Here is a 71569-nt window from a genome sequence, read left to right as displayed (position 1 = left end):
TTGCCCTTTTTTCTGGTACTCTCCAGCAGGCACTGGCAGATTAGCGAGTCCCATCTGCGCCGATTGCCCATTCCACACCCCTCGAGCGCAGCGTGTGTGCGGCACAAACAATCGAACCTACAAAAGCCTATGTCACCTTAAGTTGGCTGCATGCAGAACGAATGACCCAAGTCTTAAGCGAGCAAAGATGGGCAGTTGCAATTGTAAGTTTTGGGGAAATTCAGGACAATGATATGCAACTGATGTGAAAATATCATAGGAGTTTTATACCAAGTCCTACAGTATAATAAATAGGTTCATATTTGTATTTATTGTCATGTTATCTGTGAATAAAAAAAAAATTATGTTTTTGGCACACAGTTGGCAATTAAACCAAAAAAAAAAATATAAATAGATTAATCGTTAAAAATCAAAATCTATACATACATCAAAGCTATTCCTACTAGAAAACAAAACAAGTGTGATCACTGTGTTTACATAGCTGGCTATATGAAAATATTATTCACACTGTTGAAGTGCTCAATTTCAACAGAGTGAAGATATGTTCACACTGTGGACACCTCGACAGTGAGACTTATCACAGCGTGTTCACATGATCAACTATGTCAATATGTGCTTCATACTATTTAAATGATCAAATTAATAGTGTAAAGAAGATTTCACATTGTGTTCTAAATTATGAATACACTGTGGCACGCACTGTGGGTACTGTTTTTTTTTTTAGGGGGGGAGGTTCAAGGAAGGATGTTCTCAGTGGAAGGGATTTGTTGCATACCGATATGTCATGTCTGTGTTTCTTTTTATTTCTTTTCTTATAAATTGTTCTTATTAATTTTTATAGGCTTTCTAAATTTTCGTCTAATGTGGAGGGAATTTTTTCAGAGCTAAGTCAAACTACATAGTTGTAGGATCAAGTAAAATACATTTATATTTAATGAACGGCAGCTGAAAGCGGCCTCAAATTGTACCCTTAATTTGCCTCTCCATATCAAATCTATTTCACCTCTTTCGTCCGCTCTAGTGGGATGTCATTTGAGAATTTTCAGGGATTATTTTCGAGGAAGTTTGTATTTATGAGTCGATGCTATCGGGATTCACACCCACGGACGATTAACCGATGACAGATACTGGGTGATCCTCTCCGTGCGGATTATATTCAACGAATTTGTGATCATATTTTGTGCCAACCAATGTTTTAACAGCGCCATCTGTAGTCGTAACCGCAGTAAGCTTCTTTTTTCTTTTTTTTAAATCCTCACCCTTGCCTCAAAAGCAAAGTTAGTTAGGTCATTTTTTATCGTGATAATTGTTGTTTTTTTTAATATTCACTATAGGAACATTGAACTTACAACGTACTCACTGTAAAATGAATACCAATGATCTAAACTTCGTAGATAATTTAATGAAATATAATTTTCCTCCCTTGTTTTCTTTTGTTTCCCCCTAACAGTATCGCCAAAGACAATCAACCTGGCTAATCAGTTTCAGTAACGTAACCGTACTTGAAGTTCGTTTGATGATTGGTAGCGTTGTTACGACGGACGCCTTGCTCTGTGTCTTCAAACACCATCGCATTATGCTCAATACGTGCATTGGAGAATGGCTATTTCATCATGCTTGTTTTTAGGTGTATTGTTGGCAAGAAAAAAAGAAACCCTAACTTATGTTATTTATTACCCTATTTAACATTTCACTTATTTATTTTTTATAATTTTATTTCAAGGTAAAAGATAAAGTTCAAAATTGATCCTCTATCACGCAAAGAGATATGCTATTGCATTTTGTTTGTTATTATTATTATTGTTGAGAGCATAATGCATAGCTATAAATTATCATCTTGTCATAGTTATATCTCAATGTTTGCTTGGAAGTATAAGATCTAATGGTTTTTATGCAATATTATGTTTATATACATTTCTTTCAGAGACAATGTAAAGTATTATGATGGTAAATCTATGTTTGGTAATATAAAGTTCATAATCATTAATGGTGTTTGTAGTGCTACAATGAACTTTGGAAGCTTACAAATTTATGGATGCGGTGATGTCATCAATTACTTGCCAAATCCTCAGTGGAGTTCTTGTTAGTTACAATTATATAGTGGCATTATTATTGTTGATGGAGTACTGAACAATAGGTACAAACATTTATGGAGGGTTTTGTTTCTTCAAAAAATTATTATTTATACTATTTTTCTGCCAATCAGGAATACTTGAATATTTCTTTATTTGATTATTATTTTTTTATTTCGAAAAAGTCAACTCAAAATAAATTTGATTTTAAAAAAATCCAGATTGAGTTTGATATGTATTTTTCTTTAGAAAGAGAGAGAGAGGGGAGAGGAGAATGAATTTTAATAAGCTGCATACATTACTTGATAAAGAGTGTGAGTGAACGTATCAACAAAATTGTTTTACTATTTATCTTTTTCGGAGGTACTGTTTAAACAATAATTATGATGGCCTGCCTAAATTGTCGAAGAATGCGAGTCAGTATATTCATTCGAAATATCTTTGCCAAAACAATACATAATCATGATTTTCATAAACTGTTTTTGCTCTCGTAGACGTGGATAAATTTCACAAATTCAATTTATAATTTATTTTCATTGACAAATTTCGATTTTTGGCACTAATTTCACTCGCTTGCATTTTTCTTAAAGCTCATCTAAACTCCGAATAATCAAAGCAACTTCACTTCAATGATGATGTTGGTGATCATGTTGGTGGAGGTTCTGTTGATGGTGGTAGTAATAGTGGTGGCAGTAGTGATTGTGATGATTATGATGATGGTCCAAGGATGACAGAATATTTTAAATACCTGCTTCTCTCTTCCCCCTTGCTCTCTTTCTCTTTCTGTCCTTCCCCCCTCTCTCTCTATATTTCGCTTTTCTTTTTTTTTTTGGTTTAATTTCGCATTACGCACCCCGCCCCCTTTAATACTCTCTCGTCATTTCTTGTTCTCGCTCCGGAGCTATCACACATGTTTATGTTAAACGTCGTTCTATGTCACAAACCTGCACAGGCAACAGAAAAGTAGCGGGACAACAAGATAGGTTAGTTATAAGTACATGTATTTTTATTATTGCACATGTATTTCACATAAAATGTCACATAGACGAACACTTATAAAACAGCAAATATTATGCAATGTATTTGTAAATTAAGTATCGCATCACAAGACGTGATAGTTGAAAAGTACTCTCGACACTCAAAGGTATCAGAATTTGCATAAATGAAATAAAATTAGAATACAATACGATATGATATTAGATGATATACACAAAGGAGGTATAGTTTACCATAAATAACAATAAAGCATGATTAAATACTAAAGATTAAGTAATACACAGCTTCGGTTTTCTTCAACGTCATCAGCCCAAGTTTTCACGCCAACATTAGAGATCGGGATCCAACTTTAAGGAGTTTCTAGTTACTTCAGTTTTGTGTCCTCAGATTGGATCGTCCATCACAAAACATCATGTTCATCAGAGTTTATTGTCTTAAGGAGCAACAGCTTGAACAAGACTCGCTGAAAAAAAAAGAGAATTGTACATTAATTAGCAATCATCTACTTAATCTAAGATTGCAATATAAAGTTTTTTTTATAGTGCCCCCGGTGCATACGTGATTACCAACCATTTCCGGTCGGTGTCAATCGCATTGACCATACATCGATGTATACCTGTCGGACATCTGTCGGTTAGTGCCAATGTCTAGACAGACATCGGCCGATAATCGGCCGATATCTGTTCTCAATGACTTTACCTCCAATGCTAGATAATTAATTCACGGTTGGACATCGGACGATACTTAAACGATGTGTCAAGGCTGGATAGGATATCGTACGATGACCAAAGGTGTCCGATCGGCAACCAGCCCAAAATGACCACAAAAAAAAACATCGCAAGTACATCATTACCCTAATCGGGCTTGAATGTGAACCTTATTAGGTAACAGATCTTTCATTTAGATTTAAATTTGATTTTGATATAATTGAATCCAAATCAATTGAATATGGCAATATTAATTTTCATCAGTAAGAGCTCTATCGCTTTGGATACTCCTATATGAACTGGAATGAGAAATTACAATGTTGTTTAATAATAACCGGGGATTTTGTTCTCACTGACTTCAATAAGCCTATTCAGTTTTGAGGGTTGTCACGGTGGCGCCACGTCGCAGTTTGAAAAGCCCTCTCAGCCGTGTAGAATCATCGATCTCTGAATAGATGTCAGTCAATATTAGACCATTTTGATTATTTCAAGGTCAGAATTTTCCTTTTACCCGCGGTACTAATGCTGCAGTCACTTTTCCATTACGATGTCCACACGGGGAGTCGAAAAACAGCCATTTTACGGATTTCAGGAACCTGTTCCAAAAATTAAAAAACGGCTGTTTTGACTCACCGGACGGCCACCGTAGGCGAAATGTGACTGCGCAACAAGCCTTGCTTAGTTCGTACCTGCACAAATGCCTTCACTGGCGACTCGAATTGATTTGTCTCCTAGTTGGCATGCAGCATGGCGTAATTCGCATAGGTTATCGTATGTGACTCCATCTGATCCGCAAACGGCATCAGTACGGGAGATGAAGAGAGGACATTCAGAACAGGGTGAGCTCATGACAGCATCTATAGGAAAAGGTTAATTTATATCAATGTACAGATCCGAACCACAATAAGTCGATCAGATATTGAAATAGCGGTTGTCTTTTTAGTATACATGTATATGATTGAGAATAAAAGTTTGTCATGTCACGGTCCCGTGGAATAGGCATGACATTGTGGAGGAAATTATATTTAATATGTGATACGATACGAAAACGATCAGTGGAGTTCATACTACATAAACCTGATTTATCTGATACAAATTGTGTGCCTCATTATGCATTTGCAATTTTAGATCAGGAAATGATGTCAATAATAAAATATGATCCTTTATCAATACAGTTTAAGATTAATTGTTTAATGAAATATCATGCATTTTCTATTTAGACCTAATGAGATATTAATATTTAGTCATGAGAAAATCATTTACGATCACATTCAGAGACTTATTTTCTTACCTGGGGAGTTAAGATCACCAGCTTGCATTGCGCCACATCCAGGACCACCTCCCAATGCAATACAATCACCTCCATCACCATCGTCATCACCGCCATTATCATCATCTCCACCATCATCATCTCCACCAACATCATCTCCACCATCATCATCTCCACCAACATCATCTCCACCATCGTCTCCACCATCATCTCCACCGTAGTAGTCACCACCATCATCACCACCATCGTCATCCCCTCCATAGTCATCACCACCATAATCGCCACCATCATCACCACCGTCATCACCGCCATTATCTCCTCCATCATCACCACCGTCATCACCGCCATCATCACCTCCGTCATCATCTCCTCCATCATCGTCGCCGTCATCACCACCAGGAACCGGTACTGGGATATACACTGGTTTTTCCACTTCCACTACCTGTACGTCTGGAGCTGCGACGGATATCGCATTGGTACCACCACAGTCACCTCCGCCACCATTTCCACCACCATCTCCGCCGCCACCATTTCCACCACCATCTCCACCACCACCGCATCCTCCTTCCTCGCTGCTGTCCGAGCCGGAATCAGAATCAGAGTCGGAATCAGAGTCGGAATCGGAGTCTGAACTGTCGCACCCTTCAGAGCTACTGTCGCAGCTGTCACTTCCACTGTCACTATCGCTGTCACTATCACTGCTGTCACATCCTCCTCCATCACATCCTCCGCCATCACAGTCGCCACCATCACAGCCACCATTACCACCACTGCCATCACCATCACCACCATCACAGTCACCGCCATCGCAGCCACCATCCCCATCCCCACCCCCATCACCATCCCCACCACAATCACCGCCGTCACCACCACAATCACCGTCACCACCATCACCATTACAGCCACCATCGCCGCAATCCCCATCGCCATCGCCATCGCCACCACCACTACCACCATCTCCACCATCACCCCCACCGTCACCCCCATCGCCCCCACAGTCTCCGCCACAATCACCATCACCGCCATCACCATCTCCCCCGCAATCACCGCCACAGTCTCCACCACCATCGCCATCACAATCCCCATCACAATCGCACCCGTCACAGTCCTCGCTGCTGCTGCTACTGCTGCTACTTCTTCGAATTCTTTCCGCTGATTTAAAAGAGAAGCGGGAAATAAATTGTTTTATGCCATTATTTGCGAATAAGATTCTAATTCGGATTTCACTTATCTTGTTGCAATGTATTTGTACATAATAATGAACTATAATCTTAATGGTACTGGGATTTCAACTTGTTTGAATTTCATAAGCTGAACAAACAGCCATTACTACCTTACTTCTAAATAATATCAGTCAACATTATCAACAGCCCGAAGGTCAGTTTGTGGAAGAAAAATTATAAAACCTGCGTCATCTACATAGTGGATCCGAACTTTTTATCACATTTTCCTCAGACTAATACGGAAAGTTATTGTCCATCATGCAGTGCCAGTTCAATGTTTACTACAGTAAAAATGTGCATCATTGTTGAGACAACACCCTCTTAAAGGTCAAATCCACCTCCAGAAAAATTACTTGAATCAATAAAGAAAATCAGACAAGCATATTACTGAAAATTTCATCAAAATCGGATGTAAAATGAGATAGTTATGACATTGTTAAATCTCGCTTATTTTTCACAAAATAGTTATATGCACAATTTAGTCTCTGGGGAGAAAATTTAAATATTTCATACACTAAAATACAAAAGAAATAGTGAGTGAGTGGTGTCATCGGTTCCCTCATTTGCATAACGACCAGGATGTGCATATAACTATCTTGTGAAATTAAGCGAAACTTCTTATTTGTTGCATCCGTTTTTAATGAAATTTTCAGTGTTATGCTTGTTGGATTTTTCTCTTTTTTCAAATCAACTTTGTGTTACGGTGGACTTGTCCTTTAAATAACCCCACTCCTTCTATTTGGCCCCGACTGATTTACTCATTATGCGTTATATAGGCCCTACCTGGTGCTGCGTTTGACAGGGCCAACAGCGTGAGAAGAAGAGCCAGCGACATCCACAGGCGGTTCATGATGTTACTTTTCTTTTCCTGATGAGAAGAAGGATTGAAAATAGAATATTAAGCATTCCGCTCGTAAGAATATTTTTAATAAGTATTTTTTTTCGAGGGGGTTGACAGATATCTATGAGATATGCTTAGGGTTTTGGCTTTGCCTGTAATAAAAAAAATACCCTACTAGTGTTTGACATAAAACGATATTCTACCTGCTGTAAAATATAATCCGTAATGAGATGTATAATTGTTATATGCATCATCATGATGTAAGCCTAAAACTATCATAGTCACGATAGGTTAAATGAATATTGATTAAATTCTATCTGACCCCTTCATTTAAGCAGAAAAAAAAACGTTTTATTCATTTCCCCAGGACCAGTTGAATTTCCTTTTCATCATTCCCGTTTTTGTGTTAAACCTAGCAAGCACTGCTCTAGAATATCTGGATAGGATTTTTTTTTTGTTAATTTGCTATAAAAGGACCAACGGCTTGAGTGTGACTTGATTTTGCGAGCTCAGTTTTCATTTTCAAACCCAGCCCCTCTTGCTGCTTAGGTGCTGCTTTCCCCCACTGATGTACCGTGGAGCAATAAACTCTAGTTCATCAAATGATGAAATGTGTCGCACATTTAGGAAATATTGACTGACAGCGTCACGAGAAGTAAATATAATATGAAGATTTCAACTTACCTTATGAACAAATAGAAGTTGACTTTGCGCAACCTTGCTAAAACCCGCTGAAGCAGCAATTCTTGATTCAGTTGTTGAGTTGCTTTTTTTCTGTTGCGTCTCTTGCTTGCGATCAGCTCAGGAGAGAGAGTTTGACTGATGGCTTCGTCAAGAGAAGTCCCCGTATTTATACTAGTCAGTATTTTAATGTTTTAAAAGGACGTCTGGAAAGTTAACCCATTTATTCCCTTGTCTTTTCCCTATTGTGGTCATTCACAAAATTTAACACGTGCCAACGCCCTTCTAAATAAAATGGCAATGCGTATTCTCAGTCGTTTGTAAGGAAGAAAATGTACGTGTCATAAGACGTTCTATGATCCCAAAGACATTTTAATTTGGATTAACTAAATCGCATTTTAATGATATCTTACAAGGATCAGGTAATGTTCAAGACACTTCAGCACCATCTTAAAGTGATTATTTGATTGCAAAAGCAGATGAACACTTTCTATATCCGTAATAAAGACGAGAGGATAATATGTATGGATTTGGGCTGACCCATCGTCACACTTCGGCCAAAATACTAACTTCACTCTGAACATGAATTTGGATTTAATAAACGATTAACGCGCTTAGTATATCAGTGAAATAAAGTTCATGAGAGTGTGGCAAGATTAGGAGAGTTTGAGCAATGAGACGAGGCTTTCTTGATTATATCAGACTTCATTTCAGTGGAGTTAGCATGAGCATTTAAAAGCTTTGTCAATAATTATTCATACTGTACTAAAAATACACTTTGGATCGTAATATATTTTGTCATTTTCGGTTAATTAAAAACGATAACAATGCTATATATTTTAATTACAAAGAAATGGTCAGTAAAAAGACGGAGGTGTTGCACTAATCAGCGTTGATATGTTATATTTATCATCTATTTACTTTTTACTAAAATGTATGTGCAATTCTAATGGATAGCCTTTATGATATTATATGGTATGATATGCCCATCATATTTATACACACACATATTGTGGTGTAGTGGTTGTGAGTCTCGACTTGTTTGAATCCCACCACAGCGTCCTTTGGCAAGGCGTCAATCCATACTTTGCTCCATAAATGGGTACCAGGTATAATGAGAAAGTCAGTGTAGTAAGCAATTGAGTTTGCTGGAATGTCACCCGGGGAGTGGGCAAGGTTCTTACATTGTGTGCCGAGCTGCCGGCAACCCAGAAGAGCCGAATCAATGTATTAAACGCTATTTAAAAAAAAAACGGAAAATCATCATTACCCTAAAGTCGGTGGTCACTAGGAGCTCTGCTCACCTTCTCATAAATTTACCTGAATAATGACGTGTACATAAAAATAACTTGGAATCGATAACCTTAATCCTATAAATAATCACAAAGCACCTTGCTCCTTCTACACATTGTTACACACGTACAGGTAGTAAAAATACAGCATTTGCTTGGATAAGCTATCATCTAAATGTCCACCCTGCATCTTTGCATCTACAATTCATCGATCTCACTAGCCATGACATAATGCTTAGTTTTGCCAGGCTTATACTCATCAAGAATACTGATGATTGGCAAGAAATCTGGCATAGATTTAGAGTCTATGAAGGGGGCATTAAATAAATTACTTTTCACAATTTTCGGAGACTGCAAAGCATATGCGCTCAGTGCATATGGATCAAAATGCCTATCCCTTCATCCATAACTTAGTATGTGTACATGAAAATGATTTAGTTTACACCGAACATATTTTTATAGCAAGCATTACTCCATGATCCTTTTTAAAATATAAAATATGAACGCTGGGTTGCTGCCAAGATTCCATGTGAATTTAACTTAAACTTGTACATGGATCTGAGCATGGGTGTCAATCCGGAGGGAGGGGTAGGGACATATCCCCCAAATATTATTCCATTTGGGGGACAGCCCATGCCCCTCCTTCAGGTAGAACATGGTATTTTAATATGATGAGTCATAAGACAAGTATGATCATAACATAATTTTAGTTATAATAAATTGTAATAATGATAATTACAATGATAATAATAATAGTAATACTAATAATGATAATAATAATAATAACGATGATAATAATAATAATAATGATAATAATAATGATAATATGATACTGACTGGCTTTAAGGGAGATACCATATATATCTCCCCAAGATGTCTCATATAGCCCGAGCGTTGACGAGAACAACATGACTCTACTGAAGGAAATTCAAAGCCAGATTACATATAGGCCTACAGCTGTATGATGTGTAATTTAAACAATTATTTGTAGCTATTTCATGTGTTTGCCTGTTGTTATTTATGAATTCAGGTTATTCGTGAACTTGATTCAGAACCCCTGGCTATAAGTAATGGTCCCTAGTGGTCATACAGCTGAACCATGGCTAGGCCATTGTGGCGTATTTTGTGTTGATTTAATCCATCAGACGGACAAAATACGCGTTTATTTCATGTCTCCTAAACGCCTAATTCATGTAGTAATAATAATAATAATGATGGCGATTTCCATTCCTCTTGGAAACTGTTACAAACAGATGGATGCAAACATAAAAAAATCAAGGATAAAATAGGGAGAAATCAGTTTTATGTTTTTTTTTTGTTAAACATGACATTATCTTTTTTAAATGTACCCTCCCTGCAACAAGGGTATGGGGTGTGCCCCAATTATTTAACCACTCTTTTGAATATCACTTAATTTTTGTTAGTTTTCTTTATTAAAATTCATGATGTAAATCAAGTGGAAAACATGAAAAAGAAATGAGAATTGAAATTTAAAAAAAGAGTAAGAAAGGAAAATAACCATGAAATCAGAAAATATTCCTGGAAATTCAAAACAAAAAAATTCAGCTCACGCTTTACGCTCGAATGATTAATCTAACGCTTACGGAGTTTGTAGGGAATAAAGCTAATATTATACTTAAAACTTACCGTAGGTCTTAAGAACTACCTCCCCCACCACCACCATCACTGTCATACTGACGTGGGGCTGGAAGGAATAGTCCCCCAAAAAAGTTTAACGACCGAGAAAGAAGGAGAAAGAAAGGAGAAGAAAAAGGGTCAATATGATATAATGTAAATATGCCAAAATTTAATTGTTTTTATTAAAAAGGTCGGAGTTTCGGCACTCCCTGGCTGGAGGAAGTTCAAAAATAAATCACGTACCACATATAGCTTTATTATTCATTCATTGGTCATTTTTACTGGGTATTCATGTCAAAGAGGAAATATAGAACTCTCTCAACATGTAATTCTCTTTTTGAAATTTAAATACCGTTCGCCAGAAGATTTAGTTTTGTTTGTGCTAATATTTCTTCTTCATTTTTCTAACATGTGAGTGAATGATGCATTGAACTCGATTTTCATTTGACGATAGAAGAGACTCTAAGCTTTATGATCGAAATATAAACACAGAACCAAATCTAGCAGTACAAACTAAATCCGAATAAATGCAATGTAATCAGAGTTACTTTTTCTAAAAATCCACCATTACCTAATCTATTGCATACTGGTGACACTTCTCTAAAATATACAGAAACTGTTAAAATACTTGTTTATATTCAGTCAAACTTAAAATGGGATAAACAAATTTCAGATATTATAAAAAGGTGTAATGAAAAAATGTACCTAGTTCAAAATTACATTGCATATATTCGTCCAATATTTGAGTATTGTGTACTGGTATTCAACGGAGCACTAACTGCTAAACAAATAAAGGACTTGAAAAAATACAAAAAAGAGTTTGCAAAATAATTCTTGGTTCAGATTATATAGATTATGAAAATGCACTAACAATATGTGGATTAGAATGTCTAAAAAGAAGACGAAAAAATCTATGTATGGAGTTTGCTAAATCTCTTTTAAAAACCCTCACTGTAATGACTGGCTACCAAAAAGGAAAAATGTCTCAATCTCATTAAGAAGCGTTCCAAAATTTGCTCAGATATAATGCAAAACAGATCGTTTTAGAAAAAGTGCAATACCATATTTAATTGATTTACTAAATTCTGAATAAATTTTTACTTTCATAGCCTTGAAATCAACTCAACTATTTGCCATTGTTTAGTCTTCATTTCAATCCAATTACTATTAGAATTTTTAATTGTCTAATATCCATCACATTTTAATATTGTATTTACATATTGTTTTCATTCTTTTTTATTATATTTAATGAATTATTATGCACACTTGCTCTTTAAAAATTATTTATTATCTATGTGAACATTTTACTGTAAACATGCTAATTTCAGAATGTTGGCTGTGTTACATGTAGGGGAAGGCGGGGTAAGTTGAGCATGGGGGCAAGTTGAGCCACCACCCCCAGGCCAATAATGAATGGTCAGACATTGTAGTGGTGTCATGTATTGATGACCCATTACATATCCCTTCACCCCACCACATTGTTTTCAACTTTGAAACAAAAAGTACTTTTTAGAGGGAAAAATACAAATTTCAGCCAAAAGAGTAAAAAAGGGTGTGAAATAGATCAGTGCTTTTTACCCACACACGTCTTTAAATATAATAAAGAAATAAGAACATTGTTAGTCCAGGTGTGGATTTTCATTCTTGTCAGTCTTTTACATAATGGATGCATAAGAAATGAGTGAATGTGAAAATATCGCATTAAGTTCGGACTGGGGTGTTTTGAGCCAGCCAACATGGGGCAGGTTGAGCCATGGTAATTCTTATGGTAATGTATGATAATAATTAAAAAAAACGTTTAAAGCCATTGATATGCAGCCAGAAAGGAGCAAATTCACATGACAGTTCTTTTACTTTTAGAGGATGTTATTATTTACAGAGAATTAGCAAGTGAAAAGACTTTAAATGAAAAATTGACATGCGGGTTCTTCCCGCATACATTGTGTACAGAGTTTTTGTGGCTCAACTTACCCCAGAATGTGGCACATCTTACCCCACAGATGGGGAAAGTTGAGCCATTTGACATCGTTTTTTTTCAAAGGTCACAGTGACTTTCAGTGTGGGGGTAGAAAGTTATATATAGTTGAAAAATATTTCCCAAGAATCTAATTAAAAGGCAAGGTACTTATTTTTACAATATTATTAGTCATATTAATTCTAACATGCAAAATGCTAAAAGTTTCACAACTTACCCCGCCTTCCCCTATTGATTTTTATACGAAATAAACCATGATTGAATTGAATTGAAACTAGAGATCTCACTATAAGGATTTGAAAAAAACCATGATTGTTTACATCGAGGATTAAAACACAGAGATAAAGATCAAGAATATGTAAGATTTGGAATGTGCTAATGGAGTTACTGTATGTCTGCAGTGTGAGTATGCGGTAGTGGTTTAGGGGCAGATGTGTGTGCGTGGATGTGGGTGTGTATGTGGGTAAGGGTGAGGGTGTGTGTGTGTGTGTGTGTGTGCGTACCGCTATCTCATCGATTCTCTATCTCTCTCCTCTCTCTCTCTCATTCTTTCTTTATCTCTCTTTCTATTATCTCCCTATACAACCGTGATATACCTTCCTGACCATTTTTTCTACATTGTTCTCTCTTCGTCACATTCACTCGTCTCTTCTTTTATGCTACAGACACACCAGCGAAACGAATTCCAATCGACCAATGGAATTCCAATCAAAATAACGTTTTATTTTGTTTTCAGTCTGGTATCGGTTCCACGTATGTGACAATACCATTGCACTACTCTTCAATTCTTCCATTTTTTCCCTACTCTCGTTGGCTCTGATATCATTCTAGAGAATACTTATCTTCTTTAACTTCATGCAATGGAAAGAATGTGCACGAATATGCAATACTTTTTTTTCAAAATAATACAGAATAGGCAGAATGAATTCACATTATATTCATGTATTTATTTAGCACAATTCATTTATTAAAGTCATACAACAGAAATATCACGACCGTGGTATTTAAGAAAATCAAGGTGATGAAATAGACTCTTATATATGAATTTACATATATTTGACAATGTTAAACAAGGAAAGCGAGTCGTATTTCTTTTCAACATTCTTATACAAATAATACAATTAATGATTCATGTAGGTCGAGCATCTTACCGTTCTACTGACACTCTTTTTGCATTAATTTTGTCATTTAATGAATTTAACATTCTTAAAATAAAATTGTAGATGCTCTTTTTTTAGAACTTCACAGTACACAAGTAATTATACGGTGTCGCTTTTTCGTATCAAATGGGTCGTCGGACAGCAATCAAGAGTCGTCATCTCCACCTGATATAAAAACTTGGCTATCATCAATATGAGTCACCACTACACAATTGTTATGATTCTTTATTATTTCGGCATCTACACTGTTAAAAATGATTTACACAACGCAGTTTATTATGTGAATCGCACAGTAGTTGTTTAAACATTTTAAACAAGTGTTTAAAATCTTAAGCAACAAAGTTTAAATTCAAATATTTGATTATCAATAATTTAAGCATGGTTGTTTAAGATTTTAAACACTTGTTTAAACTATTTAAACTACTGTGCGATTCACATAGTAAACAGCGTTGTTTAAATTATTTTTAACAGTGTACGTCAAAATGGATTAACGCACGAGGTAAAGTGTGATGCAAGCGATATGTCATGTAAATTAAGAAATATTAACGTGTAAATGATAGATGGGGGGGGGGGGCTCTGTGAAAGCAAATTATAATTTTCGCAATAAATACGTGCTCTTGCGACTGGCAGAAATGTTTTCATGAAAGTAGTTTCAAAGCAGAAGTATAGCGCTATTTTTTTTATATTAAATTTAATACCTGTGACATCATGATATTCAGCCTCCTGCTCAAAATTTTCCTCTTATGTACACCTATCTTTTTCTCTTTGGGGGGTATTTTTTTAATTTTTTAATTTATTTAACATATATTTATACTTTGAAAATAATATTAATGTGCCGTAGTTAAGGCAATATTCTCCAATCTCCAATATATTTTCTCAACGTCGGCAGCAGAAGTGCCTCAAAGTATCTTCATTTTCTGTCTCCTGCAAGATGAGAAATATGAAAAATAATGTTATTATAAAGACATTTACAGATTAAATAGAAACTTGTGCATTTAAATTACCGAGTAAAAAATTATGTTGTATTTATATCACCATGATAACATTTAATTTCTGAATTCATTTCCAAATATTCTAAATTCCACTTTGCATTCATCTCATACGACAGTCAAAGAAAAAATCCGGCATGTATTTCATTGAGAAATGTGAAGATGCATCAATGCATATCTTATGCTACACTGAAGCAATGTCAATCCAGTGAGTTAATAGCTTTTGCTAAAAGTAGAGCAATGGCGCTTAAACCGGATTGGCAAAGTTCCGAAAATTGGATTTAAAAATCTAAAGGAGCTTCAGGATTGATCAACTGAATGTGACATGTCACTGAGAGTATATAAATGCACTGAGTTAACAGTCTGAAAAAAAACATCAAATTTTAGAGGAATTGTTTGATTTTCGTTACTGTTTTGCGGAATTTACGGCAGTCAATTTATACAAATCTGAAGATGAATATGTCATAACATATTGAAGCATTGCAAGTTGCATTCGGATTGAGATTTGGAGGAATAAGAGGAGAATGATTACCGTCATCTTCAGGACTGCTGTCATCTTCCAAGTCTCCTTCGTCTCTCCTCTTTCTGTCTCCTGAAATGCGATGAAAATTATCATTAATAAAAAATAAAAAATATATAAATGGTATACAACACTAACGAACACAGTGGTGTGTAACTGCACGGGTGCCAACCATAATCATAGGTGAACTAAACAAAGAGCAATACTAAAGAAACATGAACAACAATCCAGAGTTAATACCGATAATCTGATAACAGTCTGATACGATTTGCAAATTAAGCGGACTAAATAGTAGGAAATTTGATTTGATTTTCAATTACATTTTCATAATTCATGGCAGTCAATAAAAATTTTTAACTTAAAAAATTGTAAAAAAGATTAAAAAATCCGCCAACTTATATTTGGTGGATTGCAAGTAGCATTTGGATTTGGAGGAATAAACGGAGTAGAATTACCGTCATCTTCAGGACTGCTATCATCTTCTAAGTCGCCTTCGTCTCTCCTCTTTCTGTCCCCTGAAACAGGAATACGATTGTCATAAATCCATTACTATTCAAGTAGTATTAAAAATATATACATACTGTATATTTCATTTGATTTTCATCTAATACACTTGCCCACTAGAGGCACAGGCGACACCGAACAAAGTAGTAATAATGTATGAACAAAATTAGTAGTTGATGATAACAGTCAAATAACATTGGGAAACACCGGCCAAGTAAAATTTACATGAAGTTTAATTTATTTTTATTCATTCACACGGAGTTCACGGCGGCCAATATATTCAAAATTTATCGAGAATGTAAATGTGTCATAGCTTATAGGTTGAAGGATTGCAAAGTCCCATTCAGGTTCAGATTGGACATGTTGGAAGGACTAAGGGGGTGTTGCAAGAAAATATTTGCAATCGATTGCAAATATTCTGTAGCAATTTTACAACTGATAAAGGAATTTTCACTGTAGCAAATGAGATTACACTCCATGTTTCAAGAAACAGATCAGCAATCAATCATGAATTTGCAATTAATTGCAACACTTATGACTGATTTAGGGACCCGAAAAAGACTTGCAACACCCCGTAATAGTTAGTAGAGAAGGATTACCGTAATCCTTGTCATCTTCAGGACTGCTATCATCTCCTAAATCTCCTTCGTCTCTCCTCTTTCTGCCTCCTGAAATAGGAATATAACATCTATTGATTCCATTACTATCAAATGACATAACAAAATGTAACATTAAAACGCTCTGGAGATTATATTATTGCCATGTGTCCATAAGATGCATAGGTGACACTGAAAAAAATACATTGACAATTTAATAGCAATTATAAATAATTGCTGTTGATTTTAAAGAGTCTGATAAATTCACGAACCAACCGAGCCCAATATTACAAAAAAAGGTTTAAATTGATTTTAATTCACTCTTTGAGAGCTCGTGGCAGTCAATATTATTCAGAAGTCATTTAGAACATGGAATTTTAACTTAATAAGGCATAAGTTAAATGATTCCAGTCGGGGGGGGGGGTGAAAGTTGATCTCGTATTTAGATTGAGGGGAGGGGTAAGAGTAAAATGATTACCGTCATCTTCAGGACTGCTATCATCTTCTAAGTCGCCTTCGTCTCTTCTTTTTCTGTCTCCTAAAGGGAAATATAATTAATCATTATTATTATTTTCACTATCGATTTGCAGTAAAATTGTAAATATCAATAATGTTAGCAGAGATATATCGTTCCGCCCCTCAGAGGCAAAGGAGTCACAAAACAAAATAATAATCAAGCAAGGACAGAATTAGTAGTTGACGATGCTGGCAGTCATAAACATTGAGAAAACCAGGGAAGGGAAATGTTACAGGAACTTTTACATTTTCAATGGCCATGATGGCTGCTTTGGAGTTATTGGCAGTTAATATATAACATAGGTCAATTAGACTATATAAACCCCTCAAAAAAAGTTTGGAAATCTGAGTTTGGCCATTAATTTCTCCCAACTCCCAATTTCACACAATGCATATTTCATATCATTCTAAAGATGATTCAATTCTCTTTAAAATGATACCATGCTTGTTATGATCATGCCATCACGAAAAGAGCAGGATTCAAAAGTGTTGGATGAGGTCTAAATTAAAAAGCTGCAAAACGAGCAGAAATAGTCATGAAGAAATAGTCATAAAGAACATGATTTTTTTTTGTCTGTGTCAATAGACATGAAAATCCATTCAAATCAAGCCCCTGCTTCATTTTTTAAGTTTTGTTGTGGTTTATGTAGTGATGTTTCAGTGATATAACATGGTTTCAGTCGTGGTATGAAATACCCATGCATGTCTGTTATGTGTTTGCTTGTGCAGAGGAGTGTTTGATTCCATTTTTAATGTAGGTGCATGAAAACAAAAGAAACCGCTGAAACCCACTCGTCACCACGGAAAAAAAGAACAGTGACTTCCAATATTGTGTCATTTTGCAACTTTTGAATTTTGACCTTGCCCCACATTTCAGGGCACTGCACCTCCATGTGAACCATAATCATATCATGTATGGTATAATTTTAAAGAAAATTAAATGATCTATTCATTGGTATCCATCACACATTAATTTTCACTAAAACCGAGGAGGGATTATCGATCAAAGTCAGTTTTCCAAACTTTTTTTGAGGAGTTTATATACATATATATATATTACTTTACAGGGTATGAAGCTGGAGGATAGCAAGTAGAGTTCAGATTTAGATTGGTAGGAGTAAGTGGGAAAAGAATAATTACCGTCATCTTCAGGACTGCTATCATCTTCCAAGTCACCTTCGTCTCTCCTCTTTCTGTCGCCTGAAACATTAAAGTTGCCATTCATTAATATACTATTATTCAATTATGGTATTAAAATTATATTTACAAATAACATTAACAAAGATTATGTGGTTGTATTGTGCACGTGCCCGTCAGAAGCAAGGATTATGATGACGCAAAAAAGCAAGTAAAAAGCAAGTAATGATAAAGTAAAAACATAATTAGTAGTTGACGATGCTAACAGTCAGATATAATTAGCAATACAACCATGCTAAATGTTATGAACCTTTTCATTGATTTTCAAATACTTCTTTGGAGTTAATGGCAGCCAGACTACATATGGCTCATTTAGAATATATATTTCATTCTAATATGTTTAATAAGTTTATATTACAGTCTTAGGACTGCAAAAAGCATTCATAGTTAGATTGAGAAGTAGTAAGAAGATAAGGATTACCGTCATTTTCAGGACTGCTATCATCTTCCAAGTCTCCTTCGTCTCTCCTCTTTCTGTCTCCTGAAATGGCAATATAATATACATCAATCCATTAATATTTTGTGACCATAGATGAGCAGAGAATGCCAGAGTAACATTGTGTTAATCTCGGTTGCTTCCTTCCCTCGCTTTTGAGAGGTTTTTTTTCGAGAATAAATATACACCTATATTTGACCCCTGGAAAACTTATACTTACGCCCCGAGTGCCACGGAAATGTTGTGAATTAACCCACCCCCTCTAAATAATGAACCCCTATTTGGAATAGTTGCCCCTCCCTTCCAATAAAATACAAACATAGTGAGTGACATCATCGGCTCTCTCATTTGCATACCACTGAATGTATTGCGCATATAACTGTCTTGTGAAAAATCAGCAAAAAAAAATTATAGCTTCCTTATTCTACATCCAAATTTGATGAAATATAATTGGCCAATTAACAGCAACCTATGTTAACCAGGGTGACCAAATGAAGGTTTGAATTAAATCTAAATGGCAGTAGAGTCGAAAGGTAATATAACTCTTCGTTTGATTATGTTCTTTGCTGTGTTGTGTTTCGGGAGTGTCTGTTTTAACGTCATTTATCATGTTTAAGATCCTACTGTGCCAAACCATGATGGTATATAATTTGCAAAATGATATAAAATATTGAAAGCACTGTGACTTTATCGGTAGAATTTATTAATAAATATATATATATATATTCTTACCATCTCCGTCTTCTTCGTCATCTTCACAACTTTCATCATCTTCGCATTCATCTTCTTCGTCTCTCTTCTTTCTATCTCCTTAAATGAACAAAAATGAAATTTGAAAAAATATCTTTAAGAATCCTTTATACGGAGAAGTAAAATGTAAACACATTTAGCCAAGATTTATAATAGCTTACAACGTCAGTGATTTTTTTATTGAAGGAAAATAGAAAACATTCCCATTCTGAACTCAGATTAAAGCATATTAATCCCATAAAAGTGAATGCCACTATTCCGATTAACGACTAGATTATGTGAATGTGTATGCACCAAATCAGGTAGGACGTAGAATTCATTTTTCGTGTCTATGCGAATCATGATAGGGTAGGCTTTTTCTGAACAATAAAAAATATTTTACGCAAACAAATCATCAGTTTGTCTAAATCCTCGTAAATACCACCATGACTACACGCTTTCATGCGATATACCAACGGAAGAAAATTTACCGCAACTGTCGCAGTCGTCATCGTCATCATTTTCGTCCTCATCACCGCCACTATCATCATCTTCCTCTTGAAGTTCATCACAATCCTCTCCGCAATCTCCACTATCACCGTCCTCTTCCCCATCGCATTCATCTTCATCACATGCTGAGCTGTCATCTCGTCTTAACCGCTCAGCTAGGGAAAAAAGAGAAAGTGGTATTTTTAATCTCTTTAAAGTAGTGGTCACAACGCCAGAACATTCCTGGAGCGGTGAAAATTTTTCATCACCGCTCGTTACCGTTCACCACCGTTTAACATCAGGTCACCGCTGATGACCCTCCTACCGCTCCGAAAGTTTTGAGCTGCACAAAATATTGCAAGCGGTGAGGAGCGGACAATTTTCTGCTCCAGCAAAGTTCACCACCGCTCCAACAACGTCCAGTAAAAGTTTGGCACTGCTAGACGGAAGTTCGTGGACGCTAGGGTCCGCTAGGCCAACGCAGAAATATTGAAAACTGGACGACCGCTGCGGTGATTAAACGTTGCACAAACTTTGGTGGAACGGTTGTAAGCGTTTTACGAGCGAACACGGGATTGCTGGAACGGTGTCGGGCGTTGAAGCCGCGATCCATTGCGGTGATGAACTTCGGTTTGGCGTTGGTATGGAGGTGTCACCACTAAACAATCGCTAAAGCAACGCCGGCTTCAGCGATGCACGGCTAAGGCAACACCCGTGTTTTCGTTTTTTTCCCCATTTGCGCGCGATGACGAGCGTTGTCGAAATTCGACCCCCTCTCCCTACCATTAAGGACCGCTCCAGCAAAGTTCTGTCGGTGTGACCACCCCAGCAAAATGTTGATTTGAATAAATAGAGAAAAATCAAACTAGCATAACACCGAAAATTTCATCAAAATCGGATGTAAAATTAGAAAGTTATGGTATTTTAAAGTTTCGCTTATTTTTCACAAAACAGTGATTTGAACAATTCGGTGACATGCAAACGAGTCAGTCGATGATGTCCATCACTCACTATTTCTTTTGTTTTTTATTGTTTGAATTATACAATATTTCAATTGTTTACAGATTTGAACGTAGGGACCGACTTGACTGAACCATATAGTATTAAAGAATGCAAATTCCACGTGTATAGGGAGGAATTAATCGCGGTTTCACTTGACAATGAGGAGAAATTTAGAATATTTCATATTTCATATAATAAAATACAAAAGAAATAGTGAGTGGATGACGTCATCAGTCTCCTCGTTTGCATACCGACCAGGATTTCCATACAACTGTTTTGTGAAATTAAGCGAAACTTTGAAATGTCATAACTGTCTTATTTTACATCAGATTTTGATGAAATGTTTAATGTTATGCTTGTTGGATTTTTCTTTTTTTATTCAAATTTTTTTGTTGGGGTGGACTTGTCCTTTAACAGATCAGCGCGTTAGCAGTTAAGTTATGATGAGCTTGTTCTCCAATGGGCCATAATTTCATTTGGTTCGTGTGCCATTTTTGTTGTTCTTTTGAAGACTTGTGGGGATAAGATTATAGCGCCCGCATAGGTGGTGATTTCGGGTATTAAAGGGGGACGTGCCCTCCCCTCCCAAAGAAATAATCAATCTCAATATGAAAAAAAAATGTTAACACGCTGAAGGCCAACTTATAACATGTTATTTAGTATATACCATAATATTATTTTCTATTGACATGATTGACTATTTCACCAATGGACACCTATTTAGCAATTGTTTCTTTGACCGGCATCCTTTTCAATTATATTTTGCATAATTCGTTTGAGCAAAACGATACTCTTGCGCATGGTCATAGCTCATGGCACAGAAATTGCGTTGAAATCAGGGGTTTGGGCGACAACAGTATGTTTTGGAAGGGGGTGAGATGATCTAAACGTGACAAATTCTTTTATCAGTAAGTATCACTAGGGTAATATCGAGTTACACGACTCATAGCTATCATTTTTATACCACTCATTTTTCTTCCGGCTTTCCCTTACTTTTCTTTTTTTTATCCCCTTTTCTCCGTTTTTGCTACTTACAGAAAACATAGGAAACAGTTGCCTCTGCCCCCAGTAGCGACGCCCCTTATCAGGGGTATAGTGTAATAACCTTCTGAAAGTATAAATTATATTCCTTTGCATTTTTTTCTGAACATGCTGAACGTGTATAACAGGTGAGACGGGAAAGTTATAGCATCTTGTACAGTTTTTTTTCCCAACATCGCCAGTGAGACGATTGGCATGTTTGGCTTATTTCGTGTTTTTTTTTAAGTCAGCCTATACTTACTTGGAGCAGCCGTTGCGATTGTGATGAGAACAAGAACAGACATTAGCATCATCCAAAAACGAGACATCTTGTGGCAGGATCTGTGTGGATAACGACCATGATTTTATTTACGAAAATTAGTGGTCATAGCAATATGTATGTGACTAAGGAATAATTATAACGATACTCCTGGTAGACACTAGACACAAGAAAAAAAAATACATAATATCTTTATCAAATTATAATTATTACAAATACCTGTACACCAAAACATCAAAAATTATAGAATTGTATATATCATATACATTATGCAATTTTTTAGACACTGCGAAACTAAATATTCTGTCTATTTTCATTTCACATGTTTCAAATATTAATTGCGCGGTGATCATCTTGCAATAATTTGTTTGAACTTTAATTTTGTTTTATTGCAGCATTTTCAAATGAGTCACAGGATCGAGGGTCGAATAATTAATTTTGATTTCGATTGTTTTTAAAAATATTTTGAAACATTGAACTACTGAAATGATACGTTAATTCACGATAGCTTACTTACCGTTGTTTTTGCTAGGCGATTCGGGTAAGGTCTGTCCTTTATTCACTTTCCAAACTTGTTTCACTATTTCACTTTGTACCCTTGCAAGTGTTTCACCATCTACACTTCGGTCGATGCTCTCTGTTCCTTGGGAAACCTTCATCCTGCATTTATACTGTCCAGAGTGGTCATTTGAAACGCATGCCAAACTAAAATGAGTCACATTTTCCACACGAGGTGATAGCATCTTAGAAGTGGACAGTGATGGTTATCTTGGCGATGCGTGAGGGATTACGATTGTAACTTGATGTTCGTCGAACAATTCACGGACACTCGCACAGAAAAATAACAATAGAATGAAATACTTGTTAAAACACTGAACCATACAGATAATCGCAGGGGTTGGACTATTGTACATTTCTTGAGGGGAGAGGGGGTGGGGTGTTTTGGCTTGTCTTGCTTGAGACCGATACTGACCAAGCAATATCAGCTTTCGTGTACATTACATTTGATAAGGAAATCATAATTATCCAGTCACGGAGATTAATATTAATGTGTAATACTTTTGGTTTGTAAAAGACTGGCCGGATTATGGGGACTCAGGGGCTCAAGCGATATTCGCTTACAACAAATTTGTGCTTAATGCGCATGCTCAAATCTTTAGTTGTATTGTTGTCTACATAATGACTTCTACGCTTTTTCAAATACCGGCAGACATACACGTCTCGATGAGATAAATAGATTATGTGAATGGATAAAGAGTAATGCTTCACCCTGAATTGGTTGAATATACATTGATGGATAGGAAGTTAATAAGAGAGATGCTTGGTGACAACAAATTGTCAAAAGGGCAAAGTTTAAGACGTGCTTGAGGCTCTTTTGAGTTGAAGCGCAAGTAAATCGCTGCCCCAGTGTGCCGTATGCGTACTCGAAAATTATGGATCTTTATGTAAAATCGAGGCTTTTGTATTTACAATTTACTTTTTAGTTAATTACATGGTAACAGTCAATAACGTTAATCTTAATGTTATAAAATACACGGTCGGACCAAAATCACAATTGTATACAATTTTCTCACATAATTTTGTCAATACACCTTGACCAAACTGATAATTTTTCATTAACAATATCCTTTTTGTACAACAATGTAACATTAATTTCTTAAAATTGCTGTCAAAGATGCGAAGCAGTTCATCCAACAAACTCATGCCTATGCATACGACGTCATTATCTCATAGCGCCCTCCCTCAGAGGATATACATGTAGGGATACGCGAAAAGGGAGATCACTGCAGATCACCGACGCATACCACATCACTTTATTTTAATTACATGACTCAAGGCAATCACTACAGCCTCGACAATGGCGGCGCGATTACATTGTTCATAATGTTCATGTTATCATGTTTCTTATTGTGATACAGCTCACCATGATAAATGTCCGTCAATAGCGTCAACTCTGCGACGCCATTTTGTCCACTCACTTTGTCATGGTTCTTCTTCTTTTTGTCTTTACTCCTCAACGTCCCATATCAGGAACCACCCGAGGAGTTGAGCCTTAAAAAAAACGACAGTGCTCTCAAAATACTCTGCCGTGGGTAGTGTAAGCCTACCACTGGGCCCTGTAATTCTTTGCCATGCATCCTGCATGATCAACTAAACATTTTATGAATGTATAAATCAATTCATACTTCACTTTCACTCACCGATAGCAAAGAAGGGATGGAAATTGTAAATTCAACACATGAAGAAACTTGTCAAAGAAAAATGACATCTCCTGTTTTCCAAATACACTCAGACACTGGGAAATCTTGCGCAGGTTATCTGATATGCCTATGCACATCAAGGCAAGTTAGAGTGCGTCCTGTAGCAGCTCGATGTACACCATTGTTGAGTTTCATTGACAAGTTGTTTATGCCATGCACCACTTTCTTTATTGAACGATGAAAGTATCTGTACTGATCGCTCAACCATAAATGGCACATTCCCCACCCTCTCCCCCTTTATTCTCATTCTTTTTTTTCTTTTTTTTTTATCTATGTAAATAATAATAATAATAATATAGGATTTGTATACCGCACGTATCCACCTGGCTAGGTGCTCAAGGCGCTCCTACATATTACCGCGGCTAAGCTAGTCTACCGATTCTGGTGCGCACAGCTTTTTGAGGAATTACTTCCTGCCGGTGCCCATTTGCCTCACCTAGGTCGAGTGCAGCACAGTGTGGATAAATGTCTTGCTGAAGGAAAACACGCCATAGCTAGGATTCGAACCCACGACCCTCTGTTATGTTTTTATTTATGTTTACAAAATTGCTTGTTTCGTTGCCCATGTGTTTGTTACAAATAGATTGACAATTTTCTTGCATTTCGATGCACTTTGTGCAAGACTTCGTTTTGTGCCGTCATCATCGTTGTTTGGTTTTACTTTAATCGTTGATAGGAAATAATTCATTTATAATCTGCCACTAAAATAGTTCGTTCCTATATATTCTTCAATAGTAAGGCTCAATGAACTTTGTGAAATACACATAGCCTAGTTGTCGCACACTAAACACCTCAGTAAAATCATCAAATATATATTTTGTTCTTCTATTTATTGAAACAGAATTAAGTTTTTCGTGCCATATGTTTTACATTAAGATATCCACGTATAAGATAATGACAACGTACTATGAGCACATGAGCAGAAAGGTTCGATGTACTTTTGGGCAAAACACGTAGCTGCCATGATATTCATCATTTTCAAAACACTTCAGTAATAAACACTGTACTAAAAAAGTGATATACCGGTGTATGTATATCAGTTAGATTTATGTCGTAAGGATCCATATGGCTTCGAAATTCAAATCGATAACAACATGGCAAGGGGCATATCACGTGATACACCATACACAGGAGTACGATGGGTAGGACCTGAATATCTTGGAGACACTTCGGCCCGTATTCTGAAGTCGGTTTAACTTAAACTCAGATTTAAAGTTGTGGTTTAAGTATGGATAGCCAATTGTTACATAAATCACTAACAGTAGAGATATCATATTTGAGCTCATTTGGCTCTCAAATCATTCATAATTGTCTAGGAAGTATAAATAGATGATCGTCTTCACCATCGATGAATCAGGAAAGAGCACAGTAAATATAAGGAACATACAACCTAATAAAACAATTCTGACACATCTGGCTTCCCATAATTTTAACAGAGAGTTAGACCATGATCTAAGTTAAACCTGACTTCACAATACGGGCCTTTGAGTCCTTCACACGATACCTCTCAGATTACGAAATGCAATGCTAAAATATTTTCTGGTCATCATGTACACACTGGGGTATTCTCCTATACAGCAAACTCACGATGGCGACATCTTTCATGTGGGATTTGTTCACGTTTACACGTCAAACAAATCACGTTTACAGATCACGTAAATTACATTTACACATCACCACGTGCTCTGTATCAAATCATATCACAATCAGATTTATATTATGTACTGTATATTCTTCTCGAACCACGCCTCCTCTCAGTAATGAGTTTTAGCAACTGCAACGGGGACGGATTCAAGAACAGGGTAATGTATTGAAAATGCCAGTCAAAATGAAAAAGAACAGCTAGGAGGTCATTGTCGAAATATGGTGAACGGGAACTGCAGGTCGTCCCTAGATTCGGAGCTGCTGAAAAAGTTGCAAGATTGCTTTGTCATGAAGGGCTGTTGGCAATATATTATCTACGCTCAAGAAAGTGCATGCGTAGTGTGGTTGTAAAAAATTCCCTATCATTATTTTCATGATCTTTCTGATCACGCTAATAAGGGAGAGTTATTCCCAGTTTCCTATCACTGAACCATAAAATGATATTTTTTTCTATCTATTTTTCCAAAGTTTGATTGATGAATATGATACGATAAGAGTAGTTCATCAGACAGTCACTCGAAACAAGATTAATTGATTATACTGTATAAATAGGATAGCTCGATCGGATTATGAGAGTCAGACTTATCGCAAGGTGACCGTTCAACATTCCCCGAGACCAGGTGAGCTGCAAATTCCATCTTGTAAAAACGCATCCTGTCGTAATGCTTCTATGACTGAGATTATAGTCAGTATATTTGATAATTTGTATTTGAATTCAACTTTTAGTAGCACACCAAAAAAAATTCTCATATTGTTTTAACAGATCTAGTTGTTTAGCAAACATGAAAGGCTCACTTCTGTTGATAGCATTCGTGATCGTGGGCATAATGGCAGGTAAGTCAAATATTCATTAATAACTTTCATAGCTAGGGCGAATCGTTTATGCTTGTGGTTTAAGCATATAAACAGAGTAAAATCTAAAGTTAAAAAAATTAAGGAGTAATAAAAAACAAATACTAGCTCAGTTTTGCATTTTTTGGTAAAAAAGTTATGTATGTCCTCGTGTGCAGTTAGCGGGTTGATGACGTCGTCTTCTCACATATTCTTATGCATTTTATCATAGTTTGAAATTATGTATTGTACTAAATTTTTATCGTCCAGGAATGCCAAAATATGATTTTAGTCACTAATTCAATGAGATAATTATGCTGAGACTTATTTTTTATAAGGATGGCATGTTTTTTTACAAATAATAAAAAGTGTGTACTTCTCAAATAATTCTGATTTCATGATATTTCTATGAAAGTTTGAATTTCACCTTTAAGCATTAATATGTATATACGAGCTTGATTGTAAAATTTGGCCTAAATTCATGAAGAGGTTACAAATTTGAAACAGTCATTAAAATACGGAGAAATATAGATAATTAAGTTTGCCTTGAAATGAGGGGCATCATATGATATGACAAACCTAACATGAACTTAGATTAGATGGTTTAATATGAAACATAAAAACTATAGGATGTTGTGTATGATTATTGTTTACCTGTCATTTATTTATTGTTATTTCATTTATTCGTTTTTAGAGCAAACCAATTCTTTCATACTATTTGTTGTGATGTTTGTTTTTTATCTATTTTGAAGATTACTCCCTAGCTCTCCAATGTTATTCATGTGAGAACAATGGGGACAAGGGTGAATCATACTGCCTGGTAAATTTACAAGATGAAATGTCTCCCGTCGAATGTGACCAAGGCGTCACAAAGTGCTACGTAAGTTTATTATTTGTACGGTTAAGACATTGGCGAACCTGTTTGTACATTGTTTGGGTGCACGTATGGAGAATGAGGAATTATTTGACAATTGAAACGTGTAAAGGTGGCATTATTAATAGGGCTTAGAGGGGTTAGAGTTAGGATTGTAATAAAGTCTTTTTGGTTCAGAATTATGTAGATATTTAATCACTCGTCTTCCTCTTATTTTTGCTTTTCATTTTCTCCTGTTTTCTTTTCTTCTTCTTGCTTTCCTTCCTTCCTTTTTTCTTTTATTTGCCCTCTCTACAAGTATTGGGGGAGGAACACTTCATATTGTGTCCCCCATTAAAAAAAGTGGGGGACACCATGCATTGGCGGCGGAAGCCAAAAAAATTAGGGGGACCAGTAACATATTTTAACAAGCAAAAAAAAAGGTTATCAACCAAAATGTAAGGGGGGAACGACAATTTTTTTTGACAAGCAAAAAAAAAAAGAAAAAGAAGGTTATCAACAAAGAATCCCCATCTCAAATTCAGGGGGGACAGGTTCCCCCCGCTTCCGCCGCCTATGACACCATGCATGGTGCTTATATCAATTTGACAAGCAAAAGAAAGAAAAGTTTTATTCCAAAATACAGGTCATTTTCGTCCCAAAAAATTTGACAAAAAAAGAAAGGGTTTTTTGTTAATGTAGTCACACCGTCCATAATTCTTAGGGGTGCAGCCTATGCAAATAATACAAGCAGCACCCCCAATGAAAATCTCTGGGGTGCTTCAGCATCCCCAGCACCCCCGCTTTCCAGGTCCATTAAAAACTTGTCACCAAAAGAACTTAACGTGTTATTTTGTATAATTGAATGGATTCAATCAATATACATGTACAGCATATGAATAGGAGTGGTCTGCATAAATTTATAACACATTCAGGCTCGTTATATTTTATAGATGAGACTTATCAACAACCTTAACCACGATAATATGAAGGTCGAGACAGTTGAAATCGAACGGCGTTGCAAGCAGAACAGCGATGATTGTGAATTACAAGGTGATATGAATGTTGACGGTAAAGAGTATTTAAACTACTCGGTTTGTTGTATCGACGACAAATGCAACGACCAGAACATGCGTAAAATACACTCCGAAAATTAAAATGAAAAGAAAACTGACAGACACATTACATTATTTTCCGACTTCAATATTTATATTTTACCCCCCCCCCCCCGCTCCTCTACTACTGCATCTGCCCACCCCTTTAGAGTCACAGTCCCAAAGTCAAATACTTCTCTTCATCAATCTTCATATATTTCAAGGACGGCTCGGCTGTGGAATTCACTCCCCTCCAACACATTCCCTTTAGCTCTCAACAAGGACAGATGTAAGAACAGCGTTAATTCATATTTTAAAGGAGAATGAAACCTTTGGAACAAGATAGCTTGTGTGAAAGCAGAAAAATCAAAGAAACAGATTAACGAAAGTTTGAGAAAAATCAGGCAAATAATGATAAAGTTATGAGCATTTGAATATTGCAATCACTAATGCTATGGAGATCCTCACATTGACAATGCGACAAATATGTGTGATGTCACTTGTGAACAACTCTCCCCATTACTGTAGTATATATTTCACTTAAACTGCCTCTTTTATCACATCTATCTGTAGATCATATGTTCTTTCTATAGGAGGGCATATAATACAGATTTTTAAAGAATACATCATGGATAAAGAGTTTGTATCACCATAAGAAGAAGCAAAAAGATACATTTTTGGGGTATTTTATAGTCCATCAAAGGGAAAGTTGTTCACATGTGACATCACACATCCTTGTCGCATTGCCAATTGGAGGATCTCCATAACATTAGTGATTGCAATGTTCAAATGCTCATAACTTTCTCATTATTTAACCGATTTTTCTCAAACTTTCTTTGTTCTTTAATTTTTCTGTTTTGACAGAAGCCTACTTGTTCCAAAGGTTTCATTCCCCTTTAATAGCTTGATGTAAAACCTTGTATTTTTAATTTAATTCAAGTGACAGTCATTGGCCACTTTTCATCATTTTATGATGGCCTTATCAGGCCCAAAGAACAATCTAACAAAAAATAGAAAATATGATATATGATGATATTAACGAAACAACAAGAAAATATTGTTAATATATTAGGAACAAGGTGAGAATAGCATAACGTTGGCGAAGTGGCTCGGGTAATGAAAAAAGAACGGCTCGACTGCTGTTCGAGATTTTGATTTTATTAAATATAAGTAATTTGTGATCATTTTAGCACTCTGAAATAATATGTTGAGCAATGAATGAATGAAAGCAAAAATCCCAAAAGCCAAACACCTTACCCGGACATATTTGTAAGCATACGAAATAACTAAAATGAAAAAAAAATGACGGTGATCATAGTTTTTTATCAGAATCATATTAACAAATTGTATAAAAATTAGGATTTCTTGTTCATGTTCTTCCAGATATTATATCATCCAAAGATTGTTTTATCTAACAAATGGCCCGTGTGGAATCAGTGATACCTCTTTCCTGGAGTCTGTTTTACAAAATCCCAAGTCATAAAAGATAACGTAACATGTATTTGGAAATGTGTAGTGAATCCATAAAACTTGGTGGTAATAATCAGGAGTAAAATATAGAAAAAACCCGTCAAAAAAAGTTTGGAAATCTGAGTTTCGCCATTAATTTTTCCCAACTCCAACTTTAACACAATGCATATTTGACATCATTCAAAATATCATTTAATTAACTTTAAAATGATACCATGCCTGTTATGATCATGCCATCACAAAAAGAGCAGGATTCAAAATTGTTGGATTTTGGTCAGAATTGAAACGCTGCAAAACGAACAGAAATAGTCATGAAGGGTCATTACAGAACATGATTCTTTTGTCTGTGTCAATAGAGATGAAAATCTATTCAAATCAAGCCCCTGCTTCTTCATATTTTATGTTTTGTTGTGGTTTATGTAGTGATGGTTCTGTGAGATAACATGGTTTGAGTCGTGGTTTGAAATACTCATGCATGTTTGTTTGTTTCTTATATGCTTGCTTGTGCAGAGGTGTGTTTGATTGCATGTTAATGTTGATGTTAAGGTGCGTGAAAACAATTAAAAGAAACCGCTGAGAACTCACTCATCACCACGGAAAAAAGAACAGTGACTTTCAATATTGTGTCATTTTGCAACTTTTGAATATTGACCTTGCCCCACATTTCAAGCCACTGCACCTCCATGTGAACCATAATCATATCATGTAGGGTATCATTTAAAGGAAATTAAATGATCTATTCATTGATATTTACTAAATCCAAGGAGGGATTATCGATCAAAGTCAGATTTCCAAACTTTTTTTGATGAGATTATTTTTGGTGACTGACAGGTGATTTACATGTGCAGAAACAACCCTTTGGAACCATCTTTCTGACACTTACCTTACTCAGACAAACGTTGATGCGTTCCAAATGAACTAAATGTCTATTTTTTTTAAGTGATGACTGGATTAGTTTAAGGACTTGGGTCACAGAATCTGGGAGAGAGCTTTACTGTACAAGTGGGATATCTTTTCGTGATTACTCATGTTCCTTTTTAATGTTCGATTGCCTCATTCTAATGTAAACATACTGTCAGTGATAAATATATTGTAATTGGATTATATGGATTGATTTCTTCATGTTTATGAATATTGTGTATTGGCATAACCCTAGGTAATCAAATGTGATACATATAAATGCTATCTATAAAATATGTTATGGCAAATACTGTGAAGCCATTTTGCCTACTTTTTGCTGATATAGATAGATAACAGCCCTTTACTTTTCCTCTTCGGTCTGCATTCAGACATTAATTTTTGAAAGGGTGGTAAATTATCTCTACATTTAAGTTACATTTCTGGTGAAGTTTATAAACGTATATGGTGACATTTGGAGGTGTATAACATTAAAGCATATTAAACGAAAACTTCAATTTTCCTCTTATTTTGGTATATGTGTATATTATTCCTTTATTTTTGTGGGTGTATCTCTGTCAGAACGAATGTATTGATTCGATAACTTTTCTGACGAGTTTTGCAAACGTCTTTTTGGGAAATCAAAAGCTATTTGCGAACTTCTTTGAAACCTATAATTTGAAAACAATTTTGTTTCTAATAACTTGAATGCAAACTTTTAAGAACTTTTTTTCATACATTTTTATGAACAGTGGTAAACACCTCGCAAGCATTTGCAGCTCAGTGAAATTCCAAAAAGGGCTTTGTTTAATCGAAAGATAAGTAATATTAATCTAAAAGAAGAAAGCTAACATAACTGCCTATATGAATTTCATACATATGTTTTCTGTTACTATATCATGTACCTACCACTCTGTCATTCAGCCTTCTTCACCCTCTAAAACTCCATCTATCCCCTCCCCCCCCCCCCCTCTCCCCCTCTTCCTCTCCCTCTCTCTCTCTCTCTCTCTATCTCTCTCTCTTTCTCTCTCTCTTCCCCCTATTCCATAAGTTGTCTGAACTGAAAAAGACATGTCATATACCATCTATCTCTTCTTGACTTAAGTGAACATGTATTTCCTTTTATCAGTTTATACAAACAACATTCCATATAACCTAGGCCTATATAAGTTTTGACGATAAGTCTATTGTGAAAATAAAAAATAAACGATCATATCTGTTACCGTCATTCCCGTGGTATTTCCTTCGAGGTCCTCTCAAGAAAATGAAAATTCTCATCTCCAATGTATAAGCTATATGTTGTGCATTATGTTTTATCATAAAAACACAGAATTTAAAATATCTTGATGAACTTGTATATTTCGTGAGGTACACAAAAATACAATCGCATGACTTCATTACTGCTAAAATGAGCCATACCAGGATATTATCACCTACTTACACTCAAAACTTAAATAATTGATCACACTGAACTTATTAACACACCAATTACTAGCTCATAATCATTAATACCACAAACACTGCATTAGCAAAACAATCATATTTCTAGTGGGAAAACGACGAGGATATGAATAATTCATAGCAAGGGCAATTTACTTGATTTGTTAAAATAGGGTGAGAAGTTTACTAGGACCATCATCGGCATCGTCGTCGGTGAAAGATGCACAACCATCGTCATCTGCGCAATCGTCACCCTTGCCGTCATCATCACCGTCATTATCACAATTATCGCCATCATTACAATCATCATCACCATCATCAGTAGCCGTGTCATCTCTACCGTCATCGTCATCACATTCAACGTCATTATCACAATCGTCATCATCACAATCATCATCAGCATTGTCATCATCACAATCATCATCATCGCAATCATCATCGTCATCATCGTCATCATCATCTTCATCATTGTCGTCATCAATATCACAACCGACGTCGTCATCACAAGCATCATCATCGCCGTTACCTTCGCTGTCATCATCGATGTGGCAATCATTGTCAACACAGTTATCTACTTCATTGTCATCACAGCCATCTTATGTATCGTCAAATCCATAACGATTGGTCAGGGCGCCATAATTGTCAATTCCAACCGCTTGACAATAGTTTGGGTCCATTTAATGCATCAGTATTCCTCCTGTCAACTTAAGTTATCGAAATTAATAATAACAACTGTAAAGGGTTTTTTACGACCTCTTATCAAATTCATTTTATTTAACGCAAATTATAAGGAACGTAGTACGACTATCTATTTTTTTGAAGGAGTCGTTTGCAATCAAAACCATCATCAAAGTTGAGGTTTTGATGGCATAATGTCTAGCAAAGTACCTAAATGATAATGATTGTATAAATCTCAATTTTTGAGCAAGCATTCTAAAACAAATCTTCGTTACAAACTTCAACACAGGGCACGCATGGGCCTATAGAAAAGATCTGTATTTTGTTTTTCTCTCACTCTCTGAAGTTACACATTTGGAATTTTAGAATGACTGTTAAAGCCTATCTTTAGTTTTGGTAACCCCCCCCCAAAAAAAAAAAAGGGCATGTCACTATTACAATTTATTACTAGATAATATCAATGCAGGTGCCCTAAAGCTGTTGTGGTGGGAAGGATATAAACGAAAACATGTTTTTATTTGATAAATTTAAAGATTCTACATAAAATCTAATTTGATCAGGGGACCGAACAAAATTAAATATCTTCGTATTCTTTACTTGTTTATAAAATTATAATATAATGCATGCACATGATTTCATTAGGTGATCTATCCTCACACGAGTTGAGGCTCTATTCAACCCATTGCACGAGTGCAATGTGGGTGAACACAGCCTCAGCGAGAGTGGATAGGTCGCATAATGGACGAATGAAGACATGCATCCCTTGGTTTATACAACGAATTTTCTAGATTTTGTTATTTGACAATAAAGAAGAAAAAACTAAATCAGATGGAATTAAGGCCTATTTTTCCTTTGTCTGACAATTCATTTACTCTGAAAATATTTTTATTTTCCCCCCGTATGATAAACAAATATATCAGGCTTTGAGAAAGTATAGTGGAATTATTTATCCGAGGTTGGTCTGGCAATTACTATTTTTCCCGAGGGGCGAAGCCCCGAGGGAAAAATAGTAGTTTGCCAGTTCAACCGAGGATTAATAATTCCCACTATTTGCTTTCGAATGAAACGCCTGATGTATTTGTTTTATATCCTACTTTTAATAATTTATAACCACAATCTTTGCGCTGAGCTTGCAAAGTCCAGTTACTTGCCTTGAATTACCTCCTTTTCTCCGAGCCACCGCGCTCAGCGAAACGCAGATGAGTGCCTGCGCCGACGCATCGCGGGACTTGCCCGGGAGAGATAGCACGCTGGCCGGTGCGCCCGAGAGTTTAGCTAAATATCCAGTTTTCTAAAATAGTGACGTCAGAATATTGGTATAGCGAAAAATATATCGAGGTCTGACGTCACGCAACATCATAGTTGAAATATATTCGGTCACATGATGCTATTTGAACCAATCACTATACAGGGCGGTGTTTCATAAAGCTGTTCGTAAGTTAAAAGCGACTTTAAGAACGATTGGTGATCCTTTCTTGTGGTAAATTATATGTTCATTGGTGATTACTTAGCGCGTAAGAAAGGTTCACCAGTCGTTCTTAAAGTCGCTCTTAACTTACGAACAGCTTTATGAAACGGTCTCCTGGATTCAATTTATGTAGGATATAAAAACAGTTAATTGTTTTGTTCTTTGGTGACGCACTTTGATTCATGAATCTAAATGCGCACAGTCAGCCCTGTTGATGCGCTTTCTTCGATATGCGCAAACACACACACACACAAAATGTTCGTTCACACACATGAAGGAGAGATCTCAACCGTGCAATGGAAAGATACAAAAATGGACGGTCGCCGTGCAATGGAAAATAAAATTTGCATGTAGCACAAAATGGATCAAATATTGAATGGCTTTCAACCAATCAAATTACAAGAATCGTTGTATGAGTTTTATAATACTTTTTCAATCATGGAATGGGCTGAAAATTCCAGGATGTAGGGGAAGGCGGGGTAAGTTGAGCATAGGGGCAAGTTTTGCCACCACCCCCAGTCCGATAATGAATGAGTTAGACATTGTGTTGGTGTCATGTATTGATGACCCATCGCATAACCCCTGACCCCACCACATTGATTTCAACTTTGAAACAAAAAGTACTTTCTTAGAGGGAAATATATAGATTTCAGCAAAAAAAGTAAAAAAAAGTGTGTGAAATAGATAAGTGCTTTTACACACACACGTCTTTAAATATAATAAAGACATAAGAACAACATTGTTAGTCCAGGTATGGATCTTCATTCTTGTCATAGTCTTTAACATGATGGATGCATAAGAAATGTGTGGATGCGAAATTATCGCATCCAGTTCGGAATGGGGTAAGTTGAGCCAGACAACATGGGGCAAGTTAAGCCATGGTATTTCTTATGGTAATCAGTGGCGTAACAGGCGGGGGGCAGGGGGAGGCAAGTTGCCCCCCCCCCCCTGGCGGATTTCACCGGGAAAATAAAAGAAAAACGGGGGGAAAAAAATGAGGGAGAAAGAAAGGGAAAGGGGAAGGAAATGGAAAAGAAAAGGAGGTAAGGGAAAGAGAAAAATGAAAAGAAAACGAAGAAAAAAACTTTTTTTAATGGAAAAGGAAGGAAAGCGGGAAAATGTACGAATGAACATTTGAGAAAGGACAAATCATTGAAAAATAGGCCTATGAAATGCGATAGCACAGTGGGAAAGAAATTAAAAGAAAACAAAAGGGCAAACAATAGCGGGAAACGAAGGTAGAATGTATTTAGTCAAAAGCTAAATTGGAAAACAAAGAAAAGGGACAAGAAAAATATAATAATAACACGACCGGGCTGCCGATGATTGAAATTAAAGAGCGGGAAGAATGGACTGCATGCAACATTGTGCTATAAGCTTGCTAAATTTTATGCAAATAAGCTACCGCGGGGCTTTGCCCCAGACCCCACGCAGTAGGGGCTCTTCATTTATAACCTTCAAATGGCTGTATAACGCCCCCCCCCCCCCCTGTTCAGTCACGTTCAATCACTAGCATACAGGCGCGGAGAAGGGGGGGGTCGTACGTGGTTCCACACCCAAGAGGAAATAAAAGAAATTTTATAGGAGACAACGTTTAATGAAATGAATGGAAACAATGAAATGCGTTATTTGCTGAAAATAATGGAAAAATCTATCACATAATTATAATTTAATTTTAATAGGCATTTTTTTTTCAGCTCGCTTTGCGCGCTGGCAACATTTTACACAATTTTCCCACATTGCTATGTTTTGCCCCGTCAAAATATTTGGTTCATTACGCAACTGGGTTGAATAAATGTGTTGTGTAAAAGCTGTATTCTGTATATGACCGCGATTTGATTAAAATTGCGGAAATCTGCGAGGTTTAAATGGCTTTGATATCAAGAAGTTCCGGGGGCTCCGCCCCGGACCCCAAACGCACAGCACTGCGTATGGAAGAGTTGGGCCATGGCCCCAAAAGGTTCTACAGACAAGAACAACAAAAAAGGAAGAGAGAAAAGCAAAGGAAAATTGTAGGATATGATTTTAATTACTTAATATAATGTCAAAAATAGCTCAAAGTTAGATTCTCATGAAAAGTTGATTTTTTTCTTGCTCGCTTCGCTCGCTCGTGACTTATATATAAAGCAGCTTTTTAGCACATGTGCTATACTGCGCCCCTCTTTGTTTTTTTATTTATTTTTTTTTTTTTTTTACTATTCACGCTACTGCCGCAAAGAATCCTGTTCACAGTGGCGTACAAGACCACAGTGACAAAAAAGGAGTCTAAAGAGAGAAGAGTGAAATATATTATTCTCTTGCTATTATGTCAAAATATATCACAAAATTGGATTTTTGTATTAAAAAGATCAAAAATTTTGCTCGCTCGCTCGGAACTTTTTTAAAGATAAATTCTGGTCTTCTCAAAATAGTCGCCTCTTTACACCATTACGCCTGTTCATACCATGATATGACCGGGAAATTTTTGGCTCTTGCCCCCCCCCCCCCTGGCCACCGACCCCTGTTACGCCGCTGATGGTAATGTATATAAAAATAGAAAAAACCTTAAAAAGCCATCGATATGCAGGCAGAATTGAGCAAATTTACATAACTGATCTTTTCCTTTTAGATGATGTTAGTATTTATAGAGAATTGGCAAGTGAAAAGACTTTAATAAAAAATTGATATGACGGTTCTTCCCCCATACATTTTGTACATAGTTTTTGTGGCTCAACCTACCCAAGAAGGTGGCTCAACTTACCCCACAGATGGGGCAAGTTGAGCCATTTGACATCTCCTTTTTTTAAAGGTGACAATGACTTTCAGCGTGGGGGTAGAAAGTTATATATAGGTGAAAAATATTTCAGAAGAATTAAATTTTAAGGCAAGGTACTTGCAAAAAGTGTCATAACTTACCTCGCCTTCCCCTAATCTTTGTCAGTAGCTTTTTATTTTCTTAGTACTAATAATTATGTAGAGTAGATGTCCAAACGCCTATTAAAAAAAAAAATACCGAGAGATGGCGCTATATTTCAATCTATATAACTCGAACAAAGATTCTGGCCATCTGATTGGTTGAAATGTTTTCAATATTTGGTCCATTCTTTACAGCATGCATTTTTCGCATTGCACGATGACCGTGCATTTTTTTATTTTTCCATTGAACGGTACGCTAGCGCTCCCTCAGTTTGTACCACTAATCATGTGTGTGTCTACTTCCCTTATTGTGTGTTTGAAGGTGAGGGTGTGTGTGTTTGCGGGCATGAATTAAGCGCAGATCAAACTAGACTGATAGTCCAGGATAGGCCCCATAGAAAATTGATTAAAAACCTTGTTTTTTCATATATACAATATTTTTGATGGATTCTTGTCAATTCGAGGGTGCTGATTACGAATCTGAATTATGCCACTCGTGTAACCTTGAGCATTTTCCGCAAATTGGCAAAATCCAATATGGCCGCCAAAATATGCAAATTACCCATAAAAATCATAAAACTGGCAGCAGATTTAAAATGTATGTAATCGTGTTGCGTATGAATCCAAAATTGCACGGTTGGTGATGTCATTGCAAAATGGGCTGAATGAACGATATCAAACAACCAATCAAATCACAGGGATCTATCTAGGTGTCATATAATGCCCTATATTATGTCCTAATCTAAGTAAAACTTCACGCTGGCCCCCGTAAAAGCCTTTTAATGTTTACTTTGGCTAAATTTCCAAAGCTACTATCACATAAGTAGAATTTATTCAAAATTATTTTAAAGGGCTCTGGCTCGCTTCGCTCGATGTCGAATTATACAATTTTTTTCCACATTTGCTATGCTCTGCTGTCTCAGGATATTTCGTTTTACCCGCAACTGCATTGACGTTATTATGTGTTGTGTATGTACCCGCGATTTGATAAAGTAGTGGCCATCTGCAATGTTTAAAACGATCACAAGGTTGTGGGGGCTCCGCCCCAGAGCAGTGGCGGCGCCAAGGGATGAGGCACGGGGGGGATTTTCCCCAGTGAGTTGGCCCCACCCCTGAAATTTTGAAAAATAAAAAAAATGTTGTCATAAGCCTCCTACTAAAGCTGCAAAATGCTCCAAAACAGCTTTTTCGTTCTTTCACTTTTTAAAATTTTCTCATCCATTCACTGTTCTACAACCGAGAACAAAAAATAAAAGATTAAAGAAAAGGAAAGGAAGATGTAAGATATGAGGTTACTTTCTGAATATCATGTCAAAATCAATTTCAAAGTTAGATTATCATGTTGGGGTAATTTTTTCTCGCTCGCTTCGCTCGCTCGGGACTTATATTAAGCACCTTTTTGCTGCGCGCGCCATACTATGCCCCCTCTTTTTGTACTTATCATGCACTGAGGTTCGCCCTATTGCTCGGGGTACAATCATTTAAAAAAAAATCCTGTTCATACCATGATATGACCAGGAATTTATGGCTCTTGCCCCCCCCCCTCCCCGGGCCAACGACCCCTGTTACGCCCCTGCTCTCTTTCTCTGTCTCTCTCCCCTTCTGTTTCTCAATCTTTATTTCATTTTGCTTATCTACATAATTTATATTGGTTCATGTTTACAAAACTGTTTGTTTCGTTGTCCATGTGTTTGTTACAAAGAGATTGATATAATTTGATAACAATTTTCTTGCATTTCCAAAGTTGGGGTTTATATTGAACCATGTTTTACAATATAGTAGTTAAAAATATTGCAATGTAATTCATTCATGTTGTGGCATTTTCAAGGTCGTATATGTGACATCGTCGGAGCCATGTTTTGCATAGAACTGTTGCATGAAAGTAAGTAAATAACTGCAACTTTATTTTTATACTTTAATTCTCATTTTAGTAAAGTATCACCATGGTAGTGATACCAAATTTGTTTGTACTCTTTTCATTCCATCGTTGATTTCACATAAAAATCTTTCTTCTCTCAGTATTTTTAGCTAAAACATTGTCTATGCAATTTGTGCAAGACTTCGTTTTGTGCCGCCATCACCGTTGTTTGGTTTTACTTTAATCGTTGATTGGAAATAAACTAACTCGTGTTATTTTCTTCTGTCACTAAAATATTTAGTTCATATATATTCTACAATAGTAAGGCTAAATGAACTTTGTGAAGAACACATAGCCTACATGTAGATGTCACACACAAAACATTTCAGTAAAATCATCAAATATATATTTTGTTCATCTATTTATTGAAATAGAATTAAGTTTTTCGTGCCATATGTTTTACATTAAGATATTCACGTATAAGATAATGAAAACGTACTATGAGCTCATGAGCAGAAAGGTTCGATGTACTTTGGGCAAAACACGTAGCTGCCATGATATTCATCATTTTAAAAACACTTCAGTAATAAACACTGTAGTTAAAAAGTGACATACCGGTGATTGAATATCAGTTAGATTTATGTCGTAAGGATCCATATGGCTTCGAAATTCAAATCGATAACAACATGGCAAGGGGCATATCACGTGATACACCATACACAGGAGTACAATGGGTAGGACCTGAATATCTTGGAGACACTTCGGCCCGTATTCTGAAGTCGGTTTAAATTTTATTTATTTATTTTATACTGCAGGGTAGGCCTGTTCAGTTCTTAAAACTGCTTTACTTAAACTTAAACTCAGATTTAAAGTTGTGGTTTAAGTATGGATAGCCAATTGTTACATAAATCACTAACAGTAGAGATATCATATTTGAGCTCATTTGGCTCTCAAATCATTCATAATTGTCTAGGAAGTATAAATAGATGATCGTCTTCACCATCGATGAATCAGGAAAGAGCACAGTAAATATAAGGAACATACAACCTAATAAAACAATTCTGACACATCTGGCTTCCCATAATTCTAGCAGAGAGTTAGACCATGGTCTAAGTTAAACCTGACTTCACAATACGGGCCTTCGAGTCCTTCACACGATACCTCTCAGATTACGAAATGCAATGCTAAAACATTTTCTGGTCATCATGTACACACTGGGGTATTCGCCTATACAGCAAACTCACGATGGCGACATCTTTCATGTGGGATTTGTTCACGCTTACACGTCAAACAAATCACGTTTAAAGATCACGTAAATCCCATTTACACATCACCACGTGCTCTGTATCAAATCATATCACAATCAAATTTATTTTATGTACTGTATATTCTTCTCGAACCACGCCTCCTCTCATTAATGAGTTTTAGCAACTGCAACGGGGACGCATTCAAGAACAGGGTAATGTATTGAAAATGCCTGTCAAAATGACAAAAAACAGCTAGGAGGTCATTGTCGAAATATGGTAAACGGGAACTGCTGGTCGTCCCTAGATTTGGAGCTGCTGAAAAAGTTGCAAGATTGCTTTGTCATGAAGGGCTGTTGGCAATATATTCTCTACGCTCAAGAAAGTGCATGCGTAGTGTGGTTGTAAAAAATTCCCTATCATTATTTTCATGATCTTTCTGATCACGCTAATAAGGGAGGGTTATTCCCAGTTTCCTATCACTGAACCCTAATGATATTTTTTTCTATCTATTTTTCCAAAGTTTGATTGATGAATATGATACGATAAGAGTAGTTCATCAGACAGTCACTCGAAACAAGATTAATTGATTATACTGTATAAATAGGATAGCTCGATCGGATTATGAGAGTCAGACTTATCGCAAGGTGACCGTTCAACATTCCCCTAGACCAGGTAAGCTGCAAATTCCATCTTGTAAAACGCATCCTGTCGTAATGCTTCTATGACTGAGATTATAGTCAGTATATTTGATAATTTGTATTTGAATTCAACTTTTAGTAGCACACCAATAAAATGTTCTCATATTGTTTTAACAGATCTAGTTGTTTAGCAAACATGAAAGGCTCACTTCTGTTGATAGCATTCGTGATCATGGGCATAATGGGAGGTAAGTCAAATATTCATTAATAACTTTCATAGCTAGGGCGAATCGTTAAGGCATGTGGTTTAAGCATATAAACAGAGTAAAATCAAAAGTAAAAAAAATGAAGCAGGAATAAAAAACAAATACTAGCTCAGTTTTGCATTTTTTGGTAAAAAGTTATGCATGTCCTCGTGTGCAGTAAGCGGGTTGATGACGTCATCTTCTCACATATTCTTATGCATTTTATTACAGTTTAAAATAATGTATTGTACTTAATTTTTATCGTCCAAGAATGCCAAAATATGATTTTAGTCACTAATTCAATGAGATAATTATGCTGAGACTTATTTTTTATAAGGATGGCATGTTTTTTTTACAAATAATAAAAAGTGTATACTTCTCAAATAATTCTGATTTCATGATATTTATATGAAAGTTTGAATTTCACCTTTAAGCATTAATATGTATATACAAGCTTGATTGTAAAATTTGGCCTAAATTCATGAAGAGGTTACAAATTTGAAACAGTCATTAAAATACGGGGAAATATTATAGATAATTAAGTTTGCCTTGAAATGAGGGACATCATATGATATGGCAAACCTTAAATGAACTTAGATTAGATGGTTTAAGATGAAACATAAAAGCTATAGGATGTTGTGTATGATTATGGTTTACCAGTCATTTATTAGGTGATCTGTCAATCGACAGATCAACTATTAATTTCGTACGAATTTTCTTTTTTATTTATTTCTTAATTTTTATTTTTCCACCCTTTTCTTGTTAGCGTAAAATCTCAAAATCTACATTATCAATTATCTTCAAAATATCATCAGATATGGGGACTTACCATGTCATCTGGACGAAACAGGTTCAAGGTCAAAAGGTCATCATGACGTCATCTAGACGCCATTTTGTAAAATCTCATAATCAATCATATCTTCATTATCAATTATCAAAAATTAACAATATTTACTTCACATTAACTTCAGGTCAAGGGTCAACTGTCCATGTCATCAAAAGTCATGTAAAGGTCACGACGTGCGCGTACGCGCGCGTCAAAAATGTTAAAATGCTTAAAATCACTTTTTGACCAAAGTAGAGTATGAATCAGACCATTTTAAGCATTTCAAAAATTTGCGGGCGCGCACGGTTACGCGCACGTTCTCGTGCGTAACGGCACTATGCAACATAGGATCACCATTTTTTTTTTCATACCAATGCACCGATAATATAATTCTGAACAATTTGATACCTTGATCAACCTTCTACGACAAGTAATAACGGAAGTAGCCTTCATCAAAGTTTACAGCACGCGCGCGCACGCGCACTAACCATAAACAATATATGTGCAAAAACATGCCTATACAAAATTCATTATAGCTCTTCAGGAAGTCCGTTGACCCCCAATTTTTTTTTTCATATTCGAATAGAGTATGAATGGGAGATATGATTTCATGTCACATTTGACCCTAAATTTTATCATGACGTCATCAAAATGGCGTCGGAACTCAAAATTCCCATTTTGTTACTTATGACGTCATCATAATTATGCAAATTTGACTCTAACTCCGTAAATATTGGTCAATTTTCGCTCAGTTTTCAATATGTTGTAGCTGAGGACATAATCTTTCTTATTTGATGGTTATATTTACTTTTAAAGGAATGGATCATTCTGAAAAATGGCAAGTTATAGAGGCATGTCATTTTCGCTCATTTTGTGTGCAATCTCTATGGGAAATGACTTTTTCTCAAAACTGGATTTTACATTCCTCTATTTCGCGAGCCATATCTCCATTTATTTTTGTCGGTTTTCTCTGAGCTTTGAATATGTTGTAGCTGAGATTGTAAGCTATCGTAAATAAAGATTTTCATTTTTCGATCAGATGCCGGGATCATGCCCGTTTTTCTCTTGCAAAATTGGATTTGAGATCCTCTCAATTTGCTTATGTGTAAAGTCTATGGGAAATATTGCTTATGTGTAAAGTCTATGGGGAAATGGTGTAGCTCAGTTAATAAGGCATCAGACTTCACAAATTGTCCTTTATGACCATTACATGTTCCTGTACAATATGTGTATGACCTACACTTTTTGACACAACTTTTTCATTTCCCTCTTTTTCAAGAGTATTCAACACGTTCTTTTCGTAAGAGAAGTTCAGTTTTCATCATGATCATATTGATCTCAATAAACATGCTGATTGTCTTCTTGATCAAATCAGAGACAGATCACCTAATTCGTCCTCATGACGAATTAAAATTCTAGTTTATTGTTATTTTATTTATTCGTTTTTAGAGCAAACCAATTCTTTCATACTGTTTGTTGTGATGTTTGTTTTTTATCTATTTTGAAGATTTCTCCCTAGCTCTCCAATGTTATTCATGTGAGAACAAAGGGGACAAGGGTGAATCATACTGCCTGAAAAATTTACAAGATGAAATGTCTCCTGTAGAGTGTGACCAAGGCGTCACAAAGTGCTACGTAAGTTTATTATTTGTACGGTTAAGACATTGGCGAACCAGTTTGTACATTGTTCGGGTGCATGTATGGAGAATGAGGAATTATTTGACAAACGTGTAAAGGTAGCAGCACTAATAGGGCTTTGCCTTTCTAGTCGCCTTCTCATTCATACACATGTACTCTTTTACAAAATACTTTCCAAATTTTATCACTAGTGCATTATTCTACAATTTTCCATGTAATGTAATTTTTTAATGTACCTTGTTTGTGTTGTGTTTTTAAATAATGAATGGAATAAATGCTAATCAATCACTGGCGGATCCGGGGCGTAAAGCCGGCCCGTGCCACCCCCCCCCCCCCCCCCATTGAGAGGCACGATTAAATTTTTCAATGTAAAAATACCGTTAAAACATAAGTGAGCCATCACCTCCATTGAAATTGAAGACTTTTTTTTGCTTGTTAAATATTTCCTCGGGAAAATGTTTCCCCCCCCCCCTTGGAAAATCCTGGATCCGCCCCTGGAATCAATGTTATGATGGCGATAGACAAGTCGAATACAATATTGGTGTCTGGCATGTCGGAAAATCTTATTTCTCGAGCAATATTCATACTGTAACCATAGTAACCAGTTCTACAACCAGAGCCACATGTTGTTTTATCATCACAGTATCTATATATGGAAATACGACATTTTATCCGGTCCATCTCAGAGGGCATAGATGGGGTTAGAGTTAGGATTGTAATTAGAGTTTGTGATTCAGAATAGTGTAAAGATAAGGATTAGGGTTTGTTTAGTTTTGGAGGTTAGGTTTGGCTTAATGTGCAGATTTTCCATCGGAGCAATTGTCGCCGGAGCAAATGTCATGGAATCCTTCTCTATATATTTACCTTTTCAGCTTTTGTTATTTTGTTATTTTTATAATAATTTTGAAAAAATCATAAAACAAGCAAAATTAACATAGAATCATTGCAAGTTTTCTTTGACTGTTTACCGTGTTTAAACAAACCACAACAAATAAGCGATTTTGGCACAACAATGTAATCAAGCTCCGATCCACCATCTCAATACTTCTGTCCCGTTGTTAATAGTAGGGACTTTTCGCTCGACGACGTATACGGAGGATTCAAGAATAGAGTTCATGTCAATGTATTGTCGAATGCCCGTCAAATGACAAATAACAACTTAAAAATGTTTGTCGAAAAATGGTAACCGGAGCGGTAGTTTTGTCCTTGTTCAGGACCTGATGAAAAATTGCACATGTATTGTTTTGTCCACAATCAAGCACTAAACGGCTGTTTTTATTCAACAAAAAATACACTCTTCTCGAATTTTCTTATACGTCGCTGAGCGGAAATTCTTTATGCCTTTCATCAATACCGGTGATATCTTGATCTTATTGTTCCTTGATTCATGTAAATCAACTGAAAAAAACTTTTCACCAAAAGAACTTTACGTGTTATCTTGTATAATTGAATGGATTCAAGTAATATACATGTACATAATATGAATTGGAGTGATCAGCATGAATTTCTCACACACTCTGGCTCGTTATCTTCTATAGGCTAGACTTCTCAGCTACATTAACCACGATACTATGAAGGCCGGGTCCGTTAACATCGAACGGCGTTGTAAGCAGAACGGAGATGATTGTGAATTACACGATGTTCAGATTGTTGACGGTAAAGAGAATGTAAACTACTCAGCTTGTTGTATCGACGACAAATGCAACGACCAGGACATGCGAACAATCCACTCCGAAATCTAAAATGAAAAGAAAACTGACAGACACATTACATTATGTTCTGACTTTGGCATTACATTATACCCCCCGCCGCTCGCGAAATTATTTTTCCCACCGCAGTTGTGGAAGCCAATATGAATATTCCAATATGAATATTCATGACTTGCGTCTTCGGAATAAGAGTAAGCATGCGCGTACAAAATTAATCGTCGGTGGTCGTCGTTAACTATAGCGCTCACGTTGCCACAAATTAACCAGCACTCTCAAATTACCGGTACCCTTATATAAGTTACATAGGCCTTATATCTAGATCCAATTCTTAAACACTTATCAAACTGCCATTAATGACAAGACAGAATGATAGACTAGGGCTAGCTTAGGCTAGCGCATTAACTTATCTCAAATCTGGACCTGTCTAATACCTAATGCCGACTAATGCTATGGTTAACTTCGAACTGGTTAATTCAGAACTTTACGTTCAATTAGGTTAGACCAATTAGCTTATAGTAGCCTTTAATAGGTCTAGTCCGTTGAGTCGTGGTTTGAAATACTCATGCATGTTTGTTTGTTTCTTATGTGCTTGCTTGTGCAGAGGTGCGAGTGATTGCATGTTAATGTTAAGGTGCATGAAAACGATTAAAAGAAACCGCTGAGAAACTCACTCATCACCACGGAAAAAAGAACAGTGACTTTCAATATTGTGTAATTTTGCAACTTTTGACTTTTGACCTTGCCCCACATTTCAAGGCACTGCACCTCCATATGAACCATAATCATATCTTGTAGGGTATCATTTTAAAGATAATTAAATTATCTATTTATTGATATTAATTACACATTGACATTAACTAAATCCGAGGAGGGATTATCGATCAAAGTCAGATTTCCAAACTTTTTTGAGGAGTTTATTTTTGGTGACTGACAGGTCATTTACATGTGCAGAAAGAACCCTTTGAAACCATCTTTCTGACACTTACCTTACTCCGACAAACGTTGATACGTTCCAAATTAATTAAATGCCTATTTCATTTTGATTTGATTGATGGTTGAATTAGTTTCATAACTTGGGTCACAGAATCTGGGAGAGAGCTTTACTGTACAAGTGGGACATCTTTTCGTGATTACTCATGTTCATTTTAATGTTCGATTGACTCATTCTAATGTAAACATACTACCAGTGATAAATATATTGAAATTGGATTATATGGAATGATTTCTTCATGTTTATGAATATTGTGTATTGGCATAACCCTAGGTAATCAAATGTGATATATATAAATGCTATCTATAAAATATGTTATGGCAAATACTGTGAAGCCATTTCCCCTACTTTTTGCTGATATAGATAGATAACAGCCCTTTACTTTTCCTCTTCGGTCTGCATACACACATTAATTTTTGAAAGGGTGGTAAATTATTTCTACATTATCTATACATTTAAGTTACATTTTTGGTGACAGTTGTAGTTTTAAAACGTATATGGTGACATTTGGAGGTGTATAACATTAAAGCATATTAAACGAAAGCTTCAATTTTCCTCTTATTTTGATACATGTGTATTTTATTCGGTTTTTTTTTTGTGCGAGCAAGAACGAATGTTAAACTTTTCTGACGAGTGTTGCAACCACTCTCTCTTTCAGCCTTCTTTACCCTCTAAACATCCATCTACCCCCTCCCTCTATTTCTCGTCTTTTTTCTGGCACACTTTCTCCCTCCATCTCTTCCCCTCTCTCTCCCCCTCTCTCTCCCCCTCTCTCTCCCCCTCTCTCTCTCACTCTCTCTCTCACTGCTAGTTTCGTTCCTTTTCCAACGAAACTGACAAACGGTTCAAGTAAATGAAATTATATTCAGGTAGTTGTAATCATTTTTATTATCAAAAAAGGTACGAATTTCTATCAACAATAGTGTGTAATGTAAAAAAACACATTTCCTCGAAAAAGGGTACACATATATAATAACACTAGCATTTCAATTCAATTTCAGCCGTCCTCTGACTTGCATCACTGAGTGAAACATTAGTATGAAAACGTGTATTGAGTTCAACAATGCATGCTTCCGTCAAATTCAACACAACAGGAGGTATAGCGATCATAATGAATTAAATCAGACATGAATTGGAATATCAATTCGAGTCTTCATTTCGGTAACAATGATTCGCCATATTTCATGACAATATACTCAAATAAGCGAGGAACATTGAAAGCAAAGCGAAAATGCGAATATAGATATACAATTAATTAATTAAAAACTGAAACAAAATAATTACAAATAATAATAAATAAATCGAGTGAATTCAAAATTAAATCATATATCTTGACAAGCACTTCTATATCTATCGATATTCTTGTATAATGTAATCGGTTTAATTTTGTACTAACATTTTTAAGAGTACGTCCTACGATTAACCTCTCAAAGTTAAGGGACAAAAATAAAAAGTTATTTTTCAGACACCTCCATTAATCCAGCATTTCTTTTCTTGTACTACATACGTACGTGTAACATGAAATTTTCCATCCCTTTTTTTATTGCAAAACCCTACGTACATGATGATTTGCCTCAAGCTTCATTACCGTCATCCTAATTATCCTAATCATCATCATTATCATCGTCATCATCATCATCAGTTTCATTATCATCATCATCGGTATCGTCATCATCAGTGTCGTCATCTCCTTTGTCATTGTCTTTAATGATAGTCCCCTCATCGCTCGATATTTCATTCGGTTCCCGTTCTTGACCGCTCGATATTTCATTCGGTTCCCGTTCCTCACCGCTCGATATTTCATTCGGTTCCCCTTTCTCCCCACTCGATACCTCTTCCGAAACCCACCCTTCACCATTGGATATTTCCTTAGCTCCAACTTCATTTCCGCTCGATATTTCTTTCGGTTTATCCTCTTCACCGCTCGATACTTCTTTTGATACATCTTCTTCATTGCTCGATACTTCTTTCGACGCATCTTCTTCACCGCTCGACATTTCTTTCGGTTTTTCTTCTTCACCACTCGATACTTCTTTCGGCTCTTCTTCTTCTTCACCGCTCGACACTTCTTTCGGTTCCCCTTCTTCATTGCTCGATATTTCTTTCGGATCTTCTCCTTCACCACTCGATATTTCTTTTGGTTCCTCTCCTTCACCGCTCGATATTTCTTGCGGTTTTTCTTCTTCACCATTCGACACTTCTTTCGACGCATCTTCTTCACCACTCGATATCTCTTTCGGTACATCTTCTTCACCACTCGATATTTCTTTTGGTTCCGCCTTTTCACCGCTCGATACTTCTTCCGATTTCCCCTGTTCACCACTCGATACCGGTTTCGGTTCCTCTCCTTCACGACTCGATACTTCTTTCGGTCCCTCTATCGTGTCTATTTGGCCGCTTGACATGTTCTGCGGTGGTTCTTTAACTTCCACACTTGTGCTCTGGTTAACTACATGAGTGAAAAATTACGATGGAAAGAAGAAATGAAGTGGATTCAGAAAATGTAGGGATAATCATTTTAAATGTAATTTCAAAGTTTGGGTTTTGTGAATACATTTCGGATTTTGGCATTATTTGTGCCAAGAATAAAAAATCATGAGAAACCTAGCTTTTTTAAAACTTGGAATGTAAACCAATCAAATGCTCCTGGTATATGAAATTTCTCAGCTGAAACCTCAACCATGTCATCCTTTTTTACATTTTTTTCAAAGATTCGGTCATTTATCGGTAAACACATCACAACGAATCACCGTGGAGAACTCTCTTTCTATGCAATTACATTCATTATGCAATAGGGATACCCGGCTTGAAAGGAATTGTGATTTTTCATTTTTGGAATTTTAACAAAAATAAGGCTTCCTTTTTAATGCAGATATAGGACATCAAAGGTTCTACTGATTTGAAGAAAACAAAACTTGTCCTTATATTGACATCACAAGGTAATACAAAAAGCTCGGGTGAGACAAGCGACTAGATGCGTACGGCTGGCCCATGAGGGCCCATGGGCTGTTTAGGCCTACAAAATAATTATGTGAGTTACGGAATATATTCTTACCGATTGATAATAATAAAAATGGTCTTGAAACGGTCTATAACTACTTGACATTCTCGGAGAATGTAAAGTAATTACAGGCCGTTTCAAGAAGATAGAGTCAAATTTGTTATGATTCTCCATGACAGAAATTCATTAATCTTTATATAGACTTACCAGGAGCTGCCGTCGTAATGGTTGCCATAGCAACAAACAGAACGATGACAAACAATCTGTCCATCCCGTTATTCCTTTGTTACTAATTGCCTGCACGCACAAAAAGAAAACGAGTGTAAATGAAAATAAAGTGGATTATCTTCAGGGAAAAGTGAAAGTCTTTAATATGCAGGAAAAAAAGAAGAACATGAGATAAAACCGAATGATCTTAAACATATTAATCAGAGGTCTCGTTAGTCAAGAGTTTTAACTATTAAATTTTGGCAAACCCAAAGATTAGTAATGTTTCATGTTTGAAGTTATTATCAGCCATGATTAAAGAGTACATCATGAAAAATTTATTTTCTAAAAGGTGTCATCTAAAAATCTAGTTATGCAGGTCAAATGTTCAATCGAACCTTCAAAATGGAAAATGAATAGTTTGATTCTCGACCTTTTTTTAAATGAGTTTTTTCTTTGCATATTTTTTATACAAAATGAATTCTCACGCATGGAATTTAAAATAGAATAAAGATAGAATCTACGTGCATAGCTTTCTGCTATATAAAAGGGTTGAATGACCTTCATTCATCACGAGAAGGCGCTAAATTTGTTCGACAGTTCAAGTTTCACAAAGATTTCTCAAATACTCAATGGATGTGAAAATATAGAACGGTTACTATTTTTTTATGATTGACATTTTTGTGTGATAGCTTGATACAATCCACATTATTTGTCCCTTTACTACAGCTTCGAAATATTGTTAAAGGGATGTTCCAGAATGGAGATGTTTCTATATCAATTAATAGAATAAGATTCACAAAGCAAAATGCTGAAAATTTGATCAACATCGGATAACAAATAACGAAGTTATTGAATTTTAAAGTTTTGCATAATTCCGATGAAACAGTTCTAGCCATGTCATTAAGAATATTCATTAGGTGGGCTGATGATGTCATATCCCCACTTGTTCTTTTGTATTTTATCACATGAAATTAGGTTTATTAATTTTTTTCTACCATGAACTAAAACAATTGGATTGAAAACTGATTAAAAGCATTAGTTATTTATTGCCGCAACTTATTTCATCACAATGGAGACACATCATTTACACAAGTATGAAAAAAATGAAACATTTATGATTCATGTAATAACATAATGAATATTCATGATGATGTGCATATAACTGGTTTTACAAAATATTGATAAATTAAAAATTCAATAACTTCGTTATTTGTTATCCACTTTTGATGAAATTTTGAGCATTTTGCTCTGTGAATTTCACTCTTTTTATTTAGATATGAATATTTTTAGCCCGGATCATCCCTTTAAGAACATTATTCGAAATTTTGTTTATTCTATATCCATAGTTTTGAGATTACAAAATACAATTTGATGGCTTGAGCAAAAACATTTTATGTGTGTTTAATTGATTCCATTACGGATAGAAAAAATAGCCAGTGGAATACCAACCTTTGATTAAAAAAAAAAGTAGGTAACCTGTAATTTGCCTTTCCGCTTTTTAAAAACGTCGCTTTAAAATGATTTTTCATGAATCAATTCGACATTATTTTGATACATTATCCCACATGTGAGTTTTAGCCAGGTTTCATGGAACTCTATTTCAGCTTAATATTACATTTATTTAATACATTTATTTCATACACAAATTCATTTACAAAATCTAAAACGAACTATGAGAGTTGGGTAGATAAAAAGTTGTTATAATAGACTTAACCTTTTATCACATTGGCAATAACCATCCATGAATATTCTGCCCAACCCCCTTTCCACATACCCAATCATACCATGCGCTCTAATCACCGTATTTGAATTTGTTATAACTCACGTTTAGCAGTGATGATGTCACTTGTCACACAATCAAATTCTTGTATTTTTCAATGCAACCTGAAATATCAGCAAAATATCGTCACAAAATTACAGATCCCGCCTTACCTGGAAGAAAATGAAATAACCTTGGTCGTTTTATGCTGTCGAAATAGTGATGTTGTATTAGTACCAAGATCTTTGTGATACATCCACTCATGTATTTTCCAGCACTATGCTTGTCAGGATTACTGTAGCTGAGCTTCTAACGTCTCCTATTTATATCATCCGTTGATTTTATTTGTCTACACGGTTAATGAGTGTTATAGTACATAACATAAAAGTTTATAGTCACATTGAAACTTGATAACATGAGTTGAATGTTTGTACTATTATACCTTTGGAAACGTTTGGTGATAAACATCAACAGTGGTACGTGCACTGCATGAACACGAGTACCTCTTTCCATAATCCGTCTAGTCAGGGCAAAATGTTATCGAAAAAAAATCTTACGTAAATTTTATAAATCCATGTTTTAAACTATTTTGTTGAGATGTCTGCCTCACTGCCCATTATATTTAGTTTAGGTTTATCTGACCGTTTGATATCACAATCTAGCTCGTATACATTACGATTAATATAAACCAATCTCGTTGTCATTTCGTCTGGCTTCCTTTTAAACGAAGCTAAATCATGTAATTAGAACATCTTTCTCAGTTGTGACTTCTATTGGGTCATTTCCATGATATTGCCATTAAAGTGTTGGCTAATAGTTGATATACACTTTAAAACATTATACAAAATGTTACATGAGAAAAGTACGAGACAAAAGATGAGGCCAAACTTCCATGGACAGATTTTATCAAATCAATTTTTGATATAGAGTAGAATACAGAATATCACTTGAAAACGGGAAACAAATATTTACCAGTTGAGTATCATTATAGTTTACTCAATCAGGAAAAAAAATACCTTTATGAAAATGGATACATGTATATGTGAGAGTAGTGAGGATGCGTGTGTGGGTAAGTGTGGATGTGTTGTGCATGTGTGTGTGTGTGCGCGCACGCGCCTGTGTGGTGAATGCGAGGGTGCGCGTATGGGTTTGTGTGTTCGTACTGGTATCGTGATCTTGGCAACTATATATTCACATCCAACATTATATACGTACACGCAGCCTCATGTCGACGAATTAAGTTCCGTGTACTTGATGTGTGACGAAAAACATACATAAAAAGGATTTAAATATTTGTGCTCTTTACCAATTCCTCTTGAACATCCAAATAGCTATATGCAAAACACGCACGCATTCAAACGCAACAACATGCAACTATCAATGACTTTACAGACGGATGTCGATAAATAAATTTCCGAATTTCGTATTTTTTTCTCTCTGTGCCTTGAAAATGATTGAGGTTTAATCATTATTATCCTCTGCATTATCTTGTATTTGCATACTTATATTTTCTGTTACAATTTTTTTGTTTAATTTTTCTTTTCGTTACTATTAACCTAAAAAAATACTTGCTACATAACATAATTACACTGTACATACATAATGTAAATATTAATTCTGCGTGTGTTTTTTTTTGGGGGGTGTTAAAAACTCATTTATTGTCATTTCCTCGACAACTATCAGCCCCTTCTCTCTTCTTTCAGTCTGTTTGTATCCCTCATCGCACACTCCCCCCCCCCCCCCCCTCTCTCTCTCTCTCTTTCTCTCTCTCCCTCCCTCCCCTCCCCCTAGTTTACAGGTTGTCTGAACGGCAAAAAATATGCCATATACAATGTATCTCTTCTTGACGCAGTGAACATTTATTTCGTTTTTACAAACAAACGGTCTATATAACATATAGGCCTATATAATTTATATCAGGGTGATCTGTCCTTCTGTTGTAGCGATGTGCACCTTGCACCTATCTGCATACAAGTGTGTCACGAAATAATAGCTTTGATATCTTGTCATAAACGGTCATATCCTTTATTGTCATTGAATCTCGTGATATTTTATTAACTTTTTATCACGGAAATCAAAATTGAGCCTCAATACCAACGTGTAAGCCTATATTGTGTAGTATTTTTATCACCAAAACACAGAATTTAAAATATATTGATGAACTTGTTTATTTCGTGAGGTATAACAGTTATCAGACAATACATAAAAATACAATCACATCTCTTCATTACTGCTAAAATGAGCGATATCTGGATATTATCAACTACTTACACTCAAAATAAATAATTGATCACATTGAACTGCATTAGCAAAAAAAATCATATTTCTATAGTGAAAACAACGATGATATAAATAATTTATAGGAAGGGCAATAACAACTTGATTTGTTAAAATAGGGTGAGAAGTTTACTAGGACCATCATCGGCATCGTCGTCGGGGAAAGATGCACAACCCTCGTCATCTGCGCAATCGTCACCCTCGCCGTCATCACCATCATCATCGTCATCATCACAATTATCGTCATCATTACAATCATCATCACCATCATCAGTAGCAATGTCATCTTTATCGTCGTTGTCATCACATTCATCGCCATCAGCACAGTCATCATCAGCATCGTCATCATCACAATTGTCATCATCACAATCATCATCAGCATCGTCATCATCACAATCGTCATCATCGCAATCATCATCGTCATCATCATCATCTTCGTCAATGTCACAACCGACGTTGTCATCACAAGCATCATCATCACCGTCACCTTCGCTGTCATCATTGATGTTACAATCATCGTCATCACAGTCATCTACTTTATCGTCATCACAGCCATCTTCTGCATCGTCTTCACATCCATGATCATCAGTCAGGGCGCCATAATCGTCAATTTCTCCGCTTGACAATAGTTGCGGTTCATTCAATGCATTCTTCTTGTCCACTAAAGTTATCGAAAACAAAAAAGAACAACTGTGTGTGTATTGGAATTTGTTACGACCTCCTATCATCAAATTCAGCATACACAAATTTATCATTTATTTTTATTTTAGCACAAACTCGTAAGGAACGTAGTACTACTATTTATTTTTTGCATGTCTTTGAAGGGATCGCTTGCCAACAAAACCGTCATCAAAGTTGAGGCTTGATGTCATGTTGTCTAGGAAAGTATATGTATATGTATAAATCTCAATTTTTTTAGCAAGCATTCTAAAACAAATCTTAGTTAACAATTTCATCATAGACACACGTGGGCCTATAAAAAAAATATATGTATATATTTTTTCTCTCACTCTATGAAGTTACATATCTTTACCTTCATGACCTTCTCAATCATGGAATAGGTTGAAAATGTCATGCTTTGTAAGCAGCTTTATATTGTTCAAGTATATAGATGTCCAAACGCCTATATAAACAAAATTGATAAAGTAACCGAGAGATGGCGCTAGATTTAAATCTAAATCCTAACTGCGGCCAAAAATGCCTAGTTTAAATTTTAATCGGTTAAAATGCATTCATCAACTGCTAAGGTGTTAAGATATTGTTAAATGTTAGTCAGTATAACTCACATTACTGACCCTCTAATAACTGCTTCAGAGGGGCTTTAAAACATGATTAGTTGATTTTCGTATTGTTAAAAAAATACCTGGAACCGCCGTAACGATGAAAACCATAGTAACCAATAGGAAAATCGCTGACAAAGACAACTGCCACTTCATGATGAAATCTGCAATATAATCATTTGAAGTAGCATTATCATGACTATATACCTACTAAATTTACTTAATTGCCATAATGTTCTTTCTTGCGTGTATTAGAAATGGGAAATTATCTAACAAAGAGATGCATTTGTCATGTTTGCCAATGCTTTGTTGTTGACGGTGCTATCGAGACAATTATAGTACTTTTGTGGTTGTCTTCGTGAAACATCTATGATTATCTAGATTATACAGACATGATATCTACTTAACGGATGTTAGCACGTGTACATTTGTTTATTCTCCTCAATTAAATGTTGTCTAGAATGGAATACGATTTTGTTTTAAATTCTTTCTTATAAGCTTCTAGTTGCTTCGAGGTGTTCTTCAAGTCAGTGACATTAAAACGGTTGAAGATTTTGTGATCAACGCAAATAAAAATATTTCTTACCGTCAGGACCGTGGTTTTGTGGTAGATTCAATATGTGTTGTGATGCAAATGGAATGCTCTCCTGATACTTTGCGCTTCTTTTCTTTCTGCCGTGTCCTTGGTATCGCCAGTGATGATCTTCAGCACTTGACCTTTAGTATATATACACTTTCGACCGGTTTTGGTGGCCTTTGGAATTTTTAAAGAAATACTGGATTCCTCTCAAAGTTGACGTATGTGTGTCTTGTTATCGTTTCTTTGAATTTAAGAATAAAGTACGATAAAAATCTGTATTGTAATCAGGAATTGGTAATGAATTTTTGTTTTTAAAAAAAGTCTTCATTTTCAAGATATAAACATGATAAAAACGTGATATTTGAAGGGAAATAGAAGACGTGATAACGGCCTGCAGAGTAATGTTTAAACAATAAGCATTAATATTGTTTGGATTTCTGTGTGTGTGTTACTTAATAATTGATAATGTCGTCTTGGGTTTATTCATCTAGTACATGATTGAGTGTGTTTTCTTTGCAATGACCAGGCAATATCACTTTCCTGACTGATATTTAAAAAAACAGCAGTTTTTGTGAGATTTCCATGATTGACACCGAATATGCTGTGTCCGGATTATTCGGACTTATACCTCCACAGATCTTAGTGGTAGATTACCCCCAAATGTCCGTATTATCCAACTTTTTAATATATTGAAGAGTGTTATTATATTTCTAGATGAGTTGGTTATTATTCTCTGGACAGGAGTCGTGTTACACAACTAGTTCCAGACAAGTACTAGCCATAGAAACGATAATGATGGCGGTCTTCGTGCGATGCGCTCTCTCGGAAGGTTATTAAATATAAAAACTCGAAAAATCACTCTTAATAATACAGTCAGTTTGTTTTTAATAACAGCTGTTAGGTTCATAAATCATGTTACCAAGTTGTAGTTTAGTTGTTGTTTTTTCTTGGAGTTTATATCAACATAATTAAATTTATTTAGAGGGTTCAGCTCTGCACCTAGCCAGTATGAAAATTCAGTTCCATCCTTTGATAAGGACGATAACTGCTTTGTTAAATGAAATGAAACCTTAAAATGTCATGACTTTCTTATTCATATCATTTTTTATGAAATTCAGCGTTATGCCTGTTCGGGTTTTGCTTATTTACTCAAAAAAACTTTTAAATGATGTAGACATGCATTTGAAAATAAGTCGCTTCGATAAATGCCCTTTGATATAGAGATATTAATCTTCAGGTTCCTAGAAGAGATCATAAGGCCGCAAATCATCTAGTTGCGTACTAAAAATCAATATTGGACTTTCTCAGTTAACAGTCAGGCAAGCTGTAACAGCAACGATCTCCTTTCATATATTATATTGTTTTTGTGCTAAAAGACGAGGCAGAATAATAATGATATATTTAAAATGCAATGCAATTGCGTTGTGCATTTTACCCAGAGTGAAATTGGTTGGATTATATATATCTTGTGATTTATCTTCTCTCTCTCTCTCTCTCTCTCTCAATAACTCTCTTTATAATTTATATTCTGTTTTTTACGAAGTCAAGCCCGTTTCCAATCCTTAATCGTTTTCCCTATGCTTCAAAACATAATCCCATTACATTCCGACATCTTCTGTCTCCCTCTCTCCCCCTCTGAGTCCCTCTTTCTCTCTCCCCCTCCTTTTCTCTCTCTCTCTTATCATCTCTCTCTATTTACCTCTCTCTCTTTCTGCATATTTTATTATTATTATATTCTTATTATGTTGCAAAATAACTGTACAATAATTAAAGAAATGAAAAAAAAATACACAATTTTATCATACATTTAGAATTTAATAGAAAGAAAATGCAAGTACTAAACGTTAAATATCAAATAAATAATAATTATTCTAACACGTTTAAAAACAACATATACTATACTGGTTAATACTCTGCAATAACATGATGTTACAGCATCATCGATATTGTATCCTAATAATCAGTATTATGATAAGTATTTAAAAAAATAATAATTTCCTCCGCAAAACTGTTTGAACCTGAGTCAAAACACTCTAAGTCGTCATATTTTCGGTTTTGCAAATAAAACATGAACAATTCAGTCTATCAGCTTCAAATGTGGTTTGATTCTAAATCCATGAAAACAGACACATTAACCATGTTAACGTAAAGCTCACCGTTTCATACATTAGTAGACTTATGGGCCTAGTAGGTCCATGGTACACTCAACGTATGGTACTTGTATATAATAACCATGGACCTACTAGAGAGTAGGTCCATGATATAATGTGATATTTTTATAGTTAAATATTTTGACTTAAACATCAATTTATATACGTCACGTATACTGTAGATATTATAGAGATGTATTTTAAAGCATGATTTTAAAAGTCTCTTTCCTTAATCATTATACCTTCCTGTTGGCTTATTTCCCAAAATTCCAACTATCCAATCCAGCAAAGCCACCAAAACCATCATATCCACCAAGAACACCGGCACCATCTCTGCCGAAATCACCGCCAAATCCATGTCCACCGTCACCGCCATCCCCACCATCACCATCGCCACCACCATCGGCACCACCAGCACCGCCACCATCTCCACCAGCACCATCACCACCACCGGCACCATCGCCATCACCAGCAGCACCAGCCCCTCCCTCACCATCTCCAGCGCCACCTCCACCTCCGGCACCAACCCCGTCGCCGCCTTCACCATGTTCACCGACACTCAGTCCTCCCGCAGCAAATCCAACCCCACATCCACCGATTCCTCCGCCTCCGACCCCACACTCTTCACTGCTACTGCTGCTTTCACTAATACTGCTGCTGCTGCTGCTGCTGCTGCTCCTTCTTTGTCTGCCAACTGTGTGGAAAATAAAGGTGTAATTGTGGTCAAATCTCGTTGGAGGGGTTTGCAATAAATGATACATGTTTATTTATATAAATATAACATTCAAATTAGTAATTCAACGCTATGGTGAAAAACTGAAGACTAGGAGAAGGAAATGACAAGAAGAGAGAGAAAAGGAGGGTGCTTCTGCTGATGACGATGGTTTGGTGGTGTTGCTGATTGTCATGATTGTGATGATGCAGCTGAAGAAAAAGAAGAAGATAAAGCATAAGTTGGAAGGAGAAGTAATAGAAGTAGCAGCAGCACTCATGTCACCTTTCTTACTCACTATGCGTATTAATAAAGCCTTACCCGGTTTAGCTGAAGTAAGTCCCGCCAACAAGATGTAGATTACGAGTACCTGTATTTCCCGGATCATCGTGATGGTGTTCTCCTCCGTTAGTGATGCTCTACCCTGAAAACAAAGTATTCCCCAAATATGCTGACTAAAAGCTATAACTCTACCTCGCTTCCTTGTCCTTGTTTGCCCAATGCCGAGCTAATGACCTAAAGGTACAGACTGCCATGTATTTATACCTTTTCACCAATCAGAAGGAAACTTATTTTATTTTGCCGTTCATCGTCCATTCATCATTTTACTATTCAATAATCGGGCTAATTAATGCATCTCCACCGACCGATTCGTATCTCGAATCTGCGCATTAAATCAGTAGTTTTAGTTGTTCTAGAAGAATGTACAATACTAGGTGCTTTTGAAATAATCCACTTAAAGCTTTTGTATACATCATGTATAAAACCGGAAACTGAATTGTCCAAATATTTAAATGGATAGAGAATCAGCAGCGCTTAAATTTCAAACAATCTGCCACTCATATAATACCTTCACGAGATAAAATTTAAGAGAATCAACAACTATCCAAACGTCCACTAAATATGCAACAAAAAAGGGACATTAATATTATCATACTTATACGTTTATCCTGACCTTAGATATGCTAGAAGCCACTGTGGACAAGCATACTGATCAAGAAGATTAACAAGTTTTCGACAGGCCTGACATGGATTAATATTTTTTTGAAAGATGCGATCGTATTCACTTTGTTTTGTCCCAGCCCAATCTACTCCTGCATACTCTAGCTCTCTCTCTCTCTCTCTCCCTCCCTCTCTTACATATCTCCCCCTCTCTCTCTCTCACAAACACACACTCACATACACTGTCCACTTTTCATTGACTTAATTTTCCTTTTGAAATTCTCGAATGCATTCACGTATTCATATGTTTTCTATTACAACTTAATGTGAATTGTAAAGACAAATCAACTTTTCATATAACTCACTTTAATTTTCGAATAAAATAAAATAATAAAGTACTTGCTTACAATAAAATTTATGACATCGGTATCATGTTTCGATTAGGTACACCAGAGCTAATCGAATATGAATGCCAAATTGTCAATAAATACAAAAAAAAGAAAATAAATAAAGTGATGAATTAAAATGCACAGTAATAAATAGTTCAATGAAAATGGGTTTGACGTTTTACAATGAATGGAACTAAATGAAATAACGTGCAGAACATAACGAATCATATTTCAATCAAGTCATGATTAAACTTATAAAGCCCCATAAGTACAAGAATCACATATAAGGATTAATTGCAATTGGGTAAAAGGTTCAACTCAGAATGCATTATTATCAGGTCTTTGATAATTTTTGTTAAGTGTATGTCGAATGATTAAATACCATAATTGATAATCGATACATAGGCTGTTGATAATCAGAAAAATCGTAGTATAACTTATATTGTCTGTGGCAACATAAATAAATTCATTTACGAAATCTTAGTACACAAATGAATATCGTCAGAAGAAGAAGATCAAAATTCAATAATGTTGATCTAACCGTTTTCTATTGTTTTATGAAATTATTGTAGGTAATTCTAATATTTTAAAATGCAAAGAAATGGTGCATGCATCGATAAAAATTCGATGAATAAAAATGTATTGTTTATTTTATGTGTAAATAGCTCACTGACAGCCAGTACCACACCCACCACCTCCATTGCCACCTTCACCACCACCGCCATTACCGTTGCCTCCTTCACCATTTCCTCCATCTCCAGGAGCGCTTTCCCCACCAGCTCTGTCTCCATCTCCTCCAGCTCCACCACCAGCGCCTCCACCGTCACCTCCACCATTTCCACCTCCTGCAGCACTGCCACCTCCCCCTCTACCTCCACCACCTCCTCCTCCTCCAGCTCCATCACCAGCGCCTCCACCGTCACCTCCACCGTCACCTCCACCATTTCCACCTCCTGCAGCACTGCCACCTCCTCCTCTACCTCCACCACCTCCTCCTCCTCCAGCTCCACCACCAGCGCCTCCACCGTCACCTCCACCATTTCCACCTCCTGCAGCACTGCCGCCTCTTCCTCTACCTCCACCACCACCACCTCCTCCTCCTCCACCACCACCACCACCTCCAGCCCCATCTCCATCTCCGCCATCGCCATCTCCTCCACCACCTCCGCCGCCGCCGCCGCCACCTCCTCCTCCTGCTGCATCGCCACCGTCTCCTCCAGCACTACCGCCTCCATTTCCACTTCCACCACCAGCTGCAGGAACAGGGACGTAAATTGGTTTCTCGACGTAGTGTATCTTAGGTGCTTGAGGAACAGGAATAGGGACAGGGTAGGGTTCTGGTTTTGGTATGGGCACCGGATGGAGTTGAGGAACATGTACGGTACTGATTGTGTGTCCACCAGAAGGAGCAGGAGCGTGCCATGCACCGCCATCTGTTCCTCCTCCACCACCACCAGCGGCAGATCCACCGCCACCACCTCCACCGCCTCCACCTCCTTCCCCGCTGTCTGAGGAACTACCTCCACCGCTTCCTCCTCCTCCTCCTCCTCCTCCACCACCTCCTCCTCCTGCGCTTCCGCCTCCATCACCACCACCACCACCACCACCACCTCCTCCGTGGCCGTGGCCGTATCCATGACCGTATCCATAACCACCACCGCCCCAGTGCCCATAACCGTGTCCGCCTCCTCCAATGCCACTTTTCCCGCCAGCACCACCGCCAGCTGTCCCGCATCCTCCGCCACCACCATCTACTCCTCCGTCTCCCTCTCCTCCTCCAGCGGCTCCACCACCACCGGTACCACATCCACCACAGCCTCCGCCGCATCCACCGCAGCCTCCACCTCCACCACCTCCGCAACCTCCTCCGTCTCCTCCTCCACCGTCAACACCGCCATCTCCTCCACCTCCACCTCCACCGCCACCACCTCCGCCTTCACCGCTATCTCTCCTTACCCTTCCTGTAAGCAAAGAAAATACAGACAATCGAATTTTTTTATTGATAATCATCCGTTTGACTTGAAAAATATCGTATTGATCATTGAATTTGTTTTAAATGTGGGGATTACTTTCAGGAAGCGAACAACTACATCTACATAACATGTAAGATGTGGACTGAGGGACAATTCCCTTAGAGGGGTACTACAGGCTGAAATATATATGATTTGAACATATCACAAAATATTGCTCAACTTTCAAACAAAAATTTTGTGATTTCTTATCTTATTTTGATGAATTTCCATCATTTACCGAGGTGAATTTAGATAATAATAATTTCCTCCCGGAGTACCCCTTTAATAGGAATTCAAATGAATAAATACATAAGTAAATAAATGAATAACATAAAATAATAAATATAATAATTTCCTCCCGGAGTACCCCTTTAATAGGAATCCAAATGTTTGTGTTCCCTGGTTTACAATAATTCTACATATACATATTTCCACTCTTTCTTAGAAAGTGGAATATTTATTCAAATATCAATCTGTGGGCATCAACTAAAGGAATCTTTAAATCAAAATACATTATGAATACACAAACCTGGTGCACATGTTGCCAACGTTGACACAATCAACAAAATAGTCAAAGCAATCCAGATTCGATTCATGTCGAATCGTATATTCCCTACGACTGCAAAGACTTCTGGGTTTCTCTCTGGCTACTTGACTTGCGCTTTATATTTTTTCTCTCTACCGCCTCTTTTGATGCTGTCTATTACTTGGTAGAAGGAGAACTGATGAGTCTCTACTGCCAAAGCATCATATTTATACTTTTTTAAATCATAGACTATTTCATGTGTACCAATCATGCACCAATCAAGTTTTAATGTGTGTTTTTTTTTTACATGCGTGCCCTTAACGATAGCATCACGTGCTTCCTCAGTAATTTTCTAGCAACACAAACATTAAATCTTGCAAATTCAAAGAGATTTTCATCGGGAGCAATACAAAGACTTTTTTCGACATAAACCTTGTGAATACGGACTTTATATCTGCAGATTTTTTTTTAGGTCAAAATTCGTTTAACAAAAGGTGTGAGGATTAGTGCCCATAGCATTGACCATGCATTTGATGCTTCCGCATCGATAATGCATGTGTTTGCGCGTAAAGACCTTCTGCTAAACTGGAATAATTGATGTTTGGTCTCTCAGATTAACAATATCTCGCGTATGACCGAAGGCAAATTATATGTTCATTGCCAAAAAACAAAGCTCATTAGCAAATAAGAGATTAATTTATTGAGTTGACACGTCTGGGGCGATCATAATTCAGCTTTCGGCATGTCCGGCCGATGATGCAGACAGCTGAGTTTAATCTTGTGGGTGGGACGAGTTTATTCATTAATCGGAAAGTATCATCTGTGACGAATGGGCTGATCCAGACGGAATTACACAGACTATTATGAAACTGAGAAGACTCGTGATGGTTCAAGGTTATTTCAAACACTTGATTGGAATTATTCAGAAGCATATCTAAACAGACGTATCAATAATCAATTAATCAATTAAGCATGACTAGTAATTGCAGAAGTCATTGCATGCTACTTTTTCTTCTTTTTTGGCCGGGAATCGAACCCCGGACTTTCATAGTGTAGTTGGGTGCCTCGTATTTTAAGGATTGTTTGCTCTTATAATAAGGCTTGTTTCTCTCTTTGATTAAGGACGTTTTCCCCTTAAGGACGTTTTATTCTCATGTTGAGGACTTTTTTTATCTTATAACAAGGGTGTTCCTTCCTTATATTTTAGGATATTTTTTTTCTTATTTTAAGGTCGTTATCCTCTTATATTAAGGACATGTTTATCTTATATAAAGGATGCTTTACTCTTATATTAAGGATGATTTTCTCTTATATCAAGGACGTTTTCCTCTTATTTTGAGGACGTTTTTTTTTTCTCACATTAAGGATGTTTCTTTCTTATATTAAGGATGTTTTTCTCTTATATTAACGACGCTTTCCTCTTATTCTAAGGACGTTTAATTCTTATATTAAGGACGTTTCTTCCTTATTTTATGGACGTTTCTTCCTTATATTAAGGATGATTTTCTCTAATATTTAGGACGTTTTCGTCTTATTTTAAGGATTTTTTTTCTGTTATATTAAGGCTCGTTTCTCTCTTTGATTAAAGACGTTTTCCTCTTATCTTAAGGACGTTTTCCTCATATTTTGAGGACCTTTTTTTTTCTCACATTAAGGATGTTTCTTTCTTATATTAAGGATGTTTTTCTCTTATATTAACGACGCTTTCCTCTTATTCTAAGGACGTTTAATTCTTATATTAAGGACGTTTCTTCCTTATTTTAAGGACGTTTCTTCCTTATATTAAGGATGATTTTCTCTTATATTTAGGACGTTTTCGTCTTATTTTAAGGATTTTTTTTTCTGTTATATTAAGGCTCGTTTCTCTCTTTGATTAAAGACGTTTTCCTCTTATCTTAAGGACGTTTTCCTCTTATTTTGAGGAGGTTTTTTTTTTCTCACATTAAGGATGTTTCTTTCTTATATTAAGGATGTTTTTCTCTTATATTAACGACACTTTCCTCTTATTCTAAGGACGTTTAATTCTTATATTAAGGACGTTTCTTCCTTATTTTAAGGACGTTTCTTCCTTATATTAAGGATGATTTTCTTTTATATTTAGGACGTTTTCGTCTTATTTTAAGGATTTTTATTTCTGTTATATTAAGGCTCGTTTCTCTCTTTGATTAAAGACGTTTTCCTCTTATCTTAAGGACGTTTTCCTCTTATTTTAAGGACGTTTAATTCTTATATTAAGGACGTTTTCCTCTTATTTTAAGGACGTTTTCCTCTTATTTTGAGGACGTTTTTATCTCACATTAAGGATGTTTCTTCTTTATATTAAGAACGTTTTATTATTATATTAATGATGTTTTTCTGTTCTATTAAGGACGCTTTCCTCTTTATTTTAAGGATGTTTCTTCCTTATATTAAGAACGTTTTATTCTTATATTAATGATGTTTTTCTGTTCTATTAAGGACGCTTTCCTCTTATTTTAAGGACGTTTTATTCTTATATTAAGGACGTTTTCCTCGTATTTTAAGGACGGTTTCTTTTTATATCAAGGACAATTCTTCCTTATATAAAAGATGTTTTACTCTTATATAAAGGACGTTTTCCTCTTTTTTAAGGACGTTTTATTCTTATATTAAGGACGTTTTACTTTTATATTAAGGACAATTCATCCTTATATTAAGGGTGATTTTCTCTTATATTAAGGACGTTTTCCTCGTATTTTAAGGTCAGTGTCTTCTTATTTTAAGGACGTTTTATTCTCATGTTAAGGACGTTTTCATATCATGTTAAGGATGTTTCTTCCTTATATTAAGAACGTTTTATTCTTATATTAATGATGTTTTTCTGTTCTATTAAGGACGCTTTCCTCTTTTTTAAGGACGTTTTATTCTTATATTAAGGACGTTTTTATCTTATTTTATGGATTTTTTTTTGCTCTTATAATAAGGCTCGTTTCTCTCTTTGATTAAGGACGTTTTCCTGTTATTTTAAAGACATTTTCCTATTATTTTAAGGACGCTTAACTCTTATTCTAAGGACGTTTAATTCTTATATTAAGGACGTTTCTTCCTTATATTAAGGACATTTCTTCCTTATATTAAGGATGATTTTCTCTTATATTAAGGACGTTTTCGTCTTATTTTAAGGAATTTGTTTTCTGTTATATTAAGGCTCGTTTCTCTCTTTGATTAAGGACGTTTTCCTCTTATCTTAAGGACGTTTTCCTCTTATTTTAAGGACGTTTGATTCTTATATTAAGGACGTTTTCCTCTTATTTTAAGGACGTTTTCCTCTTATAATAAGGCTTGCTTCTCTCTTTGATCAAGGACATTTTCCTCTTATTTTGAGGACGTTTTTATCTCACATTAAGGATGTTTCTTCCTTATATTAAGGATGTTTTCCTCTTATTTTAAGGACCTTTTTCTCTTGTAATAAGGACGTTTTCTAATTATTTCAAGGACGTTTTATTCTCATGTTAAGGACGTTTTCATCTCATGTTAAGGATGTTTCTTCCTTATATTAAGAACGTTTTATTCTTATATTAATGATGTTTTTCTGTTCTATTAAGGACGCTTTACTCTTATTTTAAGGACGTTTTATTCTTATATTAAGGACTTTTTTTTCTTATTTTAATGATTTTTTTTTGCTCTTATAATAAGGCTCGTTTCTCTCTTTGATTAAGGACGATTTTCTCTTATTTTAAGGACGTTTTATTCTTATATTAAGGACGTTTCTTGCTTATATTAAGGATGATTTTATCTTATATTAAGGACGTTTTCGTCTTATTTTAAGGCTTGCTTCTCTCTTTCATCAAGGACGTTTTCTTCTTATTTTAAGGACGTTTTATTATTATATTAAGGACGTTTTCCTCTTATATAAAAGATGTTTTACTCATATATTAAGGACAATTCATCCTTATATTAAGGATGATTTTCTCTTATATTAAGGACGTTTTCCTCGTATTTTAAGGACAGTTTCTTCTTATTTTAAGGACGTTTTATTCTCATGTTAAGGACGTTTTCATCTCATGTAAAGGATGTTTCTTCCTTATATTAAGAACGTTTTATTCTTATATTAATGATGTTTTTCTGTTCTATTAAGGACGCTTTACTCTTATTTTAAGGACGTTTTATTCTTATATTAAGGACTTTTTTTTCTTATTTTAATGATTTTTTTTTGCTCTTATAATAAGGCTCGTTTCTCTCTTTGATTAAGGACGATTTTCTCTTATTTTAAGGACGTTTTATTCTTATATTAAGGACGTTTCTTGCTTATATTAAGGATGATTTTATCTTATATTAAGGACGTTTTCGTCTTATTTTAAGGCTTGCTTCTCTCTTTCATCAAGGACGTTTTCTTCTTATTTTAAGGACGTTTTATTATTATATTAAGGACGTTTTCCTCTTATATAAAAGATGTTTTACTCATATATTAAGGACAATTCATCCTTATATTAAGGATGATTTTCTCTTATATTAAGGACGTTTTCCTCGTATTTTAAGGACAGTTTCTTCTTATTTTAAGGACGTTTTATTCTCATGTTAAGGACGTTTTCATCTCATGTAAAGGATGTTTCTTCCTTATATTAAGAACGTTTTATTCTTATATTAATGATATTTTTCTGTTCTATTAAGGACGCTTTCCTCTTTTTTTAAGGACGTTTTATTCTTAAATTAAGGACGTTTTTATCTTATTTTAAGGATTTTTTTTTTGCTCTTATAATAAGGCTCGTTTCTCTCTTTGATTAAGGACGTTTTCCTGTTATTTTAAAGACGTTTTCCTCTTTTTTTAGGACGTTTTATTCTTATATTAAGGACGTTTTTATCTTATTTAAAGGATTTTTTGCTCTTCTAATAAGGGTTGTTTCTTTCTTTGATTATGGACGTTTTTCTCTTATATTAAGGACAGTTTCTTCTTATTTTAAGGACGTTTTATTCTCATGTTAAGGAAGTTTTCATCTCATGTTAAGGATGTTTCTTCCTTATATTAAGAACGTTTTATTCTTATATTAATGATGTTTTTCTGTTCTATTAAGGACGCTTTCCTCTTTTTTTAAGGACGTTTTATTCTTATATTAAGGACGTTTTCCTCGTATTTTAAGGACGGTTTCTTTTTATATTAAGGACAATTCTTCCTTATATAAAAGATGTTTTACTCTTATATAAAGGACGTTTTCCTCTTTTTTAAGGACGTTTTATTCTTATATTGACGTTTTACTTTTATATTAAGGACAATTCATCCTTATATTAAGGATGATTTTCTCTTATATTAAGGACGTTTTCCTCGTATTTTAAGGACAGTTTCTTCTTATTTTAAGGACGTTTTATTCTCATGTTAAGGACGTTTTCATCTCATGTTAAGGGTGTTTCTTCCCTATATTAAGAACGTTTTATTCTTATATTAATGATGTTTTTCTGTTCTATTAAGGAAGCTTTCCTCTTTTTTTAAGGACGTTTTATTCTTATATTAAGGACGTTTTTATCTTATTTTAAGGATTTTTTTTGCTCTTATAATAAGGCTCGTTTCTCTCTTTGATTAAGGACGTTTTCCTGTTATTTTAAAGACATTTTCCTATTATTTTAAGGACGTTTTATTCTTATATTAAGGACGTTTATTCCTTATATTAAGGACGCTTCTTCTTTATATTAAGGATGATTTGATCGTATATTAATTACGTTTTCGTCTTATTTTAAGGATTTTTTTGCTGTTATAATAAGGCTCGTTTCTCTCTTTGATTAAGGACGATTTCCTCTTATTTTAAGTATGTTTTCCTCTTATTTTCAGGACGTTTTCCTCTTAGAATAATGCTTGTTTCTCTCTTTGATTAAGGACGATTTCCTCTTATTTTAAGTACGTTTTCCTCTTATGTTACGGACGTTTTCCTCTTATTTTGAGGACGTTTTATTCTCATGTTAAGGACGCTTTTATCTCGTATAAAGGATGTTTTACTCTTATATCAAGGACGTTTCTTACTTATATTAAGGACGTTTTACTTTTATATTAAGGACAATTCATCCTTATATTAAGGATGATTTTCTATTATATTAAGGACGGTTTCCTCGAATTTTAAGGACGGTTTCTTCTTATTTTAAGGACGTTTTATTATTATATTCAGGACGTTTTCATCTTATTTTAAGGACGTTTTCCTCTTATAATAATGCTTTGTTTCTCTCTTTGATCAAGGACGTTATCCTCTTATTTTGAGGACGTTTTATTATCATGTTAAGGACGCTTTATCTTGTATAAAGGATGTTTTACTCTTATATTAAGGACGCTTCTTACTTATATTAAGGATATTTATCTCTTATATTAAGGACGTTTTACTCGTATTTTAAGGACGGTTTCTTCTTATGTTAAGGACGTTTTCATAAAATGCTAAGGATGTTTCTTCCTTATATTAAGAACGTTTTATTCTTATATTAATGATGTTTTTCTGTTATATTAAGGACGTTTCTTCCTTATATTAAGGACGTTTTGTTCTTATATTAAGGACGTTTCTTCCTTATATTAAGGACGTTTCTTCCTTATATTAAGGACGTTTCTTCCTTATATTAAGGATGATTTTCTCTTATATTAAGGACGTTTTCGTCTTATTTTAAGGACGTTTTCCTCTTATAATAAGGCTTGTTTCTCTCTTTGATCAAGGACCTTTTCCTCTTATTTTAAGGACGTTTTATTCTTATATTAAGGACGTTTTCCTCGTATTTTAAGGACGGTTTCTTTTTATATTATGGACAATTCTTCCTTATATAAAAGATGTTTTACTCTTATATTAAGGACGTTTTCCTCTTTTTTAAGGACGTTTTATTCTTATATTAAGGACGTTTTTATCTCATTTAAAGGATTTTTTGCTCTTCTAATAAGGGTTGTTTCTTTCTTTGATTATGGACGTTTTTCTCTTATATTAAGGCTTTTTTCCTCTTATATTAATGACGTGTTATTCTTATATTAAGGACTTTTTATCTTATTTAAGGACGTTTTATTCTCACGTTAAGGACATACAAAAAGATGTTTCACTCTTATATGAAGGACGCTTCTTCATTATATTAAGGATGTTTTTCTCTTATTTTAAGGATTGGTTGCTTTTATAAGCTTTTATAATAAGGGTTGTATCTCTCTTATATTAAGGGCGTTTTCCTCTTTTATCAAGGACGTTTCTTCCTTATATTAAGAACGTTTTATTCTCACATTAATTACATACAAATGATGTTTCACTCTTAAATTAAGGCCGTTTCTTCCTTATATTAAGGGTGTTTTTCTCTTATTTTAAGGACGGTTTATTCTTATATTAAGGACTTTTTATCTTATTTAAGGATGTTTTATTCTCACGTTAAAGACATACAAAAGATGTTTCACTCTTATATTCAGGACGTTTCTTCCTTATATTAAGGACGCTTTCCTCTTATTTTAAGGACGTTTTATTCTTATATTAAGGATGTTATTATCTTATAATTCAGACGTTTCTTCCTTATACTAAGGATGTTTTTCTCTTATATTAAGGACGTTTTACTCTTTAATTAAGGACTATTCTTCCTTATATAGAGGATGTTTTACTCTTATATGAAGGATGTTTCTTACTTATATTAAGGATGATTTTCTCTTATATTAAGGACGTTTTATTCTCATGTTAAGGACGTTTCTTCCTTATATTAAGCACGTTTCTTCCTTATATTAAGAATGATTTACTCTTACATTAAGGATGTTTCTTCCTTACATTAAGCACGTTTCTTCCTTATATTAAGGATGATTTACTCTTATATTAAGGACGTTTCTTACTTATATTAAGGATGTTTATATCTTATTTTAAGGACGTTTTACTCTTTAATTAAGGACAATTCTTCCTTATATAGAGGATGTTTTACTCTTATATGAAGGACGTTTCTTACTTATATTAAGGATGTTTATCTCTTATATTAAGGACGTTTTACTCTTTAATTAAGGACAATTCTTCCTTATATAGAGGATGTTTTACTCTTATATGAAGGACGTTTCTTCCTTATATTAAGAACGTTTTATTCTCACATTAATTACATACAAATCATGTTTCACTCTTAAATTAAGGCCGTTTCTTCCTTATATTAAGGGTGTTTTTTCTCTTATTTTAAGGACGGTTTATTCTTATATTAAGGACTTTTTATCTTATTTAAGGATGTTTTATTCTCACGTTAAAGACATACAAAAGATGTTTCACTCTTATATTCAGGACGTTTCTTCCTTATATTAAGGACGCTTTCCTCTTATTTTAAGGACGTTTTATTCTTATATTAAGGATGTTATTATCTTATAATTCAGACGTTTCTTCCTTATACTAAGGATGTTTTTTTCTTATATTAAGGACGTTTTACTCTTTAATTAAGGACTATTCTTCCTTATATAGAGGATGTTTTACTCTTATATGAAGGACGTTTCTTACTTATATTAAGGATGATTTTCTCTTATATTAAGGACGTTTTATTTTCATGTTAAGGACGTTTCTTCCTTATATTAAGCACGTTTCTTCCTTATATTAAGGATGATTTACTCTTACATTAAGGATGTTTCTTCCTTACATTAAGCACGATTCTTCCTTATATTAAGGATGATTTACTCTTATATTAAGGACGTTTCTTACTTATATTAAGGATGTTTATATCTTATTTTAAGGACGTTTTATTCTTTAATTAAGGACAATTCTTCCTTATATAGAGGATGTTTTACTCTTATATGAAGGACGTTTCTTACTTATATTAAGGATGTTTATCTCTTATATTAAGGACGTTTTACTCTTTAATTAAGGACAATTCTTCCTTATATAGAGGATGTTTTACTCTTATATGAAGGACGTTTCTTACTTATATTAAGGATGATTTTCTATTATATTAAGGACGTTTTATTCTCATGTTAAGGACGTTTCTTCCTTATATTAAGCACGTTTTTTCTT

The 71569-nt window shown here is 35.4% G+C and overlaps 8 protein-coding genes across 8 annotated transcripts in view; 2 read left to right on the top strand and 6 right to left on the bottom strand.

Annotated features, from left to right (window-relative positions):
• LOC129256000 (spidroin-2-like) overlaps window positions 1-2280 on the top strand; it is a 6051-nt gene extending 3771 nt beyond the window's left edge. The window contains exons 5-6 of the mRNA XM_064097832.1: window positions 27-203; window positions 1451-2280. Coding sequence (XP_063953902.1) covers window positions 27-203; window positions 1451-1491 — 218 coding nt within the window. The 3' untranslated portion in view covers window positions 1492-2280. The remainder of the gene's footprint in view (window positions 1-26; window positions 204-1450) is intronic.
• Window positions 2281-3054: 774 nt separating this feature from the next.
• On the bottom strand, window positions 3055-8239 carry LOC129256576 (uncharacterized). The gene is made up of 5 exons (XM_054894745.2): window positions 8204-8239; window positions 7052-7136; window positions 5067-6197; window positions 4465-4632; window positions 3055-3531 (listed from the first exon to the last, which is right to left on the bottom strand). The coding sequence occupies exons 1-5, from the start codon at window positions 8237-8239 to the stop codon at window positions 3503-3505; spliced, it is 1449 nt and encodes a 482-aa protein (XP_054750720.2). The 3' UTR covers window positions 3055-3502.
• A 6417-nt stretch (window positions 8240-14656) lies between these two features.
• On the bottom strand, window positions 14657-22815 carry LOC129256002 (S-antigen protein-like). Its single transcript, XM_054894313.2, has 11 exons — window positions 22651-22815; window positions 22116-22195; window positions 19834-20007; window positions 19346-19423; window positions 18599-18658; window positions 18121-18180; window positions 16943-17002; window positions 16468-16536; window positions 15820-15879; window positions 15377-15436; window positions 14657-14779 (listed from the first exon to the last, which is right to left on the bottom strand). The coding sequence occupies exons 2-11, from the start codon at window positions 22180-22182 to the stop codon at window positions 14766-14768; spliced, it is 702 nt and encodes a 233-aa protein (XP_054750288.2). The 5' UTR covers window positions 22183-22195; window positions 22651-22815; the 3' UTR covers window positions 14657-14765.
• Window positions 22816-32787: 9972 nt separating this feature from the next.
• LOC135153781 (prostatic spermine-binding protein-like) lies at window positions 32788-40784 on the bottom strand. The gene is made up of 3 exons (XM_064097916.1): window positions 40767-40784; window positions 34463-34592; window positions 32788-33218 (listed from the first exon to the last, which is right to left on the bottom strand). Exons 1-3 carry the CDS (start codon window positions 40782-40784, stop codon window positions 32788-32790), a joined length of 579 nt encoding a protein of 192 aa, XP_063953986.1.
• Window positions 40785-41394: 610 nt separating this feature from the next.
• On the top strand, window positions 41395-47369 carry LOC135153499 (uncharacterized). Its single transcript, XM_064096192.1, has 4 exons — window positions 41395-41441; window positions 41585-41655; window positions 43986-44113; window positions 45655-47369. The coding sequence occupies exons 2-4, from the start codon at window positions 41604-41606 to the stop codon at window positions 45856-45858; spliced, it is 384 nt and encodes a 127-aa protein (XP_063952262.1). The 5' UTR covers window positions 41395-41441; window positions 41585-41603; the 3' UTR covers window positions 45859-47369.
• A 44-nt stretch (window positions 47370-47413) lies between these two features.
• On the bottom strand, window positions 47414-52283 carry LOC129256577 (mitotic apparatus protein p62-like). Its single transcript, XM_064096191.1, has 3 exons — window positions 51960-52283; window positions 50025-50114; window positions 47414-49265 (listed from the first exon to the last, which is right to left on the bottom strand). The coding sequence occupies exons 2-3, from the start codon at window positions 50086-50088 to the stop codon at window positions 48421-48423; spliced, it is 909 nt and encodes a 302-aa protein (XP_063952261.1). The 5' UTR covers window positions 50089-50114; window positions 51960-52283; the 3' UTR covers window positions 47414-48420.
• A 1348-nt stretch (window positions 52284-53631) lies between these two features.
• On the bottom strand, window positions 53632-56037 carry LOC129256003 (prostatic spermine-binding protein-like). The gene is made up of 3 exons (XM_064097831.1): window positions 55930-56037; window positions 55427-55507; window positions 53632-54724 (listed from the first exon to the last, which is right to left on the bottom strand). Exons 2-3 carry the CDS (start codon window positions 55497-55499, stop codon window positions 54174-54176), a joined length of 624 nt encoding a protein of 207 aa, XP_063953901.1. The 5' UTR covers window positions 55500-55507; window positions 55930-56037; the 3' UTR covers window positions 53632-54173.
• Window positions 56038-58327: 2290 nt separating this feature from the next.
• LOC129256005 (uncharacterized) lies at window positions 58328-62724 on the bottom strand. The gene is made up of 3 exons (XM_054894316.2): window positions 62658-62724; window positions 60791-62077; window positions 58328-58767 (listed from the first exon to the last, which is right to left on the bottom strand). Exons 1-3 carry the CDS (start codon window positions 62722-62724, stop codon window positions 58328-58330), a joined length of 1794 nt encoding a protein of 597 aa, XP_054750291.2.
• Between the last annotated feature and the right edge of the window lie 8845 nt (window positions 62725-71569).

This window comes from Lytechinus pictus, chromosome 3 (assembly GCF_037042905.1).
Source record: "Lytechinus pictus isolate F3 Inbred chromosome 3, Lp3.0, whole genome shotgun sequence".
NCBI classification, from domain to species: domain Eukaryota; kingdom Metazoa; phylum Echinodermata; class Echinoidea; order Temnopleuroida; family Toxopneustidae; genus Lytechinus; species Lytechinus pictus.
Note: the sequence above shows the minus strand (reverse complement) of the source record. Positions and strands in the feature narration are given on the sequence as shown.

What these genes read in the sequence shown, in the direction of transcription:
- LOC129256576 (XM_054894745.2), bottom strand. Translation starts at nt 8,239, where the DNA reads ATGGTGCTGAAGTGTCTTGAACATTACCTGATCCTT. An exon ending in CCTGTCAAACGCAGCACCAG is followed by an intron (nt 6,198 to 7,051) that starts GTAGGGCCTATA and finishes CTTTTAAATCAG; the next exon opens with CGGAAAGAATTCGAAGAAGT. An exon ending in TGGTGATCTTAACTCCCCAG is followed by an intron (nt 4,633 to 5,066) that starts GTAAGAAAATAA and finishes CTTTTCCTATAG; the next exon opens with ATGCTGTCATGAGCTCACCC.
- LOC129256002 (XM_054894313.2), bottom strand. Translation starts at nt 22,182, where the DNA reads ATGTCTCGTTTTTGGATGATGCTAATGTCTGTTCTTGTTCTCATCACA. An exon ending in TGACGACTGCGACAGTTGCG is followed by an intron (nt 19,424 to 19,833) that starts GTAAATTTTCTT and finishes TGTTCATTTAAG; the next exon opens with GAGATAGAAAGAAGAGAGAC. An exon ending in TAGCAGTCCTGAAGATGACG is followed by an intron (nt 15,437 to 15,819) that starts GTAATTCTACTC and finishes ATCGCATTTCAG; the next exon opens with GAGACAGAAAGAGGAGAGAC.
- LOC135153781 (XM_064097916.1), bottom strand. An exon ending in GGTGGCTCGGAGAAAAGGAG is followed by an intron (nt 33,219 to 34,462) that starts GTAATTCAAGGC and finishes ACGATACATAAG; the next exon opens with ATGGCTGTGATGACAATGAA.
- LOC135153499 (XM_064096192.1), top strand. Translation starts at nt 41,604, where the DNA reads ATGAAAGGCTCACTTCTGTTGATAGCATTCGTGATCATGGGCATAATG. An exon ending in GATCATGGGCATAATGGGAG is followed by an intron (nt 41,656 to 43,985) that starts GTAAGTCAAATA and finishes TCTATTTTGAAG; the next exon opens with ATTTCTCCCTAGCTCTCCAA. An exon ending in AAGGCGTCACAAAGTGCTAC is followed by an intron (nt 44,114 to 45,654) that starts GTAAGTTTATTA and finishes TATCTTCTATAG; the next exon opens with GCTAGACTTCTCAGCTACAT.
- LOC129256577 (XM_064096191.1), bottom strand. Translation starts at nt 50,088, where the DNA reads ATGGACAGATTGTTTGTCATCGTTCTGTTTGTTGCTATGGCAACCATT. An exon ending in CATTACGACGGCAGCTCCTG is followed by an intron (nt 49,266 to 50,024) that starts GTAAGTCTATAT and finishes TCACTCATGTAG; the next exon opens with TTAACCAGAGCACAAGTGTG.
- LOC129256003 (XM_064097831.1), bottom strand. Translation starts at nt 55,499, where the DNA reads ATGAAGTGGCAGTTGTCTTTGTCAGCGATTTTCCTATTGGTTACTATG. An exon ending in CATCGTTACGGCGGTTCCAG is followed by an intron (nt 54,725 to 55,426) that starts GTATTTTTTTAA and finishes CGATAACTTTAG; the next exon opens with TGGACAAGAAGAATGCATTG.
- LOC129256005 (XM_054894316.2), bottom strand. Translation starts at nt 62,724, where the DNA reads ATGAATCGAATCTGGATTGCTTTGACTATTTTGTTGATTGTGTCAACG. An exon ending in GTTGGCAACATGTGCACCAG is followed by an intron (nt 62,078 to 62,657) that starts GTTTGTGTATTC and finishes CTTTGCTTACAG; the next exon opens with GAAGGGTAAGGAGAGATAGC. An exon ending in TGGTGGGTGTGGTACTGGCT is followed by an intron (nt 58,768 to 60,790) that starts GTCAGTGAGCTA and finishes TTTTCCACACAG; the next exon opens with TTGGCAGACAAAGAAGGAGC.